The sequence below is a fragment of the Liolophura sinensis genome, chromosome 7 (genome assembly GCF_032854445.1).
Source record: "Liolophura sinensis isolate JHLJ2023 chromosome 7, CUHK_Ljap_v2, whole genome shotgun sequence".
NCBI lineage: Eukaryota > Metazoa > Mollusca > Polyplacophora > Chitonida > Chitonidae > Liolophura > Liolophura sinensis.
The window spans coordinates 20,084,773-20,142,097 of record NC_088301.1 but is presented as its reverse complement, the minus strand read 5'-3'; the positions used below and the strand labels follow the sequence as shown (position 1 = coordinate 20,142,097).

The 57,325-nt window shown below is 39.9% G+C and overlaps 1 protein-coding gene across 1 annotated transcript; it reads left to right on the top strand.

The window, feature by feature from the left end:
• Window positions 1-14,312: 14,312 nt before the first annotated feature.
• LOC135470716 (receptor-type tyrosine-protein phosphatase alpha-like) lies at window positions 14,313-52,434 on the top strand. The gene is made up of 28 exons (XM_064749751.1): window positions 14,313-14,316; window positions 16,461-16,691; window positions 18,189-18,404; window positions 20,110-20,205; window positions 20,908-21,054; window positions 24,938-25,075; window positions 26,569-26,706; window positions 28,199-28,336; window positions 28,862-29,005; window positions 30,683-30,820; window positions 32,172-32,274; window positions 33,087-33,187; window positions 34,872-35,029; window positions 36,322-36,409; window positions 37,477-37,550; window positions 37,694-37,730; window positions 38,168-38,265; window positions 39,369-39,494; window positions 43,306-43,457; window positions 44,468-44,603; window positions 45,864-46,013; window positions 46,444-46,543; window positions 46,870-46,943; window positions 47,554-47,688; window positions 47,862-47,984; window positions 48,768-48,916; window positions 49,225-49,360; window positions 50,429-52,434. Exons 1-28 carry the CDS (start codon window positions 14,313-14,315, stop codon window positions 50,501-50,503), a joined length of 3,405 nt encoding a protein of 1,134 aa, XP_064605821.1. The 3' UTR covers window positions 50,504-52,434.
• The last annotated feature ends 4,891 nt before the right edge of the window (window positions 52,435-57,325 follow it).

Genomic DNA, 57,325 nt, shown 5'->3' with positions numbered 1-57,325 from the left:
CCTGTTATTGACCAAATAGAATTCGATAACAATTTACTTCTACCTTGTTTTATTCCAGCATTGTTGACCTACGTTTTAGAGATGAAAACGTCACATGAGCTTTGTATGTTAGTTAAACATTTATATGGTTTCGTGTGACGTTATATTTGATCTTCTTGGTTTATTATCACTTCACGGACTTCTGCATGAAAATAAGCTCTATTACCATGAATCTAGTTACAGAGAGAACATTAAACTACCGCGCTTCGCTGAGATACTGAGAAGAATCTGTGAAAAAAAGCGAATAAACTGACCTCCATTAAGAGTATATGTAAAAGCCTTGGATACAAAAGGACTTGGTATGGTAAGGCGGGGAATCGGTCCCATTGAAAGAAACTGTTCACAGCAAGCAGCGAAACTGACAATAACTGTGACCTACAGCTACTGACACACTCATTAAGGTTACATCACATTTTCAGATCTGTTTTACTTTTCTCTTCCTGTTATATGGCTAGCATGCGACTTATAAAGCTCCAAACATTCACTGAGGCGATAGTATAGTATAAGATATAGTATAGTATATGTTAACGACGGCGGGCAGCATTATGGTGGGAGGAAACCAGGCAGAGCCCGGGGGTAAGCCACGACCATCCGCAGGTTGATGCCAGACCTTCCCACGTACGGCCGGAGAGGAAGCCAGCATGAGCTGGACATGAACTCACTGCGACCGCATTGGTGAGAGGTTCGTGGATCATTACGCTGCGCTAGGCGCTAACCAGCTGAGCCACGGACGCCCCCGTATAGTATACGTATAGTGTAGTGTGGTTCAGTGTAGCGCAGTACAGTATAAGTATAGCATAGCGTAATGTATGTATAAGTATAAGCATAAGTGTGGTGTAGTGTAGTTTAATATAGCACGTGGCTTGTCATGGTGTATTGCAGTATAACCCTACGGCACACGAAGCTGCCGTCGGGCTGCTGAGCGCGCAGGTCCCGGATTGGGCGTCCGCCGTTCTGCCGGACGTACTGGCTGGCTGGCTAGTAGCATATCATAGCGAAGTGTATGTATAGGTGTAGTTAAGTGTAGCATAGTGTATTATAGCAGTATGTGGCGTGTCATGGTGTGGTCCAATATACCGTAGTACACAGCCTACACACCAAAAGCACATGAAGCTGGAGTCAGGCTGCCGAGCGCGACGGTGCCGGCCTGGGTGTCCGCTGTTCTAGCCGCCGTGCATCGCGTGGGAAGTCGAGCTGACATGAGTGGACTCCTCACACAGCCCTCCATCACTGACCCGCTCACCTTTGCCCAGCAACAGCGTTCCAACACGAAATGGACCGTGGATCTCCTGACTAACGTGTTGTTTATTGTCCACAACTTACACGATCAGCCCATCGGTTACCATACCACCTGGAGGATAACAAGGGGCTGCATGCGTTAGTGAGAGAGTCATGGACCTGATAGGGTCCATTTGTGTTTGTTTTGGTGATTGGCCGTGCATCTGGGCAAGGTCAACCCCAGAGACTGTGAGAATCAGGCCTGACATTACCACCGAGCTTATCTGGTGGCGGTAGAGATGGAGCCCAGGCATTTCCGATGTGTTCCTCTCAGTGCTCTGCATTCGAGATCACGCGTCTTTGTACGTGATCCTACGGTACCGAGACAAGGCTCGTGTACAGATGGGTGCCATCAGCGCAGTGATTTCCCCCAAAATTTGCAGATAATTGTTGATAGAGGAGCATCAGAATAAAAATCAAGCAACTACCAGTATCTCAACTTCCAAATTAAAAATGGACTATTTACTTACGTATTAGCTAATGAATATTAAGTTATTTAATATGGCGGCGCTCACGAAAGACAGCATGAAAAGAAAGTTCGAGGAAGAAATCGCGTATTCCAACGCAATCGGTAGCTTTTCTGTAGAGATAAAGACAAAGCAGGTCACTGCTCTTCGTGCGGCATATGAGAAAAAGGATATCACTGCAGTCTAATTGACTGGGTAAGGTAAAAGTCTTGTATATCAGTTTACGCCTTGGGCCATCCAGCGCCGAGTACACAATGAGGTCTCCACGATAACTATGGTTGTATCCCCTCTGAATTCTGTCATGCAGGATCAAGTGGTAAATGTGTTAATATATTTAAATCGCTGAGGGTCAGCTTGAACACGGACGCAGATGATAATAACACTCACGAACGCTGGTAAAAAGCGCACTACTCAGCAGTTCGGTACGTTCGCCATCACGTTCAGTTGTTTACACAAGGCGAAAGTCGTCATCTCAGATCAGGTGACGTAATGCACGAGCCTCGCTTTCCACGTCGCAGTTGTAAAAAGCATGGCACACAAGTATGTTAGAGATGCAATCTCAGCGGAGACAGTAGGTACATTTCTATTTTAGAATGAGTGCACTGGACACGGTCGACAGCGTTCAAGAAATGCTGTACGCTGAATAGCAAACAACACTGCAACCGGCATAAAAATTTTACCGATATCTGCAACGGCTACGCACTTCCAACTTTTGAAATTTACACTTCCCTATCGTACCTCTCTAGGGCCAATTCTCTGCCATGTTTAAAAGTGTTTTGAATTTTAACTTTTGTTGGCCTAAAAATTGTAAAATTTTGCAAAGAGTAACTGTACATGTGAGAAGTACGATAATAAAACTTTGAAAATGTTAACTTTTGCTGCACGTATAATGTACGGAAGTTTACTTGAAGATCTTTTCTGCGTGTTGGCAAATAAATATTTTCAGTAATCTTTGATGTCCAGCAAGACGATATCTACTACATCTGTAGACGTGTACCAAGCTCAAGGCAGACGTTTATTACAGGTATAACAGTATATCAAAGTTGAATTTGTCTTTCATTACCTTAACCATGTAAACATTTCATTCTTCCCAAAGATAATCATTGCTCAGCCTGGAAAATGCAAAACACTCTGAACTGTACATCAAAATGTGGAGTCATTGATCGCCAAGAGAAAATGGTGTGCACTGAAGTTAGTGGCTTCAAAAGAGATACGTGATGCAGTGCCCTATTGCTGCTACCGCTACTTAAAAAGGTTACTACAGACATAATTGTAGGATACATAGTTGTTTGGTGGTATGAGTATCTGTGAAATGTTATTGGATGAAAGCTTGTATGGGGATATCAGCTGATTTACCTGGATAATGTTCGGCAGTGTACATGTCTGATGGAATAAATGCTGCAGAAAAAAATGTCAACTTTCTGAGAGCGTATATCGCTAAGGTCAGCAAATATTACAGAGTATAGTTTCTGGAGGGTGTTCTAGGGAATTTGATACATACGTGATAATGAGATTTAAACGCTGAAAAACCTATAATTTGCCATTTACGTTGTGTTCACATTATATAGTGATTTTTAACACAATATATATCGTTTTATACATATACTTAGTTATTTGTCTAAACCGTGTTCAAAAGTATTAAACTCTGAACAAGGAAAGAAATCTTTAGCTTTGAGTGTTGTTGGAAAGGTTTTATCAAAGCATTGATCGCTACAAATGGTACCGCAGTATTTCTGATTTACTTCATGAAGCTTCGCTTGGCGCTCAGCACTGATAGGTTAGAGCAAGGAAACAAGATTGGCTTGCCCGCTGTCAGTGTAATGTGACTGGGTGGGATGCCATACCAGGTGTGTTTGGCATGATACGCGAGTGGCGGCAGCACTTTGACGTCTTGGACTCGCCCAGCCACAAGAAGTCACGATACATGAACACACACCTAATGACTCCTCGTCATATGACAGAAAAAAACCGTTAAGTACGACGTTAAACTCCAAGCATACACATGTGTACATACTTATACCTCATGAAGCCTTCAGTCAGCCAACCAATCCGAAGGCGATCACAGAACGTGTCCATCAGGCTGATTCAAACCACAGTCAGCGTTTCCTGCTTCGGAAACCCGTGATGGTAATCTACAAATACAATTAAAACCATGTCAGATATCCTATCTAGAAAGTCTGCAGTTTCCTTTGTATCCAGTGCAGTTGGATATAAATCTTTCTCAGTCTTTAAACGAGAATTCTGCTGGTGAACTAAGCATCCCCAAGGTCTGATCGCTTTGCATTCATTTAATGTTAATATATGTTAAATGTGATGACAACACATCGTTTTGAGTGTTTCTGGACCAGTTACGTCTAATAAATTGCAATTAACACAGCTCCATTTTACCTGATTCTGCTTAAGTAATTTGGTATTTAAGCATTTACATGAACAGTTAGAATAAAACTCGAACTGAAGTAAATAGACAAGAGACTGTACTTTACGGATTATGAATGAGTTGCCAGACAACACCCTATTGTTGCTGCTCTGGTTTTACTCTCTATTATGTACGTCCGTAAATAAACTAGATTTCATGTATAATATATATTTTTATACATATCCGTGGGACTGGAAGGAAGAGTTAAACTAATTTCTTTTAAATAACTATGGACGTTTATATATAGTTCATTCAGAGTGTCGCGATGAAATAGATGACCGCTGCGACAGTTGTTGTAGTCGTGTTTAGTTCCCCTGCTTAATAAATCTTGCAGGCAAATGTAATATTTCCAAGAGCTTTTATGCTCGAACGGTAACGTATTATTCTTTAAAGGCCTGCAGAAATACCTTTGGTAAGGTTTGCGTGTTGTTCAGGGCATGGTGGGTCGTTAAAAGAGAATTATTTCCAATATGTTGGATTCCATAAAAAAACCTTTTTCTTAGCAAGCCCAGTGTCAAGCACCCTTTAGGGGCCGAAAGGACGGGGTTTTTTTTTATAGTAGCTCTCTTGTTTAAATTTTTCGGCTCCCTATACCTTTAGGACCCTCCACAAGCAGATTCTAACAATGCAGACGTCTTTTGTAAGTGAACAATTTCCCTCGATCACTGCATATAAAGGGAAAATATCCTGTAATTACTTACAATCTGTCAGTAAACAGATATCTGACCGTTTCCTAACAGTCATATAAATATAATACGTATAATATGTATGTATGTATGTATGTATGTATGTATGTATGTATGTATGTATGTATGTATGTATGTATGTATGTATGTATGTATGTATGTGTGTATGTATGCTTGTATGCAAGTATGTATGTATGCAAGTATGTATGTATGTATGGATGGATGTATGTATGTATGTATGTATGTATGTATGTATGTATCTGTGTATGTATGGATGGATGGATGGATGGATGGATGGATGGGATGTATGTATGTATGTATGTATGTATGTATGTATGTATGTATGCATGCATGCATGCATGGATGTATGGATGGGATGTATGGATGGATGGATGGATGTATGTATGTATGTATGTATGTATGTATGTATGTATGCATGTATGTATGCATGCATGCATGCTTGGAGTTTCACTGGGTGTGTGATGATAAACTGTGTCTTCTTGTGTGAATGCGTGTCAATGTCGCCAAAATGCTGTCGTCTTTGATGTATCGCGACGAAGACACCATACATGACGCCACACCCAGTCACATTATAGTGTAACTGGGCTAAACAGTCCTGTTGCCTTGCTCTAACCTCTCAGTGCCGAGCATCAAGCGAGGCAGAAACAAGTACAATTTCACCTCATACTACACTAGACACCTGTCGAGATCCCGTCAGTACCGTGTGTATTATAGCTGGTGACAATGCAACTGACGAGTAAGATCAGTTTCATGCGATAGCTTTAATGTGTCATACATGGAAGTTATACATTGCCATTATTTACCTGGAATGTCCATTTTGGTTAACAGTTGGTATACCAATTACTGTTTCCACGCATAGATATATGTTCATTTTGGATTTTATAGTCTTCCAGCCAGATTATTATACCGTGCTTGTTATGGCTGGTAATAAGGTTAATCATCAGGAAGATGAACTTCGTGTCGTAACTTTAATGAGTCATATATATTTTACGGGATGATGTCTGGGATAAACTTCTCTGAAATTTTACACTGGACACCAATTCTCTCGATGTATAGTTAAATTTACAGTACACACAGTATAGACTGTACAGTGCTAACTCCCAGTGCTAACGAGGGTGGTCATGCCGGCGTCCTCTCCGGTCGTACGTGTGAATGTCTACCAGCAACCTGCGGAATATCGTGGGTTTGCCAGGTTTCCTCCCACTGTGATGCAGGCCACGTCGTATAAGTGAAATATTCTTGACTACGGCGTAATACACCATTAAAAAAAATAAATAAACCTGAGTGTACATGTAACTTCAGCTGCTTATATGTTCTGGGGAAAGTGTGTGTCTTGTTTATTCCTTTAGTATAAATGTTCTTGAATATCTATTTCTTACAATCTCTACACGACAGGCCATTCAAATCTATCGATCCTACACTCCGTCGAAATACACCTGGTTTTCTAATACAAGTAAAAATTAACGTTATCAGCGATAGCCAATGAACGCTCGGTACATGCACAATACCAATTTGGCAAGGGCAAACTTCCACTGGTCGAAGAGGAGACGGGATGGCAGGAATATCAGTAAAACATACACACATCGTCTACCGAGCTTCGCACTGCGCAAGAAAAATACTTCAGCCATACCTGGCGTCACCGATCACTATAAATAGTCTCTATACTTAAAAGCCCATCTCTAACAATGAGTGTGGTAAAAGTTTGGAATGAAACTGAACCTTTAATATAACATGATACCACCTGACAAGCAGAACACACACACAAAAAAAATAAATAAAAATAGCAGGAGATTGCATTCATTCTGACCCGGTCCATTCATGCTTGCATGACATGCTCACATCAGTTCTACAAAGAAAGGAAGGAAAAGGAAAAAATCTGAACACAAGAACACAATCGACCTCAATTTTATAATAGTCACATAGCATGCACCTGAAAACCACGTGTATACGATCTGCGGTGGGCAGATTATGTATCCTCTGAAGGGGATTCATTTCAGCCAGTATCTCCACTTGTTCTACTACAATCAGGTTAAGCAGTGGATCAAATCTCAAAATGTCTCGATTTCATCTATTTACAGACTCAGTTAAGGAGAAGCGATTTTCACTAGAAATTTAAAGGAGAAGAAAACGTACAAAAATTTCACTATAGGCTGACAATCTGACTAGAGAGCACATTTTTTTTTACATCTGGTGGTGCCTGTTGCATAATTTTGCGATTTTTCCTCGCCAAACACGTAAAGCCAGAAAACGGCAAAGCTGGCATAAATCGCTGAGTCCATCGCACCCTCTATCTTCAACACCCTGTAATTTAATGCTGGGGGTGTGTTGCCTCTCAGCCAATAAGAGTCGTTAAAACTGCCGACTTGTTCGTGTAAACTCGGAACCTACGTCCAACATTCCGCTTTCCCGATCGTCAAGCGGAAAACGAACTGTACTGTTCGCTACCCTCTGGGAAGAAGAGTTCTACCGCAAATGTACGACGCAAATGTACGACGGCAATTCCCCTCTTAACACTTCAGGACTAGTTCTTAGGCAAAATGGAGTCGCCCAAAGCGGATTTTGGCGCTAACTTTATTTATAATTTATCAACTTGAGGTACATATTGGAAGTTTTATGGTATGCACCTGTGAGGAAATGCATACTCTTTTCAGAGGTATTTGATTGATATTAAAATTTTCTTTTGCTTTAATATAATGTGGATCGATTGAGGTTGAATTAGCTCACTTGGGCCACCGTATGAGCACTAACGTCTTGGTCTTCGAGTCACAGCTGTTACAATTACGCTCATCCAAACAAAAAAACTTATGAATGGATTTATTTATTTTATTTATTAATTGATTAATTTAATTATATCATTCGTGTTTACGCGCTACTCAGGAATATTTCACCAAGTTATTAAAAGAAACTTATGTAGAGTAGGGAAAATGCCTTTTGAGTGAGTGAGTGAGTGAGTGCTTGGGGTTTAACGCTGTACTCAAAATTTTTTTAGTCATATGACGACGAAGGAATCTTTAGGGTGTATGTAATGTTCCTCCCTGTTACAGGACGGATTTCCTCTGCTCTTTTATCTAGTGCTGTGGCACTGAGACGACTTACCGAAGGTAAGTAAGCCACACAGCCCGAAACATTATACTGACAGGGGTCAACTAGTCGTTGCACTATCCCCTTCATGATGAACGCCAAGCGAGGAAGTTACAACTTCCTCTTTTAAAGTCTTAGGTGTGACTCGACCCAGGATTGAAAAATATCATGTGGTAAAATTCATAACTTATGGGGAGTGAGTGACAGACTAAAGAACTGACATAACCAACTTTCGGGGAATGACTTAAGTTAAACACAGGTAACGCTTCACACAGTAACACTCCTGATCCTGTTACATTCATGGGATCGGTGAGTTAGTAGATGATCAGATCATATTGATAAGGGACTATATTTCACCGATCCACTTGTGTGCAGATAGATTAATTACGACTCTCTGTCAAGCTATGACCTATTTACTCCACACGTCAGGCATATCTCGGTATAGTCTAAAAGTAAATCAGAAAAATAATAATTAAATAATCAAATAGACTGCTGCATATCTCTTGTTTCCAAATTTTTTCAAGGTATGTAAGCCTAACATTCAAGCTTTTCTTGTGATAGGTGTACCTGTAGGCTTGTACAATGAAAGAGGTGGAAAGCATAACAAAGTGGTCTGTGAAGGTCTGGGTGTCATAACGACACAAAATATAAATTCCTTGGGAGGCATTTAGGAGTCTCAATATGGACAATAATTTCTAATTTATTTCATTCCAAAGTTTCGATGTATATTCTAACATCCTTTTCAAGCATGTTAAGACACATTTAGTTCAGGGCTTTTGGTTGTGTCTTAACAAGCTTGACCGCGATATTAAAATGCACATTGAAACGTTGCAATGAAATAAATCAGAAGTTATTATCTGTAAAGAGATTGTGTGAGGATTGTAAGGGTATCACCTTGAGAAATAACTGGCTTGCTTAACTCTCAGATAAGCGATAAGCCTTACACAAGATCAAATGAAAGAAACACAAAGACGCTTAGATAAGTTCTTACAGCGTCCAAATCCGGATGGAATGTTCCGGCAGTCCACGTAAATATAGAACCCAGAATTAAGATGAATTCCTCTGTCTACGGATGACAGTCCTATAAGTGGCTTATTCCTCACCTGGCTGTCGACGTATGTTTCCTTGGAAATACACACAGAGTCATTTTCAGGGAAAACTGGAAGAAATGTACCGAATGGCACAAAGATACAATGAGCGATACAAGCTTCAAAATAATGTCTCCAAAAATCAGCAAAAGGTGAAACACAAGCTCAAAAAGAGCTCTGCACAGAAAATCGAGTACAAATGACGAATGTCGAACGGCGTTATCTGCAAACCCAGCAAAATCCTTTACAGTGAATAACATTGAATATGACTTCTCTCAAATAGACTTGAGTAAATAACTCCTCACAAATGGACTTGAATGAATGACTCCGAGCTTCAAAAAATTGTAGACACTGACAAATAAAAAAATGTAATGATATGTTTACAGATGAGGTTCCTAACAAAGATATTAAATTCAGTTCCAACTACTTTAAATACATCTCCAAAGTTTTTCGTTTTTCTTTAAATGAAAATGAGCATAGAATGTCTAATTACTGAGCGAGAGATCCCAAGTTGAGAGTATAGAGATTTCAACATGTTCCCTGGAGTGCGACGTAGGCGACAAGTTCCAGCTACCACTTAACCGAAGCATAACCCAGATATATCATGGCTTCTTTTGTGTATAGCATGGGTGTCACTCACGTATAAGCACATAGAGGCCCACAAATAAAACGTACATTTAGAGTCAAGAATAAACGATATGATGACCCATTAAACACAAAGAATTGGTTGCCAAGCAGAAATACCTGTACAAAAGGTATAGTGTGAGTTACCCCACAGTTTGAGCGCCTAGCTTTAGTTTACCAAGAGTATAGATGATCACTTCCTGAAACGATGTTATAAGAACCAACCATGTTAGTGCGTAGGAATATGAGCTGAGTGCATGTTGGTGTAGAAAGCCTGTGTAGCACAGTTTGTGTTCGACAGATCGGTGACAACAACCAGACCGACTCTCTCCTTCTACGAATCATCAGGAATACATTCTTGATGACGCAAATGTTTCTCATTTTCACCATTTTGATGTTGCTTGTTGTGAAAGGTACGTGGATTTATTTAATGTCTGCAACACTCTAATGCCCATGTAATTAGCAATAAGTGGTTTAATAAGAAATGGTTACAGAGGCATGGCATGACTGCAAAAATATCTTTCATTTTAGTTCATTACTTTCACTGATTCGTTTATTAATTCCACCTTCACTGGTCCATCCCAGCCACAAAGTTCCGCTAATTCAGTTTACCGTGCTGTAAAACCTGGTCCTATTCACCTGTTTTGTTTCCTACCTCTCAGCTGATGGACAGCCATGTCGGTTTGGACCTTCAGGAGCAGGCTGTCGGTATAACTGTAACTGTGCCGAGAACTGTGACGGTCAGACAGACTGTGCCGGGAACTGTGCCGCTGGCTGGGACGGACCTACCTGTCAGAGACGTGAGTATGACCTACTAATAACGCTAAGGGGCCCAAGTTGGCTGGTTTGAATAGGACGTTGGTCTTGCTACAGACAAAAGGACCTTAAAGGTACTATACTGGAGAGTTTTGTTAAGAATAGATCAGCGCAAATCCAATCGAATGTTTGCTATTATTTTGGAGTTTGATAAATAGCTACCTTTCACGAAATATCAGCCTCTTCAACCGCTTAAAATCGATAATAAAGTTCCTTAAATTTATGAAAATTTATCGTTAGACCGCATTGTAAATTATGGTATGTTAAGGAGGTGAATCGGCCTCAGTGCAAGGAACTCTGCACCTCAAAAATAGAAACTTACCATAGCTGACACATTCGTAAGACCACTTCTGTTTTCAGCTCAGTATTAATCCACTTTTCCTGTTGGGGCCTCTGTGGCTCAGTTGGCTAGCGCAGCGTAATGACCCAGGAGTTTCTCACCAATGCGGTCGCTAATGGTTCAAGTCCAGCTTATGCTGGCTTTCTCTCCGGCCGTATGTGGGAAGGTCTGCAGCAACCTCCGGATGCTCGTGGGTTTCCCCCCGGGCAAAAATCTTTCCCTGTTATATGACAAATGTGCGACTTATGAGCCTTGTAAACCTGGCAATGAAGCCAGTCTATATCCGTGTTTTGGTCATAAAATCGAAACATGGTAGCCTGTATACTCCAGTCATTGAAATACCTTTTTTGTTTTAGACACTGTAAAGTGTGGAAAATCACTGAACCACAGATGTAACTTTCTGACAAATACTTGAGTACGCCATTTAACACCAACCAAATCAATAAATAACAAACCTAACTTTCAGTCTTATAATTCTGATACATATTACACATACTGTAGCATGGCAAAGTAATGATAGATGACCACATGTGTTCTCATGCAGGATTCACTTACGATTTCAGATTAGTTACCACATGTTAAGTATTAGCATACCTTAACAACTACTGATTATTATTCATACAAACGCGTACTAGTATTTGATACAAGTTGGCTTATGTCTTTAGTCGCACAAAAAATGTTTTCAGTCAAAAAGAAGAAATGAGCCACTAAGATTCGAAGTGTTTTTCCAAGTCCTCCGTGGTTTCCAAAGTGACGTCATTAGTTCACTGTACCACGAAGGCTTCAGCCGTCGACAAAACACGTATTTTCAAATTGCCAAACCATAACAAAACTCATTATATTAAAAAGTTAATGTTTTACATGTGAAGACAAAGGTTAATCAACATGAAACTTTGACAACACGTACAAATTCATACGTGAGCATTTCAGTAAAAATATTTTGTCTGGTTAACATCGTTCTTCGTGCATTAAATTAAAAACATCGTTTGAACCCGAAATTGGCGGCTTTGATAAGAAATATCGAGCTTTATTCACGGTTTACATTATCCCTTCTCTGTTCTTGGATTTTCTGAATGTTGTCCTCTTTATCTAGTTCCCTATTTGATATTCCTGGATATAGAAGCTTTCCTGTGCAAAGGACAAATTGTAATGGTGGAGAGCTTATCATCTATGTTAATTCTAACATAGAATCTGCTTTCTTCAGGGAAGATCTGTGTTTTTTGATAACACTGGCTGCTGAGAATCTCTTTTTGTAGAGGCAAAGATTCTCAATAAAAATTATCTGTTCAGCATTGTCTATCGACCACCGGGCAAGTACTTCGAAGAGTTCAATAAGGATATGTTATCTATTCCAATGATTCTTCAGAAGGAAAACAGAAAAAAACTATTATGGGTGACTTCAATATAGATATTTTCAAAGTTAATCATCAAAGCCAATCCAAAGTTTTTTTTTTTTTGAAGCTATGAAATCTAATTATTTTTTTCAGATTTCTAAGCCGGTAAGGGTTCAAAAGACTTTGATACCGTTAATCACGATATTTTGCTTCAGAAATCAGAACATTACGGCTTCAAGAGTGTTTGTAATGATTGGCCCAAGAGTTATTTATGAAACAGATTCCATCGTGTATCATCTAATATTAAACTCTCTGACCTAATATCTTTAACATGTGGTGTACCACAGGGTTCTATTCTTGGACATCTCTTCTTTCTTTTGTATTTAAATGACAATTCAGAATCGATTAACCTCCTTCATCTCATCTCTTTTTTTTAACAATATGCTGCATTGGAAAACACATATTGATTTTATCTGTACGAAAGCGTCCGGTAATATAGGGATACTTAACCATATAAAAAAAATGCCGTAAATACGAAAACCCTCCTTATACTCTATTACTCAGGCATCAACGCTTATTTTCCTACGGAAATGTCATACAGGGTAACACTTACATCTCTCATCTCAAACCAATCCAGCTGTTGCAAAAACAAGCACCATTACTCTATCCAAAAGGTTTCAACATACCGCACCTCTTTCCCACTATTCTGAAATTCTATCACTTACTGACATCATTCTGTATTCAACTTTATTACAGTCACATAAATACTTTTATCAAGAATGCATCCCACCGAGTCACTCATTTTATTTGACCAAAATGGACCACACACATCAATACAATACCAGAGGTCGACCTTTAGACTTCCATAGGCCGATATATCGAGGCAACTTATCTTATTATGCCCTATATATATCATGCCCACGGGAATGGAATAAATTACCAACAAACCTACGGCTGGTTCGGCCAACCTTTCTATGTAAATCTGAGGCAAAAAAATATTTATTGGAAATTTAGTTTCTACTTGGTTGGTATGTTGCACGTACGGTATTACATTAGCATGACGCATTATTATATTTTAAGAAAACTCTACATGTCTACTATTATATATCACGTCTACTATGTCTTGCTATTTAAGTATATCTGTTTACATTGTTACGGAATAAAACAAGCTTACTTAGAGCTTTATTCCAGCAATTAGTTTATTTAATCATGATTGTAATCTAATCTATCGAGGTGAATAAAAAAATCAATCAAAAAATCAGTCAATGGGCGCTTCGAACAAGTTTTACACTATTTTACTGAGAATTTGAAATTTGCACTTTCTTATCGTACATCTCTGGTGCCGATTCTCCACCTTATCGTACCAGATAATTTTAAAACCATGCTAACACTACAAATAGTAAAGGTACGAGTTTGAAATATGTAACTGAAAGTAAGACTACCTTCGGATTCACAAATTGTTGTTCTTCAAATATATGATTCTGTTTGCCACATAAAGACTATCCCCAGTATCAGTGCATTGTTTCAAAGTAATACTTAAGGCCAAACAGTAACGTGTAACGAGGGAAAACAAACAGCCGATGGCCATTTTGGCCATTTCTCTATGAATCACTTGTTACCTTATTGATTATAAAGATGAAATTCTCAGCGAGAGTGTGAAAAGTTTCACTTGAATGCAATCATACCTACCCTATAGATGTTAAATCGCCAGCTAAAATACACTTTTTCTTTCAACAGTTAACCATTTACCAATTACTCTAGTAACTTTCTTGCAATCATAATATGTGGAGGGGTGTGATGAGATGCAGACGTTTTCCGCGCGAAGTTAAAGGCCGTTTTCTGAACCCGTCCATTCCTACATGTACTGAAAACATTCTATGTTGAATGCGGCGGTCTTCAGGTGGTTAGCTCGCTGAGTTCATCTCCAACCCATGCTGGTTTCCTCTGCGGTAGGTCTGGCAGAAAGTGTGGATGGTCGTGGGTTTCTCCCAGGCTATGTCCGGTTATTCCCGCCATAATGCTGGCCACCGTCGTACAAAATTGAAATATTTTCGAGTACGACAAGTGTCATTTTTTGTGAGATTTGATGTAAAAGCTGGGTCTCACCTGGCATGTCATGACGATGGGTTTGTGCACAGGCCCGTGGATCAAATTAGTAGATCGCCCTCGCTTATACCGTAATACATGTATAAACACCGGCCAGCCTAATCCCATTTCAATTGCGCTGGATGCACATTGACGCATGATATATTTTAACTGGGTGCAAAATATCACTGTAGAAATTTACAGTGTATAAAGACCCGATACTCTCTGTGTGGCATTATTATCCAATTAGTGCTCCTTCACACTTTAGTTCCGAGGCTAATCTTTGACCCAATTGCCCGGATTTTGCATGTATACCCTATATTCAGCTATATGTAAAATCTACCACCGCAAACAAAATTGCCTTTCTTTCGTGATTTTTAAGATAACAAGCTCTACAATTTATCTGTTGTACGTCTACATTAATTAAAGCAAGTTAGAATGCTTTTTCTAATTCATAATGTTAAACTCCATGAGCCTGGTGTCAACATCAAGAACTCATTAGCACAGATGACGTCATTATTATTCACAAGCAAGAGTCACGCTGGACAGTGGGCGTGGAGAGTAATTTGTTTTACAATAGCTGCACCAACATGCGGTTAGAACAAACTTCACGTAGTAATACAACCAACACTACTGTGTCAGGGAATACACTAGCTGTTTTTTGTAACAGACTTTCATAACATCCAACTCTAAAACGACACTGCCGTGCGATCATATAACTCAAGAGATGAAATATAATTCGTTGATGAAGGTTATGTTATACTAAAAATGCGAACAATGTCAAATATGGCGGTGTCGGAAAGAGGGTTTAGATTAAAGTCGACAGCAGTTTAACATATTGAACTCCGTCCAATATCCACCATGACACTTTTTTAATAACGAAGCAATGAGCTCATCACGTCAAAACCGAGGTGATGCGGTGTAAAATCATGAATTAGAAAAAGTGCTCTAACTTCATTTTCTGTGCAAGAATATGGAGGTCCAACATATCAATGTGTAGAGCTTGTGTTTTCACGTGAGACTGATTAAACGCAATTTTGGTAGCTAATATGACGGAATTTACAGACAGCTGAATATAGGCGACTGACTAAAAGAAACAGACGATAGTTGACGAGCCCAAGATGGCTGTGTACTGGAGATTTTTGGCAAAACACAGAACAGTGACTACCGCATAAACTGGAAAAAATAAATGTTTTCACAAACACATTTTTTCAAATCAAATTAATTGTTTCCTCTCACAATAATGCTGGCCGTGGTCATATAAGTTAAAACATAAATCAAATATATTGTGTTGTTTTTGTTTGCAAGTGGAAGACTATAGTTTCAGTATCAGTCCATTTTTTCGAAGTAATTCATACAGCCATATAGTAAGCAAAACAAGCTGTGTAACAAGCTCATTTAAATCTAGCAACAGCATTCTATAACAAGGGAATTGAACAAGCCCTGTCCATTTCTATATCAACTCTTATCCACTATAAACATGAAACTGTCAACGTTTGATGTGAAAAAGTATGACTTGAATGCAATCATAACTAGAACGTGGCGGAAATATCTCCAACCAGCATATATTCATTCTTTCAAAGGTTAACCATTTAACTGTTACTGTAAGACTTTCTGCCGGTCATAATCTGTGGAAGTGTGTTATGAGATACAAACGTTTTCCGCCCAAAGTCAAAGACGGTTTTGATAAACATCCCCCTGAAGGTCGTTTTGCGGTGACGTCGTAACGTCCTCTGGCGTAACGTCCATTTCTACATATAGTGAAAACGTCCACATAGGTCACAACAACAACATAATGTGAAAAACAGACTGGAGACGGCTTTGATACAAGTGTAATATTCTTAAACACGGCGTAAATCCACGGCCACTCAGCAAGTCAGTTTGTGGAAGATTTGGATGTAAAAGTTGAGCCTCATTTGCATAAGATATTCATAAATCTCATCCACATTACAGCACATATTGCCATAAAACGTTGAATGTGTGCAGGCCTCCAAAAGATATTATGTATTTCTCTACATCTACAGTTAACTTGTTGTTATTCATTTCCTGTAGAAAGATGGAATAAAAGCAGATCACAATAATACCTTTTACATTTGGTGATTCTTACCTATATGTACATGGTGTTTATAGTCTACGGGTTGATGTGTAATATTAAATTAAAACGTGCATCAATTTGATTTCGTAGGTAATGTGGCGCTGAATCAGCAGACGAGCCAGTCATCTGACTATCGTCCGAAATACCTATCTAAATTAGCCGTGGATGGTAAAGCGGGTCATGCTCTGGAGAACACACCTTGTACTCACACAAAGAGTGATTTACAAAGCTGGTGGTCGGTAACACTGAACAGGACGTACAATATTTACAGATTCCAGATTTACAACAGAGTCGGAAATTGTAATAACAGACCCGATACATGTAAGTGATTATTACCAGTTAGAAGAATGCTAGCATGTGTAGGAAGTAAATACGACTTTTCTCACAACTGAGCTCGTTATTCAAAACGCGCATGCTCTACTTTAATATGCAATGACAGACCCGCAAGTTACATGCAGATTACATATGATACTTGTGAAACTGTTTTGGTTACATGGGCGGGAAACTCCGTGGCCGAGGTGGTTAGCACTCCAGCACAGCTTTATGGCACTGGAACCTCACACCAATGCAGTCGCTGTGAGCCCAAGTCCAGCTCATGCTGGCCGCGTGTGGGAAGGTCTGCCAGCAATCTAATGATGGGTGTGGGTTTCACCGGGCTCTGCCCCGGTTTCCATCCATCGTAGTGCTGGTCGCCGTCGTACAAATGAAATATTTTTGAGTACGGCGCAAAACACCAACCAACCAAATAAATAAATATACAAACCAAATTTTGGTTGCACAGCGAAACCGTTTGACGTCAAAATTAAGAGATACAGGAGAACGTTTTTCAACGATGGGTTAGTAGTGAGTGTGATCTAATCTGATACAAGAGCAGGTGGATTTGTGTTAAGTGATCCAGTTACGTTATCCAATTGTCATTCAGTTTTACGCAATGAAGAGTCTCACCAAGTCTGATGACGAGGAGTACGTGACTATCACAAGTTGTTCCTGAGTATGTATCAGGCCTGCAGGTATGGGATGTGATTGGTTCCCGAGTTACAGTTTTACATGTATATATGTAACATGAATTATTGTGAATAGCATTGTGGATAATCGGGATGTTCGTCTTCTAGATGTGTCTAAATCTGAGCAATAACTGTTTCCTTATTCTCAGATCGAGTGTGATATAGTGAAAAAGTTGGCTAAAGCAATGTGAGTAAGTTTATGACTTCGTAGTAGAAGTTAATAAAAAATGTATATACGTACCAGTACGTTTTTTTCAGCGATAACAGTTACAATCAATTATAAATCTATGCATCAGATAAATCTTTGCTTCCATTACTTCAACAAAAATATAAAAATAAAAAATAGTAATACTTGTAACTAATAATTACAGAGCAAAATATGTGACAGGTGACAAAGAAACGTTTCCCTTCAACGAGCATCCATTTACTTTCAACAAAAGCCATGAGGAACTGAAAGCATACAGCCGAACATCGCTGATACTTGTTTATGCGTTATTGCTCTAATATCTCTACGCCCTCACAGCAAGTGCACTGTAAACTAGGAACCCTAAAGAACAGAAACCAGTAATGATGATTGTGCGTCGTATAATGTAGTGGAAATCAATAGGGTTCATTGCAGATAAACTTTAGAATCTGGAGCGCTTGACACTTCTTGCGCTTTTTTTATTTATTTTTTTTTTGGCGATAATGCTCTCAAGATGAGACCTATCAGGTTAACCGGAAGTTCGGCGTCCTTATTTACGTTGTCAGCTAAATAAATTTATCTTACACGAACACAGCCCGGTATTGTATGTTATGTGTACATACATTCCAGGTGGCCACCGACTGAACGGCTTTACATTGAGTGTGGGCACGAACAGTCAGAGCTACGATACATGTTATACAGACACGACAACCACTGATGAAGGTCCTGGGAAGGTCATCAATGGTAGATGTAACGACAGTAAGCCGAGAACAGGAAACACAGTCCGGATAAGCTTACCGTCGAATTCATCAACACCGTTGACACTTTGTGAAGTACGACTGTTTGGTAAGCAGGACTATATTTTGATTGAGACACTGCTGTTCGGATAAAATTACAATCAAAAGGTTTAGGGAAAGTGACCGTTGTATTCATTTAATTGTTATTTGATGCTGTACTCAAAAATTGTTCACTAATGCAGCGTCTGTCGGTTTTCTTATAGGGAAACAGGTAAAGCCACAGGGAAAGAACAGAACGTTGCAATTTCCTTTAAAAAACACCTGACTAAAAGCCTCATACGAAACACAAGGAGTTCCATGTTTCGGGAGTTGTGGTCACTGTTAATGTACCTTAGCAGCCATCAGACCGTTACGCGAGAAAACTCCGTCCCAACCTCATACCAATCCCCATCCCAACCCTATACAAATCGCTTTCCAAGGAAATTTTTTCTGATCTGTTTGATTAAAACAAACTTACTAGTAAATAAATTGACAGAATGGTCAACAGCGTGCCATTAGATGTTCAAATACACGGTTCCTGCTTGAAACATTTTCCGGGCATTAGACCACAAAATTACACGCCATCATGTATCAATGGGTGGAACACTTCACCAGACCTTTAAATCCACATACTTCAGTTTCTGATGGTTCTCATGATTATTTGATGTTTTTTACAGTATTTGATGATCTTCACGACGTTTTGATGGTTTTTAATAAACATACGATTGTATTCACGATGGTTTTCAAGATATTCTTATCATCTTTACGATCACCATTTTCCAATGATTGTCACGTTCTTCTAATTGTCATCATGACCTTATGATGGTCTTCACATTCTTCTAATGGTCTCCTGGATCATCGGATAATCATCTCTATCTCTTTCCATGTACACGATTATAAAAATTACATGCTGCAATGAAATATAGAGAAGACATTGCACAGTGAAGGTTGAATATCATGTTCCAGGGAGATGTGAAAATGATGACCCACAAGTAGGTTATCATTTCCATCTTTCAGGAGAAAAGTATTTATGATATTCAACCTTCACTGTGCAGTATTCTATTTATTATTTATATTTTGACAATATCATGAGTTTGTGTACTTGAACAAGTTTAAGCAATGTTTTTAGCCGTAGGCCTTCACAGGCTTATGTATATAGCATGACGTCGCACATGACGTCTTCTATGACGTCGTGTCTTGTTGCGTGACTAAGTAATGTTAACGTTTACTGAACTTCTATTATGACGTTATTCTGTTAAGCTTGAATTGGAGCGTCATAAAGCAAAATATTTCTTTGTGACGTCATGACGTCAGGGTGTGTAATAACAAAAGTGATATCTAACTTTAGTCAGTGAGGTATCACTCTTATAAGTGACGGAAATCCTGACATTTCATCTTTATATAAATCATAAATAGAGGATATTGCACACTGAAGGTTGAATATCATAAATATTTTTCGAGTGAGATGTAAGACGTAAGAAATGATAAAGTTGACTGAACTTGTATTATGACGTCATTCTGCTAAGCTCGGATTGGATCTTTATAAAACACCATGTTTCTTTTTGACGTCATGTTGTCGGGGTGTGTAATAACAAAAGTAATATCTATCTCTAGCCAGTGAGATATCACTTTTCTTAGTGAAGGGAATCCTGACATTTCACCTTTATATAAATATTAAATTGTTATTTAAGTCTACCTACATTCATGTAAGAAATAACGCTGACTGTGTCATAAGCTTTCACAGTATGATTATTATTATTATTCCACTGTTACAGTTTGTTCCGAGGGCTGGTATGGAGAGATGTGTGACAAGGAATGTGTGACAGACACGTGCTGCTATCAATGTGATGACCATGGATTTCGGTGTGAAAGTAAGGGGCAGTCATGTACTCAAATCTGCAAACCTTCACTATGTAAATGTATACAAGGCTTCTTGGTATTTGGATCTAAGATATTTTATGAAACCATTTGTATGTATTATTACAACGCAGCAAATATTCGAAGACTACGGGAGACTTACTTCTGTAAAGGCCGAGATAGTTTCTTTTAGCGTAATTACTGGACAGTTTCTGTGGGAACATACGACTGTCATCCATGGTGCTCTACGTTGTGTATGACCACAGATTTGCTGTCACACATGGACAAGTGTAGGTTAGCTAAATTATATTTTCGTCTGGACTTCAGTTATGCGCATTTCGTATGCTTCGTCGTTCATATTCAGTATGTGTTTATATTAGGAAAAAATGTAAAACTCTTTTTAAAACCTCCTTTTTAAAGTAAGTAATATTTTCAGGCTAATTGAAACTTTCATTTATTATGAGAAAATTATGTTGTAATTACGAGAAACACTATATAGTATATAGACACGATATATTAATTAAATAAAAACATTCAAGAGATATGTGTCTTCTATACTAGGCTAATCTCAATGGTTGAGAAATAAGATTTCCTGCACTCTTAATTTTGTATGCACTATATTTATCATATGCCCTTTAGCTTGATTGTTTTCGTGCATGTAATTTTCACTTCAAGAAATATGAAATTAACAATATCATTGTGTTTTTTCTCACCAGAGTGTGTGAATGGCCGATGGGGTACAGACTGTGGTGAGGAATGTGGACATTGCTGGAATAATACCGCCTGTGACAAGGACAATAGTGAATGTCCGAATTTATCACACAGGTGTGAGAGTGGGTTTCACGGTTACAATTGTACAACAAGTAAGTGTTTGAAAACTGATAACTTCTTCTCTTTGCATGATCCCGTCTTAATTTCGCGCTTTATATACCCTGTATCTTCTCAATTCTTTGGTTATTTTTGCAGGTAAGTGTTGACCTGATTTTGTTATCACCCGATGCTTCATGCATCATATAACGACTGCGCTTTTTTTTTAAATATAATATATAAACAAAGACGTACAGCATAGAGAGCAAAACCGGAGGAGCCACGACAGTGTGATAGCTGACACACAGTCACATGCATTAGGTGAAATACGCCCGCTTGTTAGTTCACTTCAGTTGGGGTTTTATTCTAATTGTTCTTTAAAATGTTTAAATTGTAGCAAATTACACAACCTCCAGCGCCAAGGCATAAACGGAATTATAGGTTTAAAAAAACATGCAGCGATATGAATTGCAATTAACTGTTCCTGGTGTGAACAGGAGGGCCGCCCTGTTGCCTCGTGGCAATTCCAGCGGCTCCCTACAGTTCAGGTCACTGCCTGTTGTTTCAAACAAGCAAGTACCCAAACAACCTCTGCATTCCGTGAGTGAAAATCCCGAATTCTTTTCTCTTTCATTTGTCTTTGAGAGTGGGGGGGGGGGGGAGGGATATAAGCCTCATCCTTCGACCTTCTCTTTTTGTATAGCATGGCAGAATTAGCAAGTCGCATACATGTACGACTACGATCGATCGAATCCTCCGTGATCAAAGCGTGTTTACGATGATAGAGCTGGTCCATTTTTTCTCACTCTGTGGCATTTTCAGGCCATGTATTTAACTTTACAGTATCCTGCGTGTTACTCCACTTACAAGCCACACATGGGGATCGAATAATATCGAAATTAGATGTAAAAATATGTCGATTGTCTGTGTTGTACGTATAGAGATGTGGCTCAACCGTAGGTTGGGTAGATCTCCTGATGGCTGATCACCAAAATCTACCGTTTTTCTTCCATTTTCGACGTTTTAATGGATCGAAACGGATTCAGGGGACATTGAACTATTTATATGCAGTTTGGAAGGCCGAGCATCGGGGTTCCATTTTAAATAGTAGCACATTACAGGTCCGCAATCACAATGTCTGAACAGAATTAAGTAAAACAATGCAATGGTGTAAATTGACGTGATGGTTTAGAATTACTGGTAATCAAAATCCTGTGTTGTCATCACATTTAACACACACTAACATTTAAACAATGCAAAGGGACCAGGCCTCGCGGATGCCGTAGTCCACCAGCAGAATCTTGCTTTATACATGAATACAATACAATTAAAGATGTACACATAGAGAGTAAAACCAAGGCAGCGACGACAGTGTGGTAGCTACTAAATTGTCACACGTAACAGGTGAAATATGTCCTCTTGCCAAGTACAAGATTGACAAGCCAGCTGTTTCTTATCTTTACTCTCCGATACAAGTACCCTTACAACAGATTCTGTCCATGTCGTACCAAATGACTCAAGCCAAAACAAAACAACAACATGAGTGAGAACACTATAAAACCAATTAGTAGACATACAAATAACAGGTAAACTTAAAATATGCAGAGGTTAATTCAGGTCTTAATTCAAGAGTAGCATAGATAAGAGGTTCATGGGATATGACCAGTGTGCAGCCTATAAAGTATGACTTCAGCTCTACCTGACTGGAATGGAAGTACATGGGCATCAAGTACAAAGTCTGCTGCACTTGAAGAAAATATTAGACACATAATAGTTAGACATAATTAGGCACAAGTAATGCATAAGTGTTCTGTAGAGGCACAGGTGCATTTTGTGGTTCGTCACACTTTCTGGACAAAATAGATCTAGGTATTTGTGCACTGGATTGATGTGACCGATGCAGAATTGCAAAGAAATATCGCAGTCATGATAGTGAAAAGTTTTAGATGTCACTAGTGTAGAATTACTCAACATGCAGTGTTGTCATCACATTTATCCAGGGATTAATACATTAGTCCCAGATTTAATATGCAATCACATTAAAACAATGCAAAATAGATTAGGCTTCAAGTATGAAAGTCGGACAAAGACGTCAACAAAACATCATAATATATCCGACGCCCCATGCCATCTCGAGCGATGGCACGAGGCGATGGCACGAGGCGATGGCACGATGATGCTAGCGTGTCATCGCTTCGTGTCATCGCTTCGCGCCATTGTGTCATCGCTTCGTGCCATCGCCCTCACAGAGCAGTGCTCTGTGGGCTTCATTTCGTGCCACTGATATTTTTAGGATTAGTTTAGCGATGAGCGTTTATCCCTAAGCGCGTACACACAAGAAGCCGAACCCCAGTCTCTTTCTATTAGTCAGTCGCCTATATTCAGCTATTTGTAAAATCGGTCACACTCGGTATCAAAATCGCATTTAGTTAGTAACAGGTAACACCACAATATATATTGCACGTTTATATTATTGCAAGGAAAATTCAGTTAGACTGTATATAAACTATACTAATAAAATGTATGTACCATAATGCACAACGTTACTTTTCTTAAGACCGATGGCACGACGGCATGAAGCGATGACTCCATGGCACGATGCGATAGTAGTATGCTAGTCATCACTTCGTGCCATCGTGCCATCGTGCCATCGTGCCATCGTGCCATCGTGCCATCATGCCATCGTGCCATCACTACGTGCCATCGTGTCTTCACATCATGCTTTCGCATCGTGCCATCTTCTCATCGCTTCGTGCCATCGTCTCATCGCTTCGTGCCATCGTATTATCTCATCGCCGATGGCATGATGCTGCGAAGATGGCCTTATCCGGCTTCCGTGTTATCCGGCTTCAATATTTAAGGATGCTTACATGTAGGTTTATTCCTGGTTTATTCAGGAAAAGCTAACCCATTCTCTCTTTTCTCTGCGTTTTGCTTTGAGAACCGAAAAATATTTTCCTATGTACATTATGGAAAAATTCGTCACTGTTAATTTTTTTATATATTTGATGGTTTAGGCCGTACCCAAGAATATTTCGCTTTTACGACAGCGTGAAGCATTATGGTGGGAGGAAAACGCGCTGAGCCCGTGGGAAACCCACGACCATCCGCAGGTTACGGACAGACATTCCCACGAATAGCCGAAGAGGAAGCCAACATGAGCTGGACTTGGACTCCCGGCAACTGCATAGTGAAAACTAAATTTATATACTGGGGTTATTTTGCCCTGGTTGTACCCGTTTTCCATATTGTCCGGTTTCTGTGACTGCGAGCCCATGACAGACGGGAGTGGTTTATAGTGGGTCTATAACTGTTATACACTCTACTCTAAAATTTATATCTTGGGTTCAGTACAATTATATAATGCTGCTTTTTGATTTAATATAAGTATTAGCTGAACGTGTTATACATTCGTCTCACGACCAGACTGCAGCTCGTATACATGGGGTCCTGACTGTAAGGAGACCTGTGGTTAGTGTCATGGCGGAGCTGTCTGTGACCGGGAAAGTGGGGACTGTCCGTTGGAGAATCCTTGCTGTGCCATAGGATATACAGGACCTCGTTGTGAACTTAAGTCACTGGAAGTTCTAACTCGATTTACGCATGGAGGTAGCCATGAATTAGGGTGAAGAAAGGTTTTTTCCCAGGTGAAGCGTGTAAGATTGGGTGGAATATTACGTTTTGAGGTTAAGATCTAAGAAAATTTGGATGATCTTTACAATTTGAGAGTTAGTCCTTAAAGTCCAGTGCGCTTCATTGGTGACTTTGGGGTGTAGAAAGAACTTCCCTGGGAAACCTGTCAACACAGAAACACACAATCCCCGGTGTCTGCCATTTATCAGACAAACTAAGCGTACATATATTAATTCACATTTATGTTTACTTTTCGTATCATATTAGTCCAGCTGGCTTATTTTGTATAATATATTACATCCCCAGCTTGCCCCGGTGGTACATTCGGTGACCAGTGTCGGGAGGAGTGTGGACAATGTAAGGACGGGAACCATACGTGTGATCACGTGAACGGCACGTGTACCAGCTGTGCTGACGGGTGGCTGGGAGACCTCTGTAAAGAAGGTACGCATAAACCATAATGGTTTACAGTTCTTTTGAAATCTGTTAATTGGAGAAAGTTAAATTTCCTTCGGAAAGTTGCGCGGTTTAATCACCAATGTGGCGATACGTTTGTTGCAGTTGGTGTGTTACAAGACGTGTGGGTTATCATCAATAGATACCACGTTCCTAACGCAGCGGGTAAATGAAAATGGGTTTGGTCTATGTCCTCAAAACAGAAAACAGTCGATTCAGGCTTTGTGCAGAAGATTAGAAATTGGGAAAGTATGATTGGTCTAGAATGTGACATTTGAACTCACAGCAACAGTTTTGGTGAGAGGTTCCTGGTTCATTGCGCCGTGCTAACGTGATTTCCACCTCGGTCCTTTGGTGGTTTACGCCGAGAATATACCCAAGAATATTTCGCTTTACGACAGCGTGAAGCATTATGGTGGGAGGAAAACGCGCAGAGCCCGTGGGAAACCCACGACCTTCCGCAGGTTACTGCCAGACATTCCCACATATGGCCGGAGAGGAAGCCAACATGAGCTGGACTTGGACTCCCGGCGACTGCATTGGTGAGAGGCTCCTGGGTCAATGGCGGGCACTGCCGTGCTAACCCACACTGTTGTTTTACATATGATTTGCCGGTACAAGATTCTCATCATTGCACTGTGTACAATGCTGGAAACGTTTGGTTCAGGTTAGATAAAGTTGAAGTTACAAATAGCAAAGCTGTAACAGGTGATGTGGATACCTGCGTATGTAGTGAAAACTAAATTTATATACTGGGGTTATTTTGCCCTGGTTGTACCCGTTTTCCATATTATCCGGTTTCTGTGACTACGAGACAATGGCAGACGGGAGTGGCTTATAGTGGGTCTATAGCTGTTATACACTCACCGCTAAAATTTATAACTTGGGTTCAGTACAATTATATAATGCTGCTTTTTGATTTAATATAAGTATTAGCTGAACGTGTTATACATTCGTCTCACGACCAGACTGCAGCTCGTATACATGGGGTCCTGACTGTAAGGAGACTTGTGGTTAGTGTCATGGCGGAGCTGTCTGTGACCGGGAAAGTGGGGACTGTCCGTTGGAGAATCCTTGCTGTGCCATAGGATATACAGGACCTCGTTGTGAACTTAAGTCACTGGAAGTTCTAACTCGATTTACGCATGGAGGTAGCCATGATTTAGGGTGAAGAAATGTTTTTTCCCAGGTGAAGCGTGTAAGATTGGGTGGAATATTACGTTTTGAGGTTAAGATCTAAGAAAATTTGGATGATCTTTACAATTTGAGAGTTAGTCCTTAAAGTCCAGTGCGCTTCATTGGTGACTTTGGGGTGTAGAAAGAACTTCCCTGGGAAACCTGTCAACACAGAAACACACCTTCCCCTGTGTCCGCCATTTATCAGACAAACTAAGCGTACATATATTAATTCACATTTATGTTTACTTTTCGTATCATATTAGTCCAGCTGACTTATTTTGTATAATATATTACATCCCCAGCTTGCCCCGGTGGTACATTCGGTGACCAGTGTCGGGAGGAGTGTGGACAATGTAAGGACGGGAACCATACGTGTGATCACGTGAACGGCACGTGTACCAGCTGTGCTGACGGGTGGCTGGGAGACCTCTGTAAAGAAGGTACGCATAAACCATAATGGTTTACAGTGCGTTTGAAATCTGTTAATTGGAGAAAGTTAAATTTCCTTCGGAAAGTTGCGCGGTTTAATCACCAATGTGGCGATACGTTTGTTGCAGTTGGTGTGTTACAAGACGTGTGGGTTATCATCAATAGACACCACGTTCCTAACGCAGCGGGTAAATGAAAATGGGTTTGGTCTATGTCCTCAAAACAGAAAACAGTCGATTCAGGCTTTGTGCAGAAGATTAGAAATTGGGAAAGTATGATTGGTCTAGAATGTGACATTTGAACTCACAGCAACAGTTTTGGTGAGAGGTTCCTGGTTCATTGCGCCGTGCTAACGTGATTTCCACCTCGGTCCTTTGGTGGTTTACGCCGAGAATATACCCAAGAATATTTCGCTTTACGACAGCGTGAAGCATTATGGTGGGAGGAAAACGCGCAGAGCCCGTGGGAAACCCACGACCTTCCGCAGGTTACTGCCAGACATTCCCACATATGGCCGGAGAGGAAGCCAACATGAGCTGGACTTGGACTCCCGGCGACTGCATTGGTGAGAGGCTTCTGGGTCAATGGCGGGCACTGCCGTGCTAACCCACACTGTTGTTTTACATATGATATGCCGGTACAAGATTCTCATCATTGCACTGTGTACAATGCTGGAAACGTTTGGTTCAGGTTAGATAAAGTTGAAGTTACAAATAGCAAAGCTGTAACAGGTGATGTGGATACCTGCGTATGTAGTGAAAACTAAATTTATATACTGGGGTTATTTTGCCCCAATTGTACCCGTTTTCCATATTATCCGGTTTCTGTGACTACGAGACAATGGCAGACGGGAGTGGCTTATAGTGGGTCTATAGCTGTTTTACACTCTACGCTAAAATTTATAACTTGGGTTCAGTACAATTATATAATGCTGCTTTTTGATTGAATATAAGTATTAGCTGAACGTGTTATACATTCGTCTCACGACCAGACTGCAGCTCGTATACATGGGGTCCTGACTGTAAGGAGACTTGTGGTTAGAGTCATGGCGGAACTGTCTGTGACTGGGTAAGTGGGGACTGTCCGTTGGAGAATCTTCGCTGTGCCATAGGATTTACAGGACCTCGTTGTGAACTTAAGTCACTGGAAGTTCTAACTCGATTTACGCATGGAGGTAGCCATGATTTAGGGTGAAGAAATGTCTTTCCCAGGTGAAGCGCGTAAGATTGGGTGGAATATTGCGTTTTGAGGTTAAGATCTAAGAAAATTTGGATGATCTTTACAATTTGAGAGTTAGCCCTTAAAGTCCAGTGCGCTTCATTGGTGACTTTGGGGTGTAGAAAGAACTTCCCTGGGAAACCTGTCAACACAGAAACACACCTTCCCCTGTGTCCGCCATTTATCAGACAAACTAAGCGTACATATATTAATTCACATTTATGTTTACTTTTCGTATCATATTAGTCCAGCTGACTTATTTTGTATAATATATTACATCCCCAGCTTGCCCCGGTGGTACATTCGGTGACCAGTGTCGGGAGGAGTGTGGACAATGTAAGGACGGGAACCATACGTGTGATCACGTGAACGGCACGTGTACCAGCTGTGCTGACGGGTGGCTGGGAGACCTCTGTAAAGAAGGTACGCATAAACCATAATGGTTTACAGTTCGTTTGAAATCTGTTAATTGGAGAAAGTTAAATTTCCTTCGGAAAGTTGCGCGGTTTAATCACCAATGTGGCGATACGTTTGTTGCAGTTGGTGTGTTACAAGACGTGTGGGTTATCATCAATAGACACCACGTTCCTAACGCAGTGGGTAAATGAAAATGGGTTTGGTCTATGTTTTCAAAACAGAAAACAGAAAGCCTGAATCGACTGTTTGGTCTATGTTTTCAAAACAGAAAACAGTCGATTCAGGCTTTGTGCAGAAGATTAGAAATTGGGAAAGTATGATTGGTCTAGAATATGACATTGGTGGTCATGTTTCATACAGGACACAAGGCTGTTGAAAGGTCAACCTGTAGTCCATGACGTACAACTAACGTATTTAATTGCACTTTTGTAATTGGAATTTATCAAATTTGATGACTTCAGGTCTGGCGGTTTTTCACTAGATTAGATGTAATTATTAATTGCATGGATTCTATGTTTTTCTCACAACCAGTCTGCAGCTCGTACAGATGGGGCCCTAACTGTAACAAGACCTGCGGTGAGTGTCATGGCGGAGCTGTCTGTGACAAGGTCAGTGGAGTCTGTCCCAAGCGAAATCCTCGCTGTGCCACGGGATATACAGGATCTCGTTGTACACGTAAGTCACCAGAGAGTTTTAAAATCATTTAGGATGGAGAACATAGAGGTTTAATGGCAAACATACCTCTGTGTGAATAAAGATACAGGCCTACTTGTATTAAATAAGTGTTATTACTAAACATGTGACAAGAGGCCTCATTTCGGAAGACCTGTGATCTAACCAGGATAAGGTCAAACAAAAGACTTTTAAAATGGTACTTGCTGCCTCGCTCGGTGCTCAACACTGAGAGACTACAGCAAGAAAGACTGGTGGGCCAGTGTTAGTATAATGTGATTTGTTAGGGTGTCAAGTCTTCGGCATGGTACTTTAGTTGCGGCAGCACATTGGAATCTTCCTGCCACAGTACATGTATACACACACTTAATGACTCCTCGTCGTCATATGACTGAGAAATTATAAGGTACCACGTTAAACCTTTAGCATATATACATTCTGTACCGAAACCATACGTGAAGCCTGCTTTGAGAACACGTGGTCGTCTGTCATAAACTATGTGAAATGTTTAGAGGACTGTTAAGGGTAAAAGTTGCATTCTGTCTTAATTTATTCGATTGTTGTTTAACGCCATGCTCAAGAATTTTTCCGAAAATTACATTTGTGGGCAGTAATTTTACCCACTCTACGGTGTCTAATACAGGCAAGTATGTTTCATTTTGACTGGAGTAGGCCACCCTTTCTCCATTTTATGGTTTTTACATCGCTAACGCGGATATAGATTCAGATTATGTTTTAAGAGGTACTCTTGCCATACAATGGGAAAAGAGGAGTAAAACAGAACTCAAAAAAGTAGTGGCCTTACGAAGGTGTCAGCAGTTATAGTCAGTTTCGATTCTTGAAGCGCACAGTTTCTTGCAGTGGGGCCAACTCCCAGCTTTATATGCCAGGCACTTTGTAAAACATGTACTTAGTCCCCTTGATGAAAACTCTTGCTTCTATGAGATACAACAGAAAAACGTACTCGTGCTGTTATATTACTGTACATGTGCTAGAGATGACAATTTTAGAATTCTCCAACTTAACTCCAACTCTCCGCGTTACTACATGGTGGTATTTTTGTTCCGCAGTATAACCACACGGTGTTGTGCTGTAAATATTTTGTAGGACATATACTAAGTGCAATCTTATACTTTTTGCAGCTAAAGATAACATAGCTGCCTGTCTATTCCAGATTCTAACGAATACAGCTTTAAATACAATTTTGAACAACTAGCCCAAGTGTATTATTTAAAGGTCTAAATACTCTTTGAGCGACCGCTACCTGGCATTATGCTACGCATTAGGGAACTGATGCTGTCGGTCTGTATTCGTATATTTTTCGTACTGCATAGGTCACTTCCCTTTTGATGCATTTACTACGCTTGACGCTAGTTATCAGTTCTTTTTTTCAGTGTTAAAGCATATAGAGACATGGTTAATAAAGCCGTTGGTTTTGTCAGTTTTCCAATGGATAGAAGCAGATTGCATTGAATCAAAAGTTGTTAACCCTACAAGACATTTTACATGCAGAGTAGTCACAGGTTGTTTCGATTCCAACACTCAAGTGCTAACAGCTTAGGATAGTTAAACTGACACCTTCCGTCAAGAGGGAATAATCCACGAAAAAAAGAAGTAATCTGTGTATTTCCAAGGCATGGTGTACGCTTTTAAAAAGAAAAGGTGTGCTTTTTATTTCAGCGTGTGACCCTGGAAGATGGGGAGATAACTGTGTAAACACCTGTAGTGACAAGTGTATCAGTCCTGCTTGTAACGTTACGACTGGTGTCTGTGAGGCAGGATGTCATCCGGGTTACACTGGGGAACACTGTGACACAGGTAATATACCCAGGGTCATAGAGAGATAACTGTGTAAACACTTGTAGTGAGCACTGTATCAGTGACGTTACGACTGCTGGGGATAACTGTGTAAACATCTGTAGTGAGAATTGTATCAGACCCACCTGTTACGTTACGACTGGTGTCTGTGAGGGAGGGTGTCATCCGGGCTACACATGGGAACACTGTTACACAGGTAATATACCCAGGGTCATGGGAGATAACCGTGTAGACACCTGTAGTGAAAAACTGTATCAGTCCCGTCGTTACACGACTGGTGTCTGTGAGAGAAGATGTCATCCGCATCACACAGGGGAACTCAGATAATATACCTAGGCCATGGGAAGATAACTGTGTAATGAACCGCCTTTGGATTCCTTTCAGCCGGTGTACCGGCCCCGACCACGTAAAAGATTGAACTGAAGTGTAAGAAACAGCGAGCAGGTGCGCGTAGTTAGCGACGGCCTGAGATGGAGTGATAAAGTTATGTTTCACAATATGAACCTACAGATTTAGCGCGCTAAACGGAACCAAAACCTCCCCTCGTGTTTAAGGATTCTAGAAACGTAAAATAAACTTTCCATTTTAGCAGTTGAATGTACCTTGCGTCGCCTATTTTTTCGGCGGTGGGCTGCATGTACATGTGGAAGCGTTCTTGGACGACAGGTTCAAATATCAAAATTTTCACAGCCAGGAATTCTTGGCTAAAGTAATATACATATAAAAGCTTTCCCTATATTTCGCATTTGTGTAAGGATATTCTCCGTTTATTCAGCTCAATTAAACTAGTATTAGGAGCAAAACATGCATTTGGTTGGTTATATTTTCTTCACATATTATCTTCACAAAGATTGGTTGATCCTTCGGTGTTTTAGACAGGTTGTATTCGGCTCATTTATTATATATTTATAATAAATATTTTTTATTTATAATAAATAAAATATATATAAAAATATTTATATAATTTATTTCATTGGTGTTTTTAGGCGTTTTCAAGAATATTTCACTTATACGACGGTGGCAAGCATTATGGTTGCAGGAAACGGGACATAGCTCGGGAGAACTCATGACCATTCACAGGTTGCTGAGAGAACTTTCAACGTGCGGTCGGAGAGGAAGCCAGTGTGAGCTAGATTTGAACTCACAGCAACAGTTTTGGTGAGAGGCTCCTGGTTCATTGCGCCGTGCTAACGTGCTTTCCACCTCGGTCATGAAGGCCCCTGTTCTGCCAAAGATATTTCGTCTGTTGTCTCTTAACACAGATAAAATAAATACGCAAACATAAAGAGGTATTAGTACTCTGTTGACGTTGTATGACGTTTGATGTTCATGCATGAAGTCTGTTTTGCAGATGCTCCTTTGACGAGTTCGTCAGCCGTCGGTGTATCTGTCGGAGTCTCAGTTCTGGTTCTGATACTGATCGTGATTGTTGTTGTTGTCCTCATCATACGCAGGTACTGATGCATACTACTCAGCCTTTATTTATTTATTTTTTTATTTTTTTATTTATTTATTTATTTATATATTTGTTTGTTTGATTGTTTATTTATTTATTTATTTTTTTATTTACTCACTTATTTATTTATTTACTCACTTATTTATTTATTTACTCACTTATTTAGTGTTTTACGATGCAGTCAAGAATATTTTTAAACGGCAGCCAGCATTATGGTGGGAGGAACCCGGGGCAGAACCCAGGGAAACCCACGACCATCCGCAGGTTGCTGACAGACCTTCCCACGTACGGCCAAAGAGGAAGCCAGCATGAGCTGGACTAGAACTTACAGCGACCTCATTGCACTGAGCTTTTGCATTCTGTTTATGTATGTATGGATATGCTTGGGAGTCTCAACAATCTTTCAGTCATATTATGACGATGAGTCACTAGATGTGTGTATATATCCTGAGTCTTCTTGTGGCAGGGTGAGTCCATGCCGCGAAAGTGCTGCCGCCATTGAAGTATCATCCAGAAGACGTGACACCCCACCCAGTCACATTATACAGACACCAGGCCAACCTGTCATTCTTTCTTGTTGTAACACCTCAGAGTTTACCGCAAGACGAGAGAGGAGCAAGTGCCATTTTTAAAGTTTTTGGCCCTCGTTTCTTTATCCGCGGTTCTGATTTCCGTTGATATTCTGCGCACGCGTGCCTGGCCCAAGGATGTAATCCGTTCAGGAAAACTGTGCCTTTGTCTGCGGTAAAGTTGATACTCTCTTGCTTTTTATATCGACCATATGCTGACTTATCTCCCTTTACTTTCCAGACGGCGCAGTGGACGGTTCCGAAACTCAAACACGGCACTTCAACCGAGTCGCCTAATGTTTGGACCTCAGCACGATGACCCAGTACCAACAGACAACATAGGTGTGTCATGTATATAAATGAAGCTTTAAGCAAAAAAATTGATGATATTCATGCTGTCTTTTGTTTTCATCTAACTTAGTTCTACCTTCTATACTCTTTTGATAATGACCAATGACACATGTAATGATATATATCATAAAGCACCATATTGATGAGGGGAACATTCAGGCTTCCACGAATAACAGTATTTATGTTTACAAAAGAGTTATACCTTTCATTTCACGATATCTTGAGTTGACAGTTTGCTATCAAAACATTATCGCAAAGACAACCATGAACTTTACCGCTAAAGTTAGGCCTATAGTTTGTCTATGGATCAACTCGTCAATGTTATAGGCTACTAGCAGTACACAGAACCAACAAACCCTATAGCATTTCGTGTGTGGGTGAAAGATGTAGAGGACTACACATAGACTGGAATGCTTTGGTATCCACACATAATAACTGGAAGTTTTGATATCAGCACATATCATCTGGAGGCTTTGTCATGACTGATGTTTTCAGTGGAATGGCCCATTGAAGAACGAGTTTATGGAACGCATACCGGCTGACTTTTAGGGAGATAAAGTATATATTCAGTAAATAACTGCAATGACTTCGCCATTTTATAACCCACGTTTTCTTAAATAAAAACAGTGGCATCTGCATTTACCTGTTTAACGCAGACATGTGCAAGAACCAGTAGCTGTACCTGACAAACAACATGGGTAAACAGCTTTCTTTTGAACGTGAATTTCCAACCAATAGGGGATTATCGAGTCGAAGTCATTTATCGATAAAGTTAAAAAAAAGTTTAACTGTATCATGTGATCTGTTAAAAACGCGAGACAAATATTTTTGATCACATTTAATATAACATAGGCGCCTGAAAAAAAAGTTTGACAAAGAGTATTTAACAGAGTTGACAAACGACGTAGAAAATCGAGGAGCTGAACGTTTGTGAACTTGAGAAATTCCTAAGGAAAAGAGGGGTCATTTGTGCCTCTATAACACGGTCATCGGTAAATTAATGTCTACAAAGGTTGGCTAACATTGCCACAAGTCACGTGATACAGTTGAATTGATCTTTACTTTTAACGACAAGAGATTTCCAGCTCGAAACTTCCCCATTGCGTGGTTATATAGGCAAGGTTTCGTGAAAGTACAGCGTCGTTTTTCGCAGCCAGGCAATAACCAGACAAATATACAACAACATTCGTATACCAGCCGTCAACCAATAAGTTACAGCTAAAATGAATGTTAGCATATCGATGCTATTTATTTATTGATTTATTTTATTGGTATTTTACGCCGTACTCAAAAATGTTTCACATGTACGACGACAGCCAGCATTACGGTGGGATGAAACCGGACACCGCCCAGGGAAAACCCACGACCATGCGCAGGCTGATACCAGACCTGGAGAGGAGGCCAGCATAAGCTGGACGTCAGCTCACAGCTACCTCATTGGTGGGAGGTTCCTTGGCATATCGATGGGAAATCAATCTGTAAACCTGCAGAATGTTTGTAGATTAGCTCCATTTATCTTTACAAAGTATTTATAGTACTTGATTTTTTTCTGTTTACCGAAATACAAATAGATATTGTGCATATATACAGAAATGATATACCGTGTATATAATCACATATAAATAATCAATATATAATATTTAAATATCACTGTTTTTTCCACATTACCTTACAGGAAACGATGGAGAGGATGAAGATGCTGCTGCTGATGTCGCCGCAGCAGGCTTTGCAAACCCAGGCGCATTTCAGGAGAGCACTCGTGTTCTGGTGGAGGAATTCCGACGGTACATGCTCAGGAAGAAAGCTTCCGTGGGATTCAAGACGGAGTTTGAGGTAGAGAAAACTGTTTCTGTTACAGCCTTGTGCCATTTCATATGTGGACTCAGCCGAATCAGGTGATCAGCGTCTCGCAGGAACCATCAACAAATTTAAGATATATCTCTCAAACTGCTGTTCCGATCTAAGCGCCGTTAGAATTGCACGTGTATATGCGCGAAATTGGGTATAATTTGCGGAAATTACACCAAAGATGGCGTAGCCCGCCAGAACCTTACCACAACCGACTCTGATAGCTAATCCAGTTTACTAATTTCTTTGCTCATGTATTTACTCTGTTTTGATGATAAGCTGCCACCTTCCGAAAGATTATCTCCGACCTGTCTCCAGTTACAATGCATTTATAGGATGAGGTTTTCATAGCGTTAATAAACCTCTGGCATCTCTGTGAAGTTTGTCACTACGTCTTGAAGGTCATCAGAACGAAAATGTATGTCTATTAGTTCTATTTTAGAATCAGCTATACTGTTGTACGCGATCAGATTTGGACATGACAAACGGACGCTTTTGGTGTAAGCAAATCATTTTGACAGCAAAAAAATCTTCACTTCACATAGATACAAGGGACACATCTCTTCGACGTTGATCAGAAGTTTGCTGTACAAAAAATACCATCGTTATTTTACTAAAAACGGGCTCCTATTGTGTTTGTACAATTATAACGTCATGTGCTTTCTCTATATTGGTGACGACTTTTGTGAAACGTTCTGATTGGCTGATAATATACCGTGTAAATCATGTCGGCTTATTAAGTCACACAATATTTGGAGCAGAAGGCTTCCTGCATGAACCTAGATTCTGCTGATCTCATAGGCCTGGTCCTTTTTTTTTTTTTGATTGGTGTTTTACGCCGTACTCAAGAATATTTCACTTATACGACGGCGGCCAGCATTATGGTGGGTGGAAACCCACGACCATCCGCAGGTTGCTGCCAGACCTTCCCACGTACGGCCGGAGAGGAAGCCAGCATGAGCTGGTCTTGAAGGCACAGCGACCGCATTGGTGAGAGGCTTCTGGGTCACTATGCTGCGCTAGCGCGCTAACCGACTGAGCCACGGAGGCCCCTGCCTGGTCCTTTTATATGGTTTTAATGTCATTGTATGTTAAATTTGATGACATAATTGTGTTAAGAGACCATATTTCAGCGGTTACGTGTAACCATTTGTCAATCATCACACTCTGTCTTAATGTGTTTCATTTTTTTATTAATATGTTTATTCATTGTTTGGTGGATTTTGGGTAAAATCTTAAGATAAACTGTCAGACACGGTATTGATTGTTTACTACAGACACTTCCCGTGGGACTACACGCTAAGCATGACGAGGCTGACAAACCTGAGAACAAGCTCAAAAGCCGATATCGGAATCTGGTGGCTTGTAAGTTGTTACATAATGCACTCAGTACTCAAATCCATGTTACTTTTTATTATATGTGATGACAGAATTCAGAATTCATAGATTGTAATTAACATCACTGCATTTTTTTACATCTAACCCAGTGTTGTCCATGTTAACTGGGGACATTTTTTTATTTATTTGATTGGTGTTTTACGCCGTAGTCAAGAATATTTCACTTATACGACGGCAGCCAGCATTATGGTGGGAGGAAACCGGGCAGAACCCGCGGGAAACCCATGACCATCCGCAGGCTGCTGTCAGACTTTCCCACTTACGACCAGAGAGGAAGCCAGCATGCGCTGGACTTGAACCCACAGCAACCGCATTGGTGTGGGGACGTTTAAGTTACTATAAAATAAATCTTTGAGGTAGGCGGGCCCGATGCCGTATTTCACCCGATACCTGTGACCATTTGCCAACTATCACACGATCGTCTCTGCTCTGCTCTGCTCTGCTCTGCTTTTATTGTCATGCGCTAATCTTATATTGCGCAGAAACATTTATTTACTAATCATTTAAACCCTAATAGTGTTCATGAACATTACGGCGATGTTTAGGGTGATGGTCGGCAGAAATGGGACTCGAATAGGAGAGGGTTATCGCTCTCCGGTATCTACCTAGTAAACCTCTCTATTTAAACCGGGCCCCCATAGCACAATTGTTAGAGCATACGCTTCGGGAGCGGTAAATCCAGGGTCAATCCTGGGTCGGGTCAGTCCTAAGACCTTAACACAGGAAGTTGTAACTTCCTCGCTTGGAGTTCAGCATGAAGGGGATAGTGCAACGAGTGGTTGACCCGTATCACTCACTCACTCTTCATTTAAAGTCAGCATGTGTTGGATTCGAACTCGCGAACAGTCCATTATATATAGTGTATGGTTTTTCTTTTTCAAAATAAAGGAGGGTAAGCGAAAGGCTCTTGTGTCTTTATATTACCGTGCGCCTGTATGCGTAGAAATCAAAGTGAACGGTGTTCGTGTATTCCTAGCATGGTCCTGAGGCTACACGGACAGGTGCATAATAAAGACAAAACTTTGTCTTTTCAGACGACCACTCGCGGGTTCATCTGAAGAAGTTTGGCGAACGGGATACAGATTACATCAACGCCTGTTATATCAATGTGAGTAATTATGTACAAATTATATATAAGTGTGGGCGCGTATGCCTGATTTGGCGGTCTCATCACGCAGGTCAGGAATAATATGAAGATCTAAGCCTGGATATCGTCATATATGCGTAATTGTAATATTCTTTTGTCTTCAGGGCTACAACGAACCTAAAAAGTACATCGCGTCTCAGGGTAAGTACTCTAGCTGTTATAAAGGTGATACGACCTGTGACCATATAAGGTTGTGATCTAGACTATGTTGTCGTATCCTATAGTTAAATAACAATGTAGCTAATAGTAACAGCAGTGTAAATGTATTACTTACAATGTCTAAAATGGTGTTTTTGTCATTTACCTCAGGTTCTCACCTTTCAGTGTATGTAAATGCCTGAGCTAAACTGACCCCGCCACTGTTTGGCGACTACAACTAGGATTTACATGTATTGCAGTATATTTGCTTATACTTTTAATTACTGATAAAAGTTGTTAATCACAAAATTTTTCCACATATATCGATTTGCCATTGTGTTCGAAATCTCATTCAAAGTACATGTGTATTCAATCTTAGCCTTCAATACGTCTTCACATTTAATAATATATAAATACTCGGAGATGATTATCTATAACAGGTCCCACTGATGTGATCATAAATGAGTTCATGCGCATGATCTGGGAACAAAACACCGGCAAAGTTGTCATGGTGACCAATTTGGTGGAGAAGACAAAGGTAGGGATTTACTTCTATATAAAATGAAATGCCACAAAGTCCATGTGTTTAAGCTTTAGACTTCGTCATGTAATCCACGAGATTCTAGTTCAAACCTGGCTTTGGAGATGTCAAGTTATTTTATCCTTGTTCGAGGTCTTGAGCACCAATAAGCTATGCTAAATAACTATCAGTCAAGTCATTTCATCCTTGTTCGAGGTCTTTAGCACCAATAAGCTATGTTAAATAACTATCTGTCAAGTCATTTTATTTTTGTTCGAGGTCTTCAGCACCAATAAGCTATGTTCAATAACTATCAGTCAAGTCATTTCATCCTTGTTCGAGGTCTTTAGCACCAATAAGCTATGTCCAATAATTATCAATCAAGTCGTTTTATCCAAATGAATTAGTCTAACTCGTTTTTAACTAATAGCAGTAAGGCTTTTGTCAGGGTGTGAAATTGCAAGTTTTTCTCGCTAGTGTCGAGAGAATGAATAACTTAGTTATAAGTAAGTTGCAAAAAAACCCATATTCGCTAATTTTTTATTTATATGATTGGAGTTTTATGCCGTACTCAAGAATATTTCACTTATACGACAGCGGCCAGCATTATGGTGGGAGGAAATCGGGTAAAGCCCGGGGGAAACCCACGACCATCCGCAGGCTGGTGGCAGACCTCCCCACGTACGGCCGGAGAGGAAGCCAGCATGAGTTGGACTTGAACTCACAGCGACCGCATTGGTGACAGGCTTCTGGGTCATTACGCTGCGGTAGCGCGCTCACCAACTGAGCCACGGAGGCCCCAATATTCACTAATGAGAATAACATGTACTCTTCCGGTTAACGAAGAATAATTTAAATTACTGTTTTTTAGAAAATATCAGACTCGAAAGTTATAAACTTTGAAAAAGTTATATGTTATAGACCTGTTTTATAAATTTTCGGAACTTCATTACCCATTGTGAACGGTAGCAAGTGCACAGTCCATCCTGATATTTTGTGAAAGGTAATTGGGCTATTCTAAAATAATAGTAAAAATTCGATTGGATTTTCACAGATCGATTTTTTGTCTCTTTAAGACAAAATATACATCTATACAGATATCCATTTTTTTAACACAACAGACTAAGTGCTACCAGTACTGGCCGGATGAAGGATCCAAGCGTTTCGGCTCTATCAGAGTCTCTCTGCTGGACGAAGAGAGCTTCGCCAACTACGTAATCAGGACTCTGCAGCTCACACACTTGAAGGTGGGAATATATCAGGGCTCATTTATTTGCTTTCCTGTTTTGTTTTTTGTTATCTGTTTTTTGTTTGTTTGTTTGTTTGTTTTGTTTTGTTTTTTGTTTTGTTTTTTTAGCTGTTTATTATTATTATTATTATTATTATTATTATTATTATTATTATTATTACTATTATTATAGTAAAACTTGTGGAACCCGACCATTCCAGGTACCCCGAAAAAAACCCGGTTTAGCAAGATGTTGGTTTATGGAAGGTTCCATTAGCAATAACAACAACAGTCACTTCCTCATATTTTATGTGATGTCACCCTATTGTCATATTGTTCTTTCTGTTTAAAGAAATTGCAGACTGTGCTCATTTTTATTCTGGAAAGTACAGTACGACGGAGAACATTGTGCAGAGACACTAAAATCAGTATTACATGGTGAAATAATCCACAGTGCTATGTGGCTTTGATCCTACAAAGCTGTCTCTTACTGCGCAATCCCAACATTGCATAAGACACCGCTACCTTTGCCACGCAAATGCAATTGCATGTTCTACTGCGCGATGCTCTCCTGATCAATTAGCGTATGTGTTCAAAGATCCTAGAAACATGCACGCATCAGACATCAGACACAATTTAACTGGGCCAGCATGTATAAAGCAGCCGGCTATAAATTTACGAACGGGTTACATGCAGGATGGTAAGAAAAATTTCAGCCTTGAAGATATATATATAGTCGAAATTCACTGCATAAAACAGAACTACTTATATAAAATGTTTACTCCAACAATCATTTGAGTAGTGCAGAAAGTCACTCAGGTACATGAATATTGTTAATGACTGTCGTTTAAAACGGAGAAAGCACTTGCAACAGTGCTCTCCTTAAAGAAGACTCTTTTGGAAGTTCTGTTACTCGTACTTTCTCCATTACAGGCTGTAAAAAGGTCACCAATAACCAACTAAGGTGAATTCATGTGTTCCGACTGAATAAGTGAAATGAGTATTCAAATAATGTACCATGCTAGTATATAAGTTGTCAATAATAACATATATATCTCAGTTGCCCTTGCGGGGCCTCCGTGGCTCAGTTGGTTAGCGCTCTAGCGCAGCGTAATGACCCAGGAGTCTCTCACCAATGCGGTCGCTGTGAGTTCAAGTCCAGCTCATGCTGACTTCCTCTCCGGCCGTATGTGGGAAGGTCTGTCAGTAACCTGCGGATGGCCATGGGATTCTCCCGGGCTCTGCCCGGTTTCCGCCCACCATAATGCTGGCCGCCGTCGTATAAGTGAAATATTCTTGAGTACGGCGTAAAACACCAATCAAAAAAAAAAAAAAAATCAGTTGCCCTTGCAACAGTTTATATATCCAACATGACAATCTAATTCGACAGGATGGAAGCTGACACAGTTATGGCGCACAATAATCACTGTATTCCCACATAAACCATGTTGGACCAAGCATCCCGAGGGACTAACCTCCCCTTCAATTGTTGTATGTTAAGGTTGAAAACAACGCAGTATTTTTTTTTTGCCTAATTATACTTAACCCTAGGTGCTAGGAAGTGCGTAATGTCCTACTGTTAAGGCATTTACATTAAAAGCTGGAATAAAACCCTAACTGAGGTAAATTAACATGAGACCGTACCTTCTCGGTTACGTGTGACCGTTTGCCAATTATCACACTATCATCGCTGCTCTTGTTCAGGGATTTTTGTTCTATGTCGTAAGTCTTTTATGGTACAATTAACCATAGTGACTCATGATCTTACAACCACAATGATACATCAGTGTTTACTTGTGACCCGGATCGTAGCCATCGCGGTCATAAATTTCTGGCAAACTTTTCGACGTAAAAGTGTGACGAGCATAGGTGGATTCCCGTCGAGTTCGCTTCGAATCTACGTTCGACCTAAATTATCATATAGATAACCTTATTTACTCAAAATATTTGTCAAATGTGATCACTTATTCATTTTATGTTTCATTGATGTATGCTTGTATGTAAATTCGATGTAAGATATTTGTTTTTCAACATTCCATTCTGTATTTGACAGAACGTAGAAAAGGACTCGGTTCCTGAAAAAGATAAATTCCCCACAACGACATGATTAGAACAAGACATCGTATTATGTCGTTGTTTTGTTTTGAACACAATGTGCCTGTTTGAAAATTATGGATATTACGGTCGTTTATAATGTGGTATCGGCAGAGCTTCCTCTCGCAAAAGGTCACAAATTTTTTGTTGTGCAGCGGGAAACGCATGCTGCAGTTTCATCTGTGACGTATTTGATCTACCCAATGTGACGTCGCGCTGTTGACGCTGCAGTGGAATGTCGAGCCTCACTGAAATGACATAATATGTCCCACTTCGGGCTTCTGCCAGTATCCCATTCTGTTTTCCACATGCTAAATTCTTTTCGGGAAGTGCTCTGGGTAGTGCCACTTTTATGTATATACTACATATGCATATTTATTTGGTTGTTTGTTTGTTTATTTGTTATTTGTTTGTTTGGTGTTTTACGTCGCACTCAAGAATATTTCACTGATACGACGGTGGCGAGCATTATGATGGGAGAAAAGTGGATATGCAGAGTGTAAGGAAGCCCACAGATTGCTGGCAGACCTTGCCACGCACAGCCTGAGAGGAAGCAAGCATGAGCTGCACTTGAACTCGGTGCGAACGCATTGGTGAGACGCGTTATCGTCCTGCGCCGCACGCTAACACCAAGAAAAGAAGAGTCGCCAGGATATGGCTGTAATATTGCCAAAGTGGCGTTTAATAAGTCATAACCATGCATTCCGTGATGTACATGAGTTCAAAAACGTAAATTCAACAGACCTGCCCCATTCTTAAAATTACATGTATTAGCACAATACATCACAAACAATTAAGTCATATACGTGGATGTTACATGTGAAAGTCAAAGGATGACAGTGGTATAACTGAATAATTGAATGATTTATTGATTGATTGATTGATTTTTTTATTTGATTGATTGATTGATCGGTGCCTTACGCCAGACTGAATATTCATTACTTCCACATATAGTCTGTTTCTAGAGGAAATAAAAGATGACATAAAAGGACGTACACTTAAAAGTCCTTAAGGCAAAACCACTGTATCACCCACCTAACAGTCGATATTGGTCTTACAGCCAACATTAGAGAACTTTGCATTTCGCCAAATGGTACTGTATATTGCTTCGTTGGTGTGCAACCGTTCAACACATCTGCATGATTAACAGAGCTGAGGTTCGCCTACATGTATCTCAGAGGTTCATCTTCATGTATGTCAGAGGTTCATGTGCATGTATCTCAGAGGTTCACCTGCATGTATCTCAGAGGTTCACCTGCATGTATCCCAGAGGTTCACCTGCATGTATCCAAGAGATTCACCTTCATGTATCCCAGAGATTCATCTACATGTATCCCAGAGATTCATCTACATGTATCCCAGAGGTTCATCTACATGTATCCCAGAGATTCATATACATGTATCCCAGAGGTTCATCTACATGTATCCCAGAGGTTCATCTACATGTATCCCAGAGGTTCATCTACATGTATCCCAGAGGTTCATCTACATGTATCCCAGAGGTTCATCTACATGTATCACAGAGGTTCATCTACATGTATCCCAGAGGTTCATCTACATGTATCCCAGAGGTTCCATCTACACGTGTCTCAGAAGTTCATCTACATGTATCCTAGAGGTTCATCTGCATGTACCTCAGAGGTTCATCTACATGTATCCCAGAGGTTCATCTGCATGTATCTCAGAGGTTCATCTAGAAGTTCTCTTTACATACATTTTGAATATATTGATTTTAGGTGCAGAACAAGACCCGGATCGTCAAACAGTTCCATTTCACAACATGGCCTGATCACGGGGCGCCTTCTAACGTCCTTGGTTTACTGGAATTCCTGGGAACAGTCCTGGGGTACCAATCATCTCTGAATGGCCCTGTGGTGGTGCACTGCAGGTATATGGTTAACTCCCTTTATTGATATATACACCTTTGATAATGAAAAAATATGGAAACTGAGGGGACTTTCAGAATGTCGGTTTGAAGTAGTGTATATTTTTGTTAATTATGACAAACGTTACTTATTTGTTGTTTTCTTTTCTTCACATACAAAATCTTTCTGAAAGACACCTGTTTTTTTTTAATGTTTACAATGTGTTTCAGTTGTTTTACTATGTTCTTACGATTTCATATATCGTGTACACTTTCTGTTTTTTCAAATGGTTATTCTATGTGCATGATCAACATTTTTCATGAAAACCATCACTAATTGGAGAGTCACTCAAATCCATTTACCTGGAGCATCGTTGATAACTTGGTTTATTTTCTAACCGTGGCTTTATATATGCCTGTGTCCATACTTAATGCCTCACAAGAGTGAAACAAATACCGAGAAGAAAACATCCTTCTTCTAAAATGAGATGGGTTTTGGGTAACACTATATATATACATATGTATGTCTTAATGCTTTGGTTTTTACGTCGTACTTGAGAATTTTTCAGTTATATGACGACGGGGAGTCATAGACTGTGTCTTCTTGTGACAGGGCGAGTCCTTGCCGCCAAAATTGCTGCCGCTACTAACATATCATGATGACGGAACCAGTCACATTATATTAACAACGTTTCAAACAGTCCAGCTTCCTTTGCTCTAACCTCTGAGTACTGAGGGCAAAGGGATTACCATTTTTAGAGTCTTTCGTATTACCCTACCCGCTTTTGATTTCACATCTCCCGAATTAGAGGCGGACGCTCTCGCCCTTAGGCCACCGAAGTGGTCCGCTGAGTTTCATTTCAATTCCCAAATCACATGGCACGAACGAGTGCAAGGGCCTACGCGTTTGCCAGTAACCAATTCAGCAGTTGTTGCCTAATTGGAACCATACATAACTGCATAGCGACATAAATGTGCTAATGAATCGTTTACGCCAGGTATAGTCCTTACACATCTCCCTGTCTCCATTACAGCGCTGGAATAGGCCGTACAGGAACGTTCATAGCTCTGGACTACCTGATAAACCAGGCTAAAGAGGAAGGTGTGGTGGATGTGCCGGCCTGTGTCAGGCTGCTCAGGGAACAGCGAGTCAACATGGTCCAGAGTTTGGTAAATAAAAATAGTACTACCATCCTCTCCCCAAAATAGAGTGACACTGAACTGAATTTCTGCTTGCTTAAGGCTAGGAGGAAGGAGTCGGTAAGCTACTTTACATGGTATCGTCTGGGACAGCCTTTGTGTGCATTCACTTTTACACCATTTTGATTCATATCTTCCCTGACGCAAGTTACTTTTTTCCAGCTTGATGTGTTATATCCTGATATACACCACTACTTTCCAGCTTGATGTGTTATATCATAATATACACCACTACTAGATACCAGGTAAACATGTTGACAGATATTGTTAGATTTCCAGCAGGAATATACGGAGGCCTAAAAGGAACATGACGCTTTCCTTTTTTTGGAACTGTTCGTTTTTGTTTTGTTTTGTTTTTTTTTTTTGTTTTTTTTTTTTGTTTGTTTTTTTTTTTTTTTTTAATTTTACTGTTGGAGATTTTCTTCTTTTAAGCAGGCCTCAAAAAAAGAAAAACTCCCTGAAAAAGAGATCGAGTTGGAGTTTTATTTCTATAAGCAGACGAAAAAAAAAGAAAAACTTTCAGAAAAAGAGATCAGGTTGGCGTTTTTCTTCTTTTTAAGCAGACGAAAGAAGTAGGAAAACTCCTAGAGAAAGATCTCGGGCCTCGAGGTAATAAGCCAGTCGGGTTACGTTTTGCTTCGCGCTTTTGTTGAAACACTCATGTATGTCACACTGTCATTGGATGGTTATCTCGAGGCTCGAGATAAGAAAGTCCTGCCCAGAGATAAACAGCCAATCATTTAGCCCCAGGTATAGCGATTTAGACGAATTTTTAGGCTGATTATCTCGAGACTCGATATCTTTTTCTGTGAGTTTTTCTTTTTTTTTATTCGTCTGGTTTAAAAAAGAACCCCAACCCGATTTCATTCCTGTTAGTTTTTCTTTTCGGAAGGGGAGGGAGGGGGGGGGGCTTCTTAAAAAATGACAAAAACTCCGGCGGCAAAAGTGAAAAGAATAAAAACGCACAGTTAAAAAAAAAGAATACCGTCATGACTCTTTTACGGCTCCGTATGAATAGGGCAAGAACCAGGTGATTTTATTCCGGGTAAACTGCCATACCACATAAAAATCTTGTACACATTTGGTGAAATACTGAAACCAATGCAGATCAAAATATCTTTCTAACAGTCCAAATTATTTTTGGGCCGCGGAAAATTGTTAAATCTATTGTCTTCATCCGTTTTTTGTACCAGAAATACATGGACTTGTTTTCTGTTATCAATGCTCCAGGAGCAGTATAAATTTCTGCACGAGGCCCTGGCAGAAGCCCTGGAGCTTCAGGAAGGGTCAATCCCAGGTGTGAATTTCTCCAGCGTGTTTGCTGATCTCTGTACTGTTAACCCAGAGACTGGACAACTGGAGATAGCAGAACAGTTCCAGGTAACTTTGTACACAAGTCAGCTGCTCCTTGGCAAGTGGAGGTCAGACGAGCTAACACCGAAAACATTTGCTGTAATTGTACATGTAGAATCCATTACATTTTCTGTGAAACAAAGACTTGTACATATAGTGGTATATAAAGGCTGGTCGTTTTTGTGTTGTTGTTGTATTTGTTGGCATGCGTTTGCTCTCAAGTAAATGCAATATACATGCTCATAAGCAAGCGAAAGTTAAAAAAGCTCCACAGCATTTGACAAAACGTCGTAACACTTAAATACGTTATGCTGGAATGGAGGAACTGGTAAACTAATATAATACTGTCCAGCTCAGAGATGCGGGTTTAATCCGTGCCGTAGCCAGGAAACTTCTGCAAGTACCCAGCAAATATATCACGTTTATGATATGTCAATCTTCTATGTCGTCGCCACAGCGGCTGAATGAGAAAACCTCTCCTCTGGACAAGGCTACTCTGGTGACAGCTTTACGCCCTGACAACCTGCACAAGAATAGGTCTGACAAAATTGTCGCTGGTGAGACCGAAATCATAGTTTTTAAACAGTATGAATGATTTTACTGCAAAAAGTCAACTGGCACATGAGCATACTGCAAGAATAATAATGATAATGACAATTTTGACAATTATTTTTTACGTGTTTTTCTCACGATTGTTGAAAAATATCGGCTCTAAATGAACTACAACCGAAGATAATTGTTTATGCGTGAACTGTGACTTATGGCGACGAGTAAACGACACTTGAGTATACATCGATACTGTAATAACAGCCCTCTCCTGATCATTTGAAATCTTGTGAGCCAATACTGTACTGAAACATTCTCTGTGTTGCTTTCTTCTCAGCGGACACATGTAGGCCTTACTTGTCAACACCAGTGGCCGGCAAAAGCAACTACATAAATGCCGTCTTCCTTCCCGTAAGTAATGCCATTTAGTGGCAATGTTTGCACTTTCCTTTATTTTATCTGTGATATAAGTTTATATTCCCCTTATTGGGACTTTCCTTCACCCGTGTACCTCGGTTTCCTCCATCCATTAAACCGTCTTATAAGAGAAAAATCTTAAGTGTGGCGTGTTGCGACGGCTTTGTAAAACGGGCCAATGGAGTGTATATAAAAGCATGTCATTAGTTTTAACACAAAATTGTCGTATAAATTTTAATATTTCCTTTCTGGTTTCGACTGGGGTTGTCTCCCTTGTGTTCCGTTACTTACTTTCCCTACTTCGAATCTGTCTTTGTGTAATCGATTTCAAATTCTGGCGTTTAAAGCTCAATGGAAATAGACAGGTTGTGTCATTTATGATCCGCCAGGAGGTGTCATTTGGTATAAGAAAGAAATTAACGCACATTGCAGACTGGAACGTGTGTGGAATTTGCCGATGCGAACCCGTTAATGCACAATGGGTAGCAAAGAGAGAGGTTGCATATAATGATCCATCACTCTGCAGCATGTATTAATTGTATGGTATTTTATTTATATCAATAACATGTCCAAGAATTTACATGAGCCTTTATGTTGCCTGAAGAGTTACAAGATGAAGAGAGGTTTCATCATCACACAGACGCCATTGCCGGAGACTCTGGTGGACTTCTGGCGTCTGGTTTATGATCACGGAATCGCCACCATCGTTATGCTGGACGATGTGGACAATGAATCTGAGGTGAGCAATAACCTGGTTCTCTATCTTCTTTCATCGACGTATTGTTTTTACCGTTGTGTCATGGGAACTAACTACTGGTTTCCGTCCAACTTATATGTTAAGAAGATTAATTACATGCACGTAAATGGTATATAGTGCTTTAGATTTGTCTAGAGACTTTGATTTGCCTTCAGGACGTCGGTATATACTGGACAGAGAAAAGGAAAACTTTCGGACCTTTTGATGTAAAGTGCATGCAGAAGGAAGAGGAAAGAGGTTTCACAGTATGGACGTACAACCTGACCTACAAAGATATGGTATGTGTACTTCCGGTACATACAGAGTCACATATCACTGTCATATGTAGTGAAAACTTGCAACAATGGAAAACTTCTTGTTGGATATTTTAGAAATGTAGAAACTTATAGGAGATCTTTGAAAGATTATTCATAAAAAATGTATTAAATCCCTTCCCAGAATAAATGATAATTGATTTAACCTTACAAGTGCAAACTGGAGTTCAAGGTCATGCTTAACAATTGTTCAGTCATATGATAACGGAGGAGTCCTTAGAGTGCATGTACGTGTAATGTGCCTCCTTGTTGCAGGGCGGATTTCCACCGCTCTTTTATCCAGTGATACTTCACTGAGAAAACTTACCGAAGGCATGTAAGCCAACCCGCCCGAACCATTATAATGATACGGGTCAACCAGTCGTTGCACTATCCTCTAAATGTTGAAAGCTAAGCGAGGAAGCTACAACTTCCTCTTTTAAAGCCTTAGGTGTGTCACTGGATGGAAGTCAAACATATTTATTTCGTGCGAGGATAAAAGAATCTGCTTTAATGTAGTGCTGGTTCTGATGCTGGTTGTTGACATCATATATTAAACATATTCTTTGTAAGCTCATTTGAAGATGGCACATTTTACTGGCGCTTTCGTTGCAAGCACACACACACACGTTAAGGAAGTACCTTTATGTCCACGTTTGCATTGTTCTCCCGGACCAAAGAATCTCAGCCTCATAAATTACAGGAGGCGGATATCACTGTGTAGTTGTTCTCCTTGGATGCTATGATCCCTTGTGTTTCTGTTTCCAGAAAGTGCCGCGTCCAGTTAAGCAGTTCCGCTGTGGGCTCTGGTCGAGCACGCATTCTCGTGCTTCAATTCCTTCCCTGCTGGCGGTCATAGATGGCGTGACACGCCAGCAAGAGGAGACCGGAAACCAGCCTATTGTGGTTCACTGCAGGTAGTTACTTCCCTTACCTTACGCTCTCCACGGCCTTATCACTTCCACGTACATTTCAGCTTTTCACGTAAATGGCCTGAAATGTGCTTTAATTTAACTTTCCATTTCCGAAGTCTGAGGCAAACACCATTTTTACAGCGACTGGGCTGAATCTTTAACCCCAAAGGACATCGTGAAAGCAAATTCTATACCCACCAGCTTTGCGGAACGGCAGACTCTGTAGTTATTGTGTAGGGTCGGTAAACAACTAGAGCTGTGATTATAACTGCCATAATAAACGCTTTATGAAAGCTCTGCACATGTTCCAGGGACGGACTAACAAACAGTGGACTATTCTGCGCGGCCTCATTTGTACTGGAGCGACTGAAACTTGACCGAGACGTGAACATTCCTCAAGCCGTCAAACAAATGCGGGTGGCCAGGCCTCAGATTATCACTGATTTGGTAGGAGGTTATTTTCTTCTTCATACAAATGATATTTGATTTATTCACCAGAATATATTAACAAAGGAAATAATGCAATAAATAATTATGGCACCCAAGAAGAATCAATTCGCAAGACAGTAATAAAATATATGAAGTAATATCTTGTGGGATGGAAACCCCATGGTGTTTGTTTTATCCCAGTTAGATAAATTAAATAAGCTGTAGACCTCATAAAAGGAATATTTCTTGAACGTTGAAACATAACATATAAGAATATATCGATGGTGGATGTAGGTTACATCCCAGTATCTGTTATAACTGTAGAGACTGAACAAAAGTACGCGATTACAAAAAGTTTCGGTGCTGTATCATTTCAGATCTACTTCAAGTCTTGAATAATGAAATGGGTGTTTTAGATTTCAGATGGTTTGACAAGCTGTTCCACAGTCCTTTTACCTTAATTAAAAGTTACCTATTATCTTCACTGAGTAATTGAGTATCTATATCATCCATTGTGGATGAATCCACGCTTCTTCTCAGAGAGGTATTATTTCTTAAGATAAACTTTACCATTTCTAACAGAAGCAGATTGTGGTTCTATCAAGCTAATGAATTTTTCCTGACCACGGGGTAAACGATTAGTAGAAGTCCGTTATCCACTATAACGATTCGTCTCCAGCGATTCAGTAGAACACTGAATATAGAAAATGACTGCCATGCCATTTGGCGGTACATCTTACAATAAGAGAAGGGTGCTTGTTGGTGTCAGAGAAAGCACAGAGATACATTCATGTACCTCAAGGAAGAGTCGTTGAAACTCCCATCAGAACAGACAACCCATTTCAATCTTATGTCAGTAGACGGTTTTTTTATTTACCTTGATTGCGAGTACATGCAAGGTGCGAGTCCAAAGCCCTCCTCGGGCAGGATAAATTGCATCTTTCAATACCTTTGAGTGCATGGTGACAGTAAGCGGTCCGCGACGCTCTTGGGACAGTTTGCGCAGTCTATAACGTTCGCTGAGGACAACTTATCTTATAAAATGACCCCCATCGTATAAGTAACAAATTCTTTTTTCCCTTACAGGATCAGTTCCAGTTTCTCCACGAGGTGGCACTGGAATATCTGGAAACTATGCACACCTATGCCAACTATAAGTAACTTCTGCGGAAGTTAGGTGCGTCATCTTTACCATGAGGGCAAGAACAAGTTATTGCTTTCAAAGTGTTACGACTTTTTCTGTATTTTTTTGTGGCGTTTAAATCATGAGTGTTATGAATTCTTCCATTTTGCATGATAATACAGTATCAGGTGTAATATGTAATATAAAATACATGTTTTATTGTTATAATGCTTGAATGTGATGGCTTGCACATCAAGCATCTCATTTTTTCTATTACTTCGCACTTGTTTTTAGCTTCTATTAGATTGTAATCAAATATATAATCCCCAAAAATGTAAATATGTGTAGATGACTGTGAGTGGCACAATTCTTATATTACTTCGGACAGCTTATACCTTGTGTCATATATTTCCGATCAAGGTGCTATGTAATACCCTGCTATTATTTTAAGCTTATAGGATTATATACACTTCACGTCTGATATTAACTGATATTAACCCCTATATGTGATTGTGTATGGTGGGAAGTATACGTGTACATTCTAAGCTTTGTGACTGTTAAAACCACCTTTTTATTTCGACTGTTACATGTAACGCACATGTAGGCAATTACTGAATCTGAAATTATTTTGAATTGAAACTTGATGTATATCTTGACCATAAGAAGTAACAGATGTATGACTTCACTCTCATAACTTACAGGTCATATTCGGTTTTGGGGCTGTTTTCTGGCCGTTTAAATCTTCTTTTCCAACTTGACCGGTTTTCCAGATTTTCTTTTTAAAATAGTTGTGTCGAGTTGAAACTTGATGGATAGTTTCACTATGGCAAATTACAGATTAGGTTTGAGTGTCGAGTTGTTTCGTCCATTTTGCCCCAAATTGTGGACATTTTCGTTGTGTTGTGTCGACTTGACAAAGCCATTATGCTGATGGCTTAAACCGACAGAGAACATGTATTGCTTTCGCAATACTTCCAGGATGTTTGTTTGGTGTATGCCTTGACCATAACAAGTTACAGATGCTTGATTTGACTTTCGTAACTTACAGGTCATATCCGGTTTTTGGACTGTTTTCTGGCCGTTTAAATCTTCTTTTCGGGCTTTTTTTTTATTTGTTTTGTTTTTTTTTGTTTTTCAAAAGTTGAAACTTGATAGACAGCTTTACCATGACAAATTACAGATTAGGTTTGAGGGTTGAATTGTTTCGTCCATTTTCTCCCAAACTGTGGAAATGTTTGTTGTATTGTGTCGATTAGACAAAGCCATTATTAAGATGGCTCAAAACGGTAAGGGACATATATTAATTCTTCCGCAATGCTAGTTTTGTATACAGCTAGGTCAGATGTCCCAAAAGCCATTTAGTTTTTTTGAGTGTGAGTTATACATGCGATAAAGAGAAAATTCCTACGGCCTCTTTTGCATATTCTACAATATTAGAGAATTCTGTAATAGCCCAGTTTGAGTTTATATATATATATTTCGAGCCCATGTAATCTCCAGCCCATGTAACATAACAGAGTCGCATAAATTGCGTGGAACGTTCTGAATGGTGTGTGACTTTCAATGTTTACAATGCTTTAACACAGAACGTGTGTTTGTCTGTCAGCAAAGATATCCTGATCTCTCTCGAAACAGCTGTATGTCGGCTATCAACACTTTCAATCATTCTCAAATTATTTTATATGTATACCGAATTCTTATTTGATTTTGCAACAGTAAATTCATATTTGATTTTGCTAAAAACATCTTCGCTCAAATATCCATTGTTTTATATGAGTAAACAGAAGATGGCTCTACTAAATTCTCATTGAGTTTTGCTCAAACCATCATCGTGGAAACGAACGTCTTCACCCAAATATCCATTGTTCTTTATGAGCACAATGTTTTTGATCAAGTTGATCTTCAACTATTTAACACTGGCCAAGAAGGTTAAAGTTGAGACCAAAACATGCTAATTTCATAGATACCTATACACAACATAGCTCATAATATGCATACAATGTATACCCATATACCTAATGGCTCCTCCAAACCAAACATCGCTAAACGGAATACTCTTACTGTCTAACCTAAACCGCGATATGGGAAGATTTTATGGTTCCCCACTTTTCAACCCAAAAGCATAAACAAACTGCATCACATGGAATACTGCTCGCCTCCCTTTCCGGTATTTTGTTAATGGACCCCTTTGCAACTAAATGGGAAATCGTCCCCATGTGGCTCAGGTCAATTGCCAACCTGCTCAAAGTGACAGCCCGGAAGCAAGGGCTTCCCCGGTATACGGTTGAAGCTATGTAACAGTTGTAGCTGATGAAATGTTCCTAGCTAAAACATTCGTGGCTAACCATCAGCCCACTGTATACCGTTAAACGCATAGGATATTATCCTATGCATATTTTCCGTCCAATATTGGTATCTGAAACAAGGTTTGTCTTACGAATTATACCGTGAATAGATGACAGTGTCTTTAATATACATTGTAATACCGTGAATACATGACAGTGTCTTTAATAGACATTTATTACGAGGCCAAACTGATAAACTGGTGCCCTTTTTCTCAATGTAATTGTGCAATATGCTGTTAGCTAAAATAAACAGCGTTGAGCTAAACGATATTTGAAGAAACTTAAAAAATGAATTTATTGTGTAGTTCAAATTATCCGTCCCCCCTCCATTACTTTAAAGGTATAGACTGTTTTGAAATTAAGCCTGGTCTTACCAAAAGCGACACGGTCGCCCAAATATTAGGTATTTTTCGCGTTATTACAGAATGACATGAGTACATTTCTCCAGGAGTAAAAGTTTCTAGTTTTTCATTAATCTCACTCTCAGCATTGTATGTTAAGTGAATGTTTAAAAATAACAAAAAAAAAATGAAAACTGAAAAATCTGCCAGAATATTTAAATGCGTCCCTGTCAATTCAGTGGAAATAGATCATGCGCACAGCGCTCGGTAAACTTTATATGTAAACAAACATGGCTGACTACACGCGTAAAAGAAGGACTCACGGGTCGTTCATGACAGGATCGGCCAAAAAGAGGCGTAAAAAAAGAGTTGGACAGGTTGACAAGCAAGCCTAGAGTTGTAATTGTTAGCCAGTTTGAACGGTGGAGCACAATGAAGAACGAAAAGGGACTCACGAAGCACGAAGCAGTCGCTTAGTTCAAGCTTGTCGAACTTGCCACTTACCTGCAGTTTACTTCGTGGACAACCGCGTTCGGTCTTAAAACTCTATTATAAGTAGCATTTTCAGCAAAGCTTCCTCTTTTATCGTATGTCAGTTATGGTGCAATATGTATATCGTCGGTATAATACTGACAGACCAATATGGACTGAGTAGAAAAGATAGTAAGATTACACTGTCCCTGTTTCTGTCGCCCACACATACCTCACTCGACATGTTTGTTTTGACCGGAATTTGCCGAACGATGCTCATATGCTTCGGGCCCTCCCGGTTGAATATTAATGAGACAAAATGGCCCGCCCTCTTTGTGTTGAATTTGAATAACTGCAGACATTTACCGGGTTCGTACAAGCTACATACTCAATGAATATTATTTCAACGTGAGTGATTTAGTTTATGAACGAACTTTAAAACCTCGTTAAGACGTTGCAATCAGAAATTGTTCAAAAATGCAAACTTTGTGAGATCATGTCACCTTAAGTTCAAACAGTTTCCTGATCATGTGACCTGACGCTGTAGTGTGTTCATATAACACATGGCACCACATCCGCGACTATATGTAAATCAATAGTAAAAGGATGGTTTATCACATAACTGTCGTATTTCTCATTCGTGCCTACACACATATACACGCATGCACGCACGAATACACACGCATAACATTTTTTCCTCAATAAGATTGGCATTCAGAAAGCGTGAGGTATATAAAGTGCTGCAGGTGGAGATGCATTTGAAGAGGGCGCCGTGAAATATTACACGGAAGCGACTGTCGGCTGGATCTTCCACTGGGTGTTCTCCACAAGGTCTAACGAAGAACTGAACAATCTCCCACTTCCAGCCCCAAAAGGGTACAGACTTATTGCTTTCTTCAGACATGAAAAACAAAAAACACAGCTCCTTTTAGATATAAAGCAGGTCAAATCCGTACCCTATCACTTCCAAAACCGCTTCGTAAAATCTTAAGCATATATATTCAGACTACAGCATACAAACACAGCCAAAACAACACCGTGCACAGGCTGGAACAGCCATGTGTTAAACACAACGAGATTCACACAGCATTTCTGGTAGCCATTTCAAGCCTCGTGTGCAACGACCATTGTCCTGTATTTGCTATGCTAAATTCTAATATAGCGAAACTTTCTAAATATAGAAGGCTTATTTGGTACTATGATAGAGCAGATTGGGAAGCTTTTAAAGAAATGCTGAGCTCTACTGATTGAGACGCTATAACATAGCATATATAGACATCATGCGTAAATCTATGCACGATCAGTTGATCCAAGCTGCACACAACAACATTAAAAATCGAATTGTATTAATCAACCCTAATGACAAAGCCTTGATTTCTACCAAAATAAAAACGGAGATGAAAGAAAGAGATAAAGTGCTTAAAAGACCTCGTAAAAATCTCACAGAAAGTAATGTAATAGCATACAAGAATAAACGGAATGAAATTACCTCTGTAATAAGGAACGCAAAGCAGGATTATAATGACAGAATTACAAAAAATAATCTCTGATAATACGGGAAACAAATTCTGGTGGAAGTCCTTCCTTAAACATAGTAATTCTAATTTTAATAACACCCCTTCTGTCTTAGAGGCTCGGGGCCTCCGTGGCTCAGTTGGTTAGCGCGCTAGCGCAGCGTAATGACCCAGAAGCCTCTCACCAATGTGGTCGCTGTAGGTTCAAGTCCAGCTCATGCTGGCTTCCTCTCCGGCCGTAAGTGAGAAGGTCTTCCAGCAACCTGCGCATGGTCGTGGGTTTCCCGCGGGCTGTGCCCGGTTTCCTCCCACCATAATGCTGGCCGCCGTCGTATAAGTGAAATATTCTTGAGTACGGCGTAAAACACCAATCAAATAAATAAATTTCTTAGAGGCTCAAAACAACTGTTTCGAATACGAAGAAATTGAAAAAAGCAAACCCTCTTAATGAATACCTTTCTTCCATCTGTAAAATAAACGACACAAATCTCCGTATCTCCTCAGTGAAAACCGCCCAAACCTGTCCACAACAAGTATAGACGTTTCCAGCGTGCTGAACGGACTAAATTCTTTAGACACATATAAAGCTGTGGGGCCAGATGGAATCAGCCCCAAGATCCTGCGCGAAGCCAGAAACGAAATTGCTCCAATACTGTTCTGCCTTTTCAACCTTTCGTTACAAACGAGTACTTTGCCTTCTGCCTGGAAACCAGTGTCACAGCCATTTTCGAGTCTGGAGATGCATCAGATTTCAAAAACTACAGACCAATTTCTTTGCTCAGCTGTATGAAAGTTTTTTGGGGGTGTGGTCTTCACACCATTTTTTAATATTTTACACACGGGAATTAGTCCATACCAGCATGTTTTTTTTTTTTTTGCCCAATAGGTCTACCATCACCCAATTGCTTGAACAATACTTTGAACTCATAGCCCTTGATGCAGGGAAAGAAGTACTGTTCATGATTTTTGATATTTCGAAAGCGTTCGATAAAGTATGGCACCGTGGACATTATTGTAAAACTGCAGCTCTTGTGTATTAATGGAAAACTACTCAATTGGTTCGGGAGTTATCTGGAAAATAGACAACAACGAGCCGTAACACATGGACAACAGTTTAACCTTCTGAAGATATCGTCCGGGTTTCCTCATGGCTCCGTTTTGGGACCTCTCCTCTTTCTGACAAACATAAACAATAAATACTGAATAAGTAATGTTGGATTATTTGCAGACAACACCTGTCTTTATGTAATCTCAAAAGATAGTCTCCATGACTATGCGTGAAACAGTCAATATTATCTGACCTATACTCAATAGAACAATGAGTCCAGTCCTGGTTTGTAAACTTTAATTCGTCAAAAACAAAACCATTACTGTGTTCACGGCATAGACGACCGTCCCAATATTGATTATCCTTCGAGGGGAAACTATACTGAATCTTGTCGATTGAAATCTTTCCACACCTATGCAGACTGAAATGATTTCTGTGAAAGTCTGCAGTGTCACTTGAAGCATTAAGGCGACAGTAAATTATTGTTTTTAAAAAATATTGGTTGTTCGTTATTTTGCTTAAAAGTCACAGATTGTCTGTGACGAGATACATATACTTTACCATATCTGTTTAATATTCTGACAATTTTGGATAATTCCCCTGAGTATGTACGAACTAATGTACCAAATCTGTCAGCATTTTATGTTGCAGTTGCTTGTAATTTAACCTAGTATCAACCCATCAAAAGTCTGCAGTGTATGAATATGTCAAGATGATATATTAGACGTTTACATTTCTCTCACCATTTTCGAACACTGTCTCATATATTCTCCGTAATAAGTGCACGTTTTACACTGTTAAAGTTTTAAAGTTTCATTTGAAAATACACCCCACATTGTCCGTGTAATTTGTCATATTCATCCTTGGATGTTGGGTAGTAATGAGGGAAATTTTATGAAACGAGTTGAACATGTCATGCATATTTGATCTAATGTCACTTGCTATCCCATATGTTACTTATCTAAGATCCTATATAGATCAGTAGGCAGTCAGCGGGTTTATCTTATCAGTGTCATCCATTTATCTCTATAGCCTTGAGAACAGCTGGAAACTGACTGCATACACATGTAAACTAATTTGCCTGCTTCCATACATTTTACTTTTCAGCACGATGCCAATTTTCATAATCTGGCTGCCAGCA

What these genes read in the sequence shown, in the direction of transcription:
- LOC135470716 (XM_064749751.1), top strand. An exon ending in ATTTGGTGGAGAAGACAAAG is followed by an intron (nt 38,266 to 39,368) that starts GTAGGGATTTAC and finishes TTAACACAACAG; the next exon opens with ACTAAGTGCTACCAGTACTG. An exon ending in TGCAGCTCACACACTTGAAG is followed by an intron (nt 39,495 to 43,305) that starts GTGGGAATATAT and finishes TATTGATTTTAG; the next exon opens with GTGCAGAACAAGACCCGGAT.